A 71,486-nucleotide genomic window follows, 5' to 3' on the forward strand; every position below is an offset into this window, starting at 1 on the left:
ATTTGGTTATTTTTTTCAAAAGTTATCATAAGATACTCTTAACAAAGAAAAAGTTCTTTGCATAAAGATAGGACAAATTTAGTTAAAGTTTTGAGTGATAAAGATGTATTGGCTACTTTACTGTCTCGGCTTTAAAAAAATAGTGCAAGGTGGTACCTTATATTGTCATAAATACTAGTCATTTGCAGGACAAAAGATTGGTTACAAATTAGTATTTAATTTAAGAGTAAAAAATATTTTGGTCTCTTCAAATTTTTCGGTGCACCAATTTAATCATTCAAAAATTAAAAAACAAAAAATTGTCCAAAAACTATCAAATATAAGTCTAATAGCCATTTTCAGTATTTTTTTATGACTCCACATACAAACTATTTTGACTCACATATACAATCTTTGTATACTAGTTTGAACATTTATTTTTTCGGGATGAAATTAATTCACAAAAAATCTATAAGAATGAAAGGGATTTAATTTGGTACTGAAGTCATGAGTTTTTTTTGGCATATTACCAAAGGTATTCCCGTACCATTTTCTAGTAAGGAATTAATCACTTTTAGATTTAGGAATCAAACCATTCACTTTGTTATCTACTTTCATAAGCTATGTTTATTATTTTCCCCCTATCGCATACGCAATTGAAACATAATGCATATAGAAAAGAAACTAATGAAAGTGTATGAGAGGTTTAGAGTGTTGAATTCTTACATTGATGAAATATAAGAGATGAACTACTAAAATAATTTGGGGATCTCTCACTTCTATTTGAGTTGACTTATGCGGTTTTGAATCTACACTCAATAATTTCTTTAAGATAGAGATTGTCATAGCCTAATGTCTAATCCTAACATGAAAGGTATATAAGTGTTTAGCGTAAGAGTTTTTTATGTTGTTACTGTATTATCTATTATTCATTTTTAATGATTATTGACTCTTAAATAAAAGTAATACAAATAAATGATGAATGATATACTATTGGTGCATATGTATTATACTCTAACATCTATGGATGTGACTTGAGTATGGAAGTGTATTGATTGATAAACAATAGGAACAAGATTTACAGATTAATAGTATTTTTTGGAAGAACAAGGAGGTTGATGATGAAAGAGGTAATATATATTGATGGGATTAGAGCAAAAGTTGGTCCTTTTGAATTGAAATGATTATGTTTGTGAAAACCAAAGGGGGTAAGATGCATATTTTGCGGTGGGTAATGATTCATTTTGCCTTGGAAAATGAATGTATTTGGTTTATATTCTTTTGTGGGCATAGTAATGTATCATTGCACCATGCTCATAGTGATGGGAGAATCATCATGGATTCCCTTCTTTTACGTGTGCATAAGTGCATCCATCTTTGTAAGTTTAGGTTTTACATTGCTTTTTCTAGTCTTGTACTTATCCCTACCTACCTTGTGGACCATTTTCTTCTCCTCCGACTTCATATTGGTGTATGACTCTGCTAGATCTCAATATAGATAAAAATGTTAAAAATTCGAGATTACTAATAGTGACAACTATTTGGAGGGACAATCACACACACCCAAAAAAAAGACTAGTTCCTTACTCACAGAGAAAGAATACCCTTCGTTCTACCAAAAAAATATTCCACAACATTTTCCAATTTTGAAATGGGTGCATTATAAATTATGGTTGTGATTTTAATAATGGTTATGTTGTCCTTATCATGATTATTAGAAATCATGGAAAAATATGGTTAAAGTCACCATAGTACAATTGTGAAGGCTCTATAAGCCATAATGTTAATTGTGGTTGTTGTGAATAATAATTTAAAAAAATATAGGTATGAATGAAATATATATACATTGAATATAAATAATCTGCTTCACTAATTTGAAAAATAAAATACATTCCATTTTAACTCAGTCACAATAATAAAATGCACCTATTAAATAATTTTAAAAATTATTTGAACAAACACCCTAGATTCATTCACATGTATTTTTCAGGAAGGAAACCATGTTTTCTCTCTATACTTAAATATATTTTATATGTTTCAGACTTGTATGTCAAAGTCCCTACCCATTCACACTAAGATAATACATCAATAATCCTTGTAATCCTATGAGAACAAAATTATTAGTATGAAATAAATATATAGTTGATATATGGATTTAAAGAATCAATCTTGATTAAATATGAATGGTGGATGATATAATCACAATGTATTAAACTTTTATATTGTTAGTACATACATTTTTTCTGAGGTCTTCTTTTATCCGACAAATAATATATGATTGTACTACATACACTAAACCCTAAACATCAAAATCATGCAAATATATCCTTGTTTTAAGGCTATATTCTAATTTTAGTAGTTCATACTTCTGAGCCCATTATAGTTACTTTTGGGTAGGCCTTTATAACAACCAACTAGTGTTTTTAGCAACGAAACTGGGCTCAAAGCTGTGGTCCAAACAACATGCTTCACAAAAATAATCATTCCTTGAGGATCCCAAGTTCAAAATCTAAGAGTTTGACCGGACCGATCGCTGATCGGATTTGAAAACAGTTTTGTTTTGTAGTTTTAAGTGAATGATGGGTTGAACCATTTTGAATTAGGGAAATTCTGATATGATTGTATTAAAACCAATTAAACCAGAATAAACTAATTAAACCTAATACTAGAAATGATCTCGTTTGATGTCCGACTCATGTTTCATAATATTGTTTAGTAGTCATCTATGACCCCATAATATTAATTGATTCAATGTAGACAGTTAAGAGAACATTATATTATATAATCATCAATTGGTAGCAAGAAAAAAATGAAGAAGATATAATCATTAGTTGTAGAAAATACACTGAAGCCTCGTATATATCATGGAAATAGATAATGTAGCTAAAGACCAAAAGCACATGTCATTTTTATTTTCAACCTTCTTTCTTCATTTAAATTGTTTTCTTTTACCTGAGTATGCTAATTAAGGTGCATATTTGACTTTTGTCATAAAAAGAACAATTCTATAATGGATAAGGCTTCTTGTATTTTTGGTACATGTAATTTTGTTTGGATACATAATATTAGTTGTGTTTGATACATAATAACATAAACTTATGATATATTTATTTGTTTTAGAGCAGTGTTATTAATACCGTATAAGTTTAACTCATAAACCAATTTCAATATAGGTACGGTATATCAACTATAACACTGTTTTAGAGTACAAAACACACAAAAGTATAACAAAAACACACACACAAACTTGAGATTTGGATGTATTATAACATAGGTTTTGTTTGGTAACACCATAACATAGAATTTTCTCTCTCTTCTCCTTATGTATATTATAATTAATTAAATAGATTGATTATTTCTAGAAATGAACTGTTCCGATGTAAAAAAACAATTTTATGCGATGCAACTCACAAAAAGTTTGTGTGTGAGAGAGAGATTCATACACATGTGTCCAATCTTAGTACCTTCACGCTTCTCTGTCTCTGTTACTTACTACTACTTAGTGGTTAAAACTTCAAACAAAACAAAACAAACCTCAAATATCTTCAATGCCAATGGATTCCAATGCTTATTTGATTCCTTATCCAATTTCCCAACACTCTCTAACTGTAACCTTTTCAACTCTTATATTGTTCTCTAAAATTTGATTTTTGTGCAACCAAATAAGGAAACAAAGCACTGATTCTGAGTGTGTTGTTTTCTATGCCTTTACCTGACTTAGCTTACTAAAAACCTCGACCACTGTGTTGATCTGTAAGACAAGTTTCTTTCTATATTCTCACCCCATTTTTGGGTTCATTCTTTTTTCTGCTTGAAATTTATGAAAATAGCTAACCATAGAACAAATTGGGTGTGCACCCCTTTTCACTCTAGTTCTCAAATTCCAATTTTTCCTGTATAAAGATCAGAACTTTAAAATCAAAATAAGATTTTTAGTGAATGTTAGTTACTATGATGAAGATGATGATTACTATTTGCTGGTACTAGTGGTGTTATTGCTTTTTACTGTTATTTCCTTTTGTGGGTAGGCTCAGATTGCAAAACATTCTTTTTCTGAAAACTTTTATAGTGCGAAGCTAGACTTTTAGCTCAGCCCATGAAAAAAAGATGCATTTTTTGTGTGTGTATTTGTGTAGTTTCATCTTCACTGAATCAGTACATTTGTTGAGTTTAGTATTATATTATTTTTTAATCAGCCTAAAATCTTTTGATAAGCTAAGTGTAGAAAGTGATTTCTTACATGAAAATATCATTACTTTAGGAGTGTGTGCTTCTTTTCAGGGTGATGGAACCAAAGCTTTTAAATGTACTAGCAAAGTCCCTTTCTCCCTCCTCCTATAACTTAATGGATTCCCATTTGCAATTTGCTTCCATTAATATCTAATTTCATGTAATCTGAAGTGTTAAACATTGGATCAGAAATTCAGAATAGTTTCTTTAGAGAATAAAAAAGATGTTTTTTTCTTTCTAATTTTTATTTTACCATGCATAAAAAAGAGAAGATGCTTTATTATAGGTGTAGGTTTTTGGCATTTATAACAAGGAGGGAGAGTAGGTTTTAGGCGTAGTGGTTAAACTCTCGATTTAACTCGTAGGATCGGTAGAAGTCATCATTTGTTGTGTTATTGTTTGCTGTTGTGGGGCCTCATCCAGTGACAGATTCCTTACACTTTGTGATAAATGTTGAACTATTGAAATTTGATACTTTCTTTGCCATGTTGAAAGAATCAAAGTGAAGTTTTGGTGGAGTGTACACACAGATAAAAGAGTTAAACATATCACAACAATAGGGATAGGTGCTGTTATGTGTTTTTTCTGTGAATGAATGGACTATAAAATGCCTCTCTGAATGTTTATGGAAATTATATTGGGGTCCCCGGGTAGGAGAAATTATTGAATGGTCTCAGGATAATAGTCTAGGACATATCTTACTTATAATTTTAATACACAATCAATATTCAATAACCTGAACCAGTGGCGCGGTTGGTAGATTTTGAGTGGAAAATAGACCATCACCATATCACCAGCTTGATCCCCGAGAAGGGCAACTACGGTATTCAACTGGTGGCCGCAGTCTCGGGGATTAATCTGGTTTCGGTCAGGATACCTGGATATTCAAATGATCAATGGCAAAGATGCATTCTGGAGCATTTTATGCAGGATCTTGCAATAATAGATAATTCATTCGCTGTATGTTTTATGGAAGTGATTTACAGAAAACTCTGGATTATACAAATCTTTTGGATTTTTGTAAGTAGTTGTGTAGTTATGGTTACACTTTAAACAAGATAAGAATTTTACTATGGCATCTTATGTTGGGAATTTGCTTGTGGTATATAACATGCTAAAATATACTTGCCTGTTGCTTTTTGCTAAGTATTTGTTCTGCTGCCAGCATGTTTTCTTTGCTTGTTTCAGTTCTTTGACACGGATTATACCAATTCCTTAAAATTTGGATCTGTTTCATATATTTTTTAGTTTCTTAGTATTTGTTTCTTAAAGATTGATCTCATGCATTTATACAGGTATTTTTGGTGTTTGAGTTGTTTAATGTTCTTCTTTGCTTCTAGAGAAAGCAAAGTAGTAACAATTTCACTTGAATTGTAGTTTGCACTTTGCAGGTTACAATGACAGCTTGTATATGAATTTCTAAGGTGTCGTCATGGAGTGGAATTCAAAATCACCGGGACAATGGGACTGGGAGGAGCACTTATTCTTCAACGGGAAAGCTTCAGAAAATCCTAAGTTACAATCAATCACAGATTGGAGTGCCGAAGCAGATCAAGAAATCAATGTTGGGCTGTTCTATCCATTAAGGAGTAGTCGTTGTTCCGAGTCTGAACTAATGCATGCTTCTTCATCAAGGAGCTCAAAATCAGCTTCCATCAATTCATCATCAAATGAGGATAGCAAATTATCTATGTTCACTTTGGAAGGTTCTCAAGATGATGATTCATCTCGTAAGAAAGAATTGTCCAAAGAAGAGCCAGTAGAAATTTATCCAGCACCCGAACCCTCTTCTGGCTCTGGTGAACCATTGCTCATTCTAAAGCTTGGTAAAAGGTTGTACTTTGAGGATGTTTGCACAGGAAGTGATTCCATGAAACCTTCTTCAATTACTGGAAAGAAATGCAAATCCAATGGTCGGAACTTGCAACATCCAAGCTGCCAAGTTGAAGGCTGTGGCCTTGATCTCTCATCTGCGAAAGGTTACCATCGTAAACATAGAGTTTGTGAAAATCATTCCAAATCCCCTAAGGTGGTAATAGCTGGTTCAGAATGTCGATTTTGCCAGCAATGTAGCAGGTTAATCATTAAGAAATACCTGATTGTTTGCATGAAAATAGCATTGACTAACAATGATAATTTCGGGTGCCTTTTATTGTCAAGCACTTACCATTAGGAATAAAGATTAGTCTAGCAGATTTAGCTTCCTGTCTTTCTGGCTTATGTTGAATAAATTGGTTAAACTTTTTCTCACTTCACTTATGATTTGAAGGTTTCATGGTCTGTCAGAATTTGATGATAAGAAAAGAAGCTGCAGACAACGTCTTTTAGATCATAATGCAAGGCGCCGCAAACCGCATCTTGATGAGGTCCGATTACATACATCGGCTTTGTCTTCATCACCCTATGGTATAATTCTCAATTCCTGAAGCATGGTTGATATCTTTAAATAATTCTGGAGAGTTATCCGAATGGAATTTCTGATTAAAATACTAATAAATGGAGAAACAAAATGTGGTGATTTGGTTTTAAAGATTCTGAATTGCTTGAGTGGTTTGCACTCTACATTATGATATTTATGAGAAGGAGTAAATACAAGTTAAATTTACTGGAAGCACTGAACTTTGAACTATTTCCTTGGATTTAATTCCTATGCAGTGTATATATATTTAACATGTGATTTATTAACCGCCGAAAAGTTCATTCGTGATGATAAGACTATTATTATATCCACGAGTGTTAATTTTTGCAGATAGGCAACTAGTGAGGCCATTTGCATATTCAAGGACTGCTACAAAAGATTTCCTCATGAAGCCGGAAAAAGCCTTCAACAAGATACCAAGTGTTGTCACTATGCTTTCTAATGATTCAAGTGCCCTTCTTACATCCAAAGGCATAGCAACCAAGACTATTATTACAGGTTTTTCACCTTCTTAATGATTGAACATAATGATTTCTTTTTAAACTTATATTGTTAAGAATGATGCGCGTCATTCATAGAGGGAGTGTCCAGTGATTAAACATGCTCAAAAGATTGTATACCAATCTGTTATAAGGAGTGGATTATGAATGCATGAAAGGTTATCATGTAGAAATGCTCCTAATTGCCTCTTAATTAGTCATTTTTAACTTTGTAAAAGATTAGCTGGGGTGTATAGTTACCCCTCCTAACAAGTGTCGCTCGCAGGAATCGAACACTTAACCTTTTGGTCATCCTGGGTATTGAATGCCTAAATATGCGGAAAAGATATGATATTATTGTTAGATTCTAGATCTGTTTTAAGAGTCATTCAATAAACTCATTGTATCATGATATCATCTGCATAATAAATTTCTTTGGTTCTTCTAAAAAAACCAATACTATCAATAGAAATAATCATTATTAACTTCATAAAACAACTCTTTGCAGGTACAGAAGATCCTATAACCTCTTCTAATCTGAATGCTACACAAGATGTTAACCATGCTCTCTCTCTTCTGTCAAACAACTCATCATATGAGACCAAGTCCTTCTCCATAACAACACATGCAATGTCTCATCATCACTTACCCTTTGCTTCATCGGAATATTGGAACACTCATCAGCAACCACCAAATTCCAGAATGTGTGTCACCGCCGACTCGGATTGCGATAATAGCAATCGCTTTCAAGACTTCCAGTCGTGGAACACACTATGAATCTGGTTTTCCTCGAAATCAGCTGGATTAACAAGTGTGTGTTTGTGTCTATGTACTCATTCAAATGGTTTCAACTTGATGAAGTCACATGCAGCTTAGTGTAATTTCATTGTCTTTAGGGTCTAATTGTTTGTTGCAATATTGGAGTGTGTTTACTTTTGTCGTCGTCCAAACCGTGTGAGTATCGGCATAACAGTAAGGTTTTTTCCTGACTTTAGACCTTAGAAGTTAAAAGTTCATGTTGAAGTATCGACTTATCCCGTTATTAGTAATATTGCATATATCTATCATCATTTGACTCTATCTACCAGGTGTGAGCCTTGAAACTCTTTCCTTGTGTACCTTAGTTAATATTAACTCTAGGTTCTATTTAACCTCAAATCATTCCATCTAGAACTTCTTTTATATCTATGCAAGTTGTAAATGGTGGTATATTTGGAAGTGAGAAAAGTATATTTTGAGACTCCAAAATACTTTTTTCAAGTTTATTTAGAATGTTAAATATTTACAAAATTCCAACAATTGATGTCGACTTTAAATACCAAATAATAGTTTGAGAAAGAAATTAAAAAAATGAAACTAAGGATGAATCCTATTTTCTTCAAGTTTATTTAATATATTTTATTTTTTCAAATGGTAGATGATGAAGTGCATGTGTATAAATCTTTACATTATAGTGTATAGATTTTATACTCTTTATTTTTTAGTTATATCTTAACAATCTATCAGTTTAATATAAATCGGCTAGCCCTACATCTTCTGTTCCAAAAAATGTATTTGTATATGTGTTATTGATTGTGATTGGTTAGAAAAATACTTAATTATTAAAATTTTAATTTAGATATATTTTTTTAATTAATCACAAGCAATAACACATGAAACAACAATCTTTTATGAGACAACAGATGTGCTCCCCGTGCCTTTGTTTGATTTGCTGGCACAAACCAAGTGACCTGTTTTGCAATACTAGACTCTTGTACTAAAATTGATTAAGACCATCATCATGACTTATTAATCCCTATAGCCTGCATACACTATATAAGTATATAAACTACATAGTATCAACAACTTAAAGAGTTAACGTGTGTCTTAAATGCAGGAATTGTAATAAGAGAATCGATCGTTTGTTGGTTTATTATCCTTTTGCTTCAAATGTTTGAAAATGTTTCTACTCTTGGTTATAAACTACCATCCATTTAGCTAATATTTATGTTGAATTGCTAAAGTTTCATGACTCAGGAGGAAATTGATGGAGAATGTTATGGTTCACATCTTTGTGATTTATTTGGCTCATGAGTAATGACATAATCTTCTTAGGAAATGAGGTTAGTTATAATCACATTTTGGATTTGATTCAGGTTAGGTCTTGGACCTAATACTCTTTTACTATGGTCTAAACTCTTTTGCTTTTGCTCATTGGTATATTGATCTATGGTCTTGTATGAAGCAAATTTGTAGTTGTAGTTACTCTTGATTGATTTTTGAACGAGTCGGGAACATCCATAGGTGCGTGGGGCCAACTCTTGTAGCGGACATTTTTTCATCCACAAGACTCGAACCCGAGACTTTGCTTAAGGGGAATCAAACATGTATCACTTGAACCAACGTCCGTTGGTCATCGTGTATTTATTTGATATAGAAGTCAACCTACCTTCACTTTAGTTACTAAACTCCTAAGGACGTAACCAAAGTCTATCTTTTATTCAAACCACTATAGTAACCATTTATCTAGACAATTCAAGCTACTTGATATAATCACTTTGTAAAACTCAATACTCATCAAAATTAAAAATGGATTCTCTTTTTCCCAAGCACACACTCATAATCATAAACAAAGGTTGACCTAAAAAATGATTCTAAGAGGTGAAGAATACACAATAAAAATGAATTGTTTTAAGTCTCTAAAATTCCACCCCAATAATCTATTAAATAAACAAAGAAGCATAAAAGGAACAACTCACAATAAAGTAAAATCAAAAGCAAAATATAGGTAGGAAGGTCCCAAACAAAGTTCAATTCAGAAACCATAAAGTAGCAAATGAATTCAATGCCACAAATGAAGTTCTACAAACATGCATAGTAATAACATATAGATGCATAGCTTTCACAAAATGTTCACACTTGCCACTATAACTAATTAGATAGGTTCATTCACTTCAGTTAGGTGAAGCATTCAATTCAATATATCTACCGATATATTATGTATAAATGCTAACAAACCCTGTTGGAATTGCAATGAGAAGAAAGGCCAAAGCCAAGACTATTATATCAATGATCATAGAAGGTTTAATCATTTTTCCATATGAAGAATCCTTGCTCTGTGTGGTGGGTGTGGAAGTTGAAGATTGTGCTGATGAAGTTGGAGTTAGCTTTGAAGCATTTGTAAATATAGCAGCATCTGGTGAACTTGGAGATAGACCCAATAATTCTGTTCATATATATATTCAGAATATATTAATAATAAATGTAATATAATATAATATATAATATTATAGGATAACAAGTGTATTCAATATTAAATATGGTATTTGAAAGTTAATATACAGATAATAAAACTCATTAATGTTATGATTATTTTTGTCTTTTGAATAATGTTTCTATAGGGTAAAGTTAATTGAAAAGATGATGTGACATATCATCTAGATTAGTTAGGAAGATGCAAATTAATTGAAGCCTCTCAGCTAGATTGGGTAGGGTGATGTTTATATATATTATATATATATATATATATATATATATACTTATTTTCAGTAAGGTCGTGTATACAAATTGATAAAGAGGCTCTGATTTGTCGTATTAAAATAACCATAGTGGTATCTTTTTTTCTTTCGGTAATGACGTAGTGATATACATATATATAGGGCTAAATTGCTATTGTTACTTATTTGTTTGATGTATGTTTTGAACCAAACCGTTTATAATATGATCGGGAGATAATTTATCTCCTTAACTTCACTCATTGTTTGATATATGTTTTATTCTAGTTTTTATAATATATTTTAAAATGAAAATTTCTAGAATAGAGGTAAATAAGATGTGTCAAACGATGTGTGAATATAAAAAGACAACTTATCTCATTGTATGGAGAAATATTTTATTTATTCTTCTCATTCAATAAATAATCTAACATCGGGTTATATACTTAATTCTACCTACACATATTACCAAAAATTTGTAGTCTATTTTTGCAAAACGATATATCATTACTTATAGAAAAATATGCTTGGGGACAAAGCATTAAATAATAAAAAATAGAGAGTTTTTACTCTTTACTCATGTAAAGATTGATTATGTGTGTGTATTTTATTAGATCGGGGCACATGCAAGTTATGGTTCCATATTTCTTTTGGTTTATTTAGCCTTAAGTGATCTATTAAATTTTTCACTTTATTTATATGATAATTTAAATTTTATGATACTTAGTTTATTTATATATCAAAATAGTGTATTTTTTAATATAGATATCATAATTCCCTTAAAAATTGTATCTATAATAAAAAGATCTAAATGATTTTTTTTCCAAATAGCATAGGTTTTTTAATAGACGTAAAAATTAAGCATTTTGTATGTTTTAATAAATAAAAGAAAATTAAACTGATTTATAAGTTTAAAGATCCATGGTTGTGAGAGTGTTTGAGATACAGATGATTCTGTGATACAAATTTCTACTTCACCAAGAATAATTTTTTTTTAATACATTTCCAGTTTAATTTATTTCAATAAAAAGATTGTTAGAAAAAGAAACTAATAAAATAAAAACCCTTTTCTAAATTAATAAATTATAAGGGTAAGTGTGTCAAAATTAAATTTATAGATCTCATTATCATATGCGATTATAATATTGTGGTTATAATATCCTAGCATCACCCTTTCTTTCCAATCCCAAAAATGTAATCATATTGTGACACAAATTAAAAGAAAAATACTTTTTTAATCACAAAAAGCTTCTCGCGGCAATGTCTCACAACCTTATGCTAAGCCACAGCAATCGAAATCACAACATAATCACGACCATAACCCCAATTTAAAACGATAATAAACAATATATTAAAAATGTTTTAAATATATTTAAGTAACTTACTAGGGCATTGGCTGATGCTGGCATTTTTAACATTACAAACAGAAGGGAGTTGAAGAAGCTTATCTTCTTGGATCCCCATTTGTTTGCTTTGAGGGCTTCCCTTATGAGTTTGTTGAATTATATAACATAAGCATTGTGGGTTACTCTCTTTTATTTCCGTAGCTGCATCACAACACTCTTTTGTTGGTGTCGCTGCTTTACCCGTCGCAAAACTCAAGCACGGAATCACTTTCTCCACGACTTGGCCACATTTCGTGGCTAAATCATCTGCTCCATTAACCGTGGCTAATGTTCCACACACAATGAGAACAAAGAAGGACAAGGAAATGAGTTCATGGACTCTAGTTTCATGGTTCTTCATCTTTCTTTGGATGGATTTTTTAGTTCTGAGAATTCTAGTGTTTAAAGGAAAGGTTTTAAGGGTAGCTCAAGAATGGGGAGAGAGAAATAGTTTTGTGATATAATGTGGTTTGTGAGGTGTTGTGTATTTAATGTTGAGAGATGGTCTTGTAATTAAGGCTATGGCATAGCAATTAATATTTTTATGATTAATGATATATTTTCCTACAAATTTTTTATCTACGAGAAAATGATACATGTCTTTTATAAATCGATTATTAATAAATAAAATATAATTTTATATTTCACATGAAGATCTGTGGAATGATTTAGTAAAAGAATATATCATTTTCAATAATTTTTCCCTCACAAAAACACATAAGGTCACCAATCCGGTTAAATTTTTAACAATGAAATAGTTGTAGGAGAAGTAAAAGGCAATAAGTTAAGAAGGGTAGTACCAAAATTTTACAATCTACCAAAACAAAATAAGTTTTATAGATTATTAAAATTTTATCAATCACAAATTTAACCCTAACTAAGTCTTATTGGCTTAGTTATATTTTCATCCGATGTGAAATTATGAGAAGTAGCCTAAAATCATGATGGTCAATTTTAATATTATTTTAGAATAATCGAATCTAATTTAACCTCAAAACTAACTCAAAAAAAAATTGCCTAAGTCATTATAAAATAACTCTAAACTACTCATATTTTGGGACTATCTTAAAATTCATAAGCCAACCCAGTATATTATGTTTTTTTAATGTTACATAATCAAATAAAAGTTTAGGATATATGCACTAACAGTGTAAGGTTTTTACATTATATATTATTCACTATTAGTTTGTATTACTTTTATTTGAGAGTAAATAGTGGTTAATAAATCAACGATAAATAATTTACTGACAATGTAAAAACTTCTATACTATCGCTATATTCATATGAAATTGAATGAAAAAATAGTTGGATGGATTTTTGTGAGAAATTATAAAAAGTGAAAAGAAATGACAGTTAGATGAGTGATAGTAACGGAGACAACTCATCTCACCATACTATTCTAAGATGCCATGTAGTATTTTTCAATGCATAAATCAATGCAGTATCAATTCCTTATTAAATAAAATGATATATAACTTCTATAATTTATTTTAAGATATTGGGAATTTGAATCCTTTACGTAACTGGTAATTTTTTTCTGATAAACAAAGTAATGTACACTTGTTCACTTCCTGGTATCTATCGTTTTTCAAATAAAAAATTACCTTCCTTTTTTGCTATTATTAAAATCAATGGGATATCAATTATCTTTTATTTATCCGTTTTAACTTTCTAACAAAATTTATATTATTTATCCTTGTTCTTTTAGTTTTTTACTGGGTGGAATAAGAGAAAATAATAAAACAACGGATTGATTTAATCAAAATTATTTACGATTTTCTTTTATTTTTCAGAAAATGTAAGGGCTCGATATAAGGTGCTTAAAAGTTAAAACAATAATTGATAATTTGATGGGTGATCCACTTAGTTTTCCAATAACTTGTAAAATCTATACACTATCAGTCTATCAATATAAAGATTTATGTATATACACTATATTATCCACAATTTATCTATACCCAATAGGAAGGAAATGGATGTGATTATGAAGAGTAATATCATATTATCTTAAAAACCACTCTAAAAATTACTATAACTATAAAAAGTGATATATAACTTGAAAAACACATCAATTTATGTTAAATGAAAGTAATACATATTATTACAAAAAAAAAGTAATACTTTGAGAAAAAACATATGCACTAATATTATAATATTATTTTATATTGTCATTGCATTATCCACCATTCATTTTTAATCATTTTTTATTATTAAATAAAAGTAAAATAAACAAATAGTAGACAATATATTGAATATATAATTTTGTATGCCAACAATAATATATATTACACTTATTATTTTTTATGATGGGAAAGGTGTTGAGATTCATTTATTATGAGGATATATAAGTTATTGGAAATAAATGAGGAAGGTGAGGTAGGTGGTAGATGGATGGAGTGAATATGGTTTGGAGTTTGTTGATTGTTATAAATGAAATTTGTGCTTCAACCAACTACATGGCATGTCGGCATCTTATGTTAATTGTCCACACGGAATCATTATATAGTATATTTTATTAGGCTACAAACGAGTCGAACAAGAATTTAGTTCGATTCAGTTTGATAAAGATTGATCAGCTTAAAATTTGACTCAAATTTAATATAAATTATTTTTTTAGTTTGAGTTCGGCTCAGTTAATGTTCGTGAAATGTTTGTTCAGTTCGAATAGTTCATTTGAACAACTCAAATCATTAATTAAAATTTGAAAAATAATGCAAAATGTTTTATATATATATATATGATTTTGTTTATATATAATAACAATAAATATAAAAAATAATATATGAATCATAATAAACATAAAAATTAGTTTATATATATATATCGAATCAGCTCATGAGACTAATGAGTCGAACTATATTCATCTCAAATTCAGCTCGTTTATTTAACGAACTCAATTTTCAGCCCAAGTTCAACTCATTTGGTTCATGAACCAAGTTTATCAAGTTAAATAACAAATTGAATTTCGAACAAATGTCGAGTTGATTTAGTTCATTGTTGTCCTAATTCCATTGCATGCATGGTTCCCTTCTCCTTTGTTCTACTACTTCATTTTAACCTTCACTATTTATGATGTTAGAATAGTAAACGTGTTTGGATAATAAAATAAAATGAATTGGAATGAAATAAAGTTACAATTTTTATTCAAAATCTCTTTAAATTTCATACATTTTTCAAGTAATTATTATAATTTTTTTCTTCATGATTATATGTTAAAATTTAATTGTTAAATTGATCTATTTATAAATATAATGTTAAAGTAATAACAATAAATTTTTTCATGCAAGTATTTTCTTTTTTGCGTATTAGTAATCCAATATTATCATTGTGCAAAAATTAATTTCACCTCTAAATAAAGTTTAAAGAATAATTAAGAAGGAAATATTTTATAATACCTATTTATAAAAGATATAAAATTTATGAAGATTATGTACACTTTTCCTTTTATAGTGATCGTGGACTAACATTTGCACATTAATATTTCGTTAAACTGATTAGAATAAAAAAATTTCCACCATGTAATGTTGTCTTAGTCAATGGGGGTGTCACATAGTATTAAGTCCTTGATTTTTTATGCCCTTAAGCCCAACGTCCTACGAGCCTACGAATGACCAACTCAACAGACATGTTACCCTTGGCTTGGTGTACCTTGTCCTACATTTGTCATTGTCCTCTTATTCAAGACTTAATTACTGATAGGAAAAGTTGTTTAAATATTTATCCACCCATGCAAGATGGTAGTCTTATTAGTATGAGCATCACTTGTCCCATTTGGTGTCATATTTAGTATCCTATTTGGTGTCTTCATCAAATCATAAAGTCTTATTTGATTAAAAGTAAAAATTATAATAACATAAATTAATATTTTTACACTATTCTATAAAATTTGATTGACTTGGTACATGGAGACGAGAATATTTTGGGATAGAGGATCCTTGTCCGTCTCATTATTTGTATGAATTATTTTATACCTTTCACTTGTTTAAATATTTATTATTATTTAATAATTATTATAAGGGACAAAATAGTTGTTTTTATTTTTATGTGAGAAGATTTTATGTTGCTCTTATGTATCTTTATATGCAATAGGGAATTAAGACGTATTTCTTGATAAAAAATGTTTGTATGGTTGAGGTGATTTTTATTTTAAGATTTGAACAGAAGAAATAATATTTATTTGTAGTTGTCATCCATACTTTAAGAGAGTGAAGTACAACCTTATATTCGATACATCTCAACTTGAGGAAGGAGAAAACACGATAATGACTATGTCTTATTTTAAATCATTAAATAGTTTTATTCAGGATATCTAGAGAATGATCCCAACATTTTTCATTATTTGTCCACTTAGTTCAAGAGAGTGAAATTCAATCATACATTACTACATTTCATCTATATTAAAAATGTGACAAATATAGTTTTATAATTTTAATTATTACAATCGCATTTTATATAATCTTTATAATGAAAACATTGATTTTTTATTTCCAAATCATTGCTTTCTACTTATCTTTTTAAAATACATAATCTTTATATATAAACTAGTTACACTATATTCTTAGGATTATTAAATATCACTATATTATTTTAACATGAAATATTATTGATATCGAAAAGATTAATGTTCTTTTGTACTATCAAGGGTATCCTTATATTTTTTGGATAAAGAACTAATTTTTTCAGGATTCATGATTACCCCTCTCAAGATTCAAACCATCGACCTCGAGGATCTAATGAAGTCTTACACTACTAGACCAATACCTTCTTGGTGAAAAATTAATGTTTAATATTATTATTGTTAATATCATGTTTAACAATATTACAATTGTTATGTTGAATGAAAATAAAAATGCGATCATCAATGGAAAAATCTTCCATACTTTATCTAGCATGGAAATTGGAGTGTATAGTGTTAGGACGATATTTCTAAACTTACATTGACATGCCACAACAAGAATGCACAGAATTTTGAGAGAGTTTTTACTATTCTTGGTTGAATTTTTCATGTGCCCTACACATCATGGAAATAAATGATATTTCTTCCCTTAATGAACCTATTATTATTACTCATTAAACATTTTATCACATCCATTTTTTATTCAAATATTTGAAATCAATTTCAAAAATATTTTTTATGATTGTTAACTAAAATTTGAAATCATTCTTAACCTCTAGCTGAAATAAAGGCCAAGAATACATGGCAACCATGGAAAGAAATGGGTGAATGGAGAGAATCTTGGCATTTATTTACCTAGAGGGAAAAGGCCATTGAACTTAGCCTTGATAGATGAAATTTGACAATAAAATTAATAACAACATGTTATATTGGCCTATATTAATCAGCTTGTCCACCATAAAGTAAAAATAGCTTTACATTTGATTTGATGTCTCACTAATTTGTGCAACTCCTTATACCAGAAGATATAATTGACCAGAAAAATATTTAATAATTTTGATTTTAGCTTAAATAATTTTTTCAACCAATCAAAGAAAATGATGATATATAGAATAGTACAAAAAATGGGACATCATTTATATTCGCGTAAAAATGATGGATATAATTTATTTTAATAGAATATATGAAACTTTTCTGAAAATATCTTAAATTATCTTTTAGAGAATAATATTTAAATATTAATATCTTATATTATCATGATTATATCCTACAAAATTAAAGATCAATATGAAAAAGAGCACTAAATGCAAAAGTTGAGAGTGACCTTCATTAGAATAAATAGAAGAGAAGAAACATTAGAATTTGTTAACGGGGTTCAGCCAATTGTGTCTACGTCCCCGGAAGCGTTGAGTGGCTACCAAGATATTATTAGAGAATAAGGATTACAAACCCTAGCACACTCATAAGCTCACTTGCCCATAGGGTGTTTCTATTTGGTGCATATACCTGATGCACATTATAACAAGGAACTTGAGTTCAATATATAACATTGGTTACTCTACTCTATTCTAACACTAGACAATGTAGGACTAATACAATAACATATTTCAAGCATTCCTAACAATCTCCACCTTGATTGAAATGGAAGAATATATTGCTCCTTAGGAAATCTACACAAGAATCTCCACCTTAGCGAATATATGATTCCACCTAATTCAATGTCTAATTCTTTTTAATTGCTCCCCTATATCATAGATCTTTTAAGTATCATTGACGATGTTATCAAGAGTTAGCTCTCCAAACTTGTAGTGTCATCAAATGGAACACGCCACCTAGCCACCTATTGCTAGGAAGTCTTTCAATAATCAGTCAAACTGAACCTTGGAGCTTCCTTGGAAAGCCTCAACCGCTACCACCATTGTCTACTCCAACAATCCTAGTTCAAGAACTATCATACTTCACCATAAGAAGTATACCCATACCATACACCTTGCGTCAATACTAACTAACGTTTGTGTCACATCCTTGCATCCAAGCCAATTCATAAGAAGAGCTAGTCTTAGTATATTATCCCGTCTCCAACATAAATGTCTCCCATAGAGGATACCACCACCTATATACAAAAGAAAAATATTTAAACCATCATAATATTTTTAAAGTATATATTTTTAATGGGATAAAATGTATGGTGTTAACACCATGTTTTTAAAGTATACAACAAAATAAAAAATAAATGAAAACCAAAATTGCATTATAATAAAGTGTTATTTAATATTATTGTTGTTAGTTAATTTTACACCACCTTTTTTCAAGATAATAAAACATTATAACTAAAATACATTTTTCCAAAAACAAACTTATGTCTTTTTAGGTTTTATTTCTTAAATAAATAACAGACTAAATGTCATATAGTAAGGAATGTGATTATGTAACGTGTAAATATCATTCATCTAACATCTCACTTTAATACTCACTCCTACTTATATTTGTTCCCCAACCAATTCAATCACCTCCATCTATCTCATTTGACAAAATCAAACTACCTTTATCACCTTCCCACATAATATCAATCTCTCTCTATTTCTCTCATAGTAACAAACATTTATATACTAACATACATTCAATTCCATAGCTTTTCCTCACATCTTATATCTTATAATATACATGTAACAATGAAGAATAGGTATCATATGCCAGAGAGAAAATGCTTCCTATGGTTAGCCATAGTGGGGTTGATTGGAGTGGTGTTCTTTGTAGCCACCATGATCCGATCATCCGATACATTTTGTCCAGAGACCCGAATCCAAACTCGAACTCGTGTATCAGAAGATTACAACCCAACCGCGATCCAATTAAAAGCAATACTCCACTATGCCACCTCGCGCGTGGTTCCCCAACAATCTCTCTCCGAGATTAAGATCAGCTTTGATGTTCTCAAATCCCTTGGTAGACCAAGCAAATTCCTCGTATTCGGTCTTGGTCATGATTCACTTATGTGGGCCTCATTTAATCCACATGGCACAACACTATTCCTCGAAGAAGATCCTAAGTGGGTCCAGACTGTTCTCAAAGACGCACCTAACCTACGTGCGCATACAGTTCGTTATCGTACGCAGCTGCGTGATGCGGACATGCTTCTCTCCTCATACCGATCCGAACCCACGTGTTTTCCCTCACGCGCGTACTTACGTGACAACGGCGCGTGTAAGTTGGCGCTTGATAATCTCCCTGAGGAGGTGTACGACACGGAGTGGGATTTGATAATGATTGATGCACCCAAAGGGTATTTTGCCGAGGCGCCAGGGAGGATGGCGGCCGTGTACTCCGCCGCCGTGATGGCGCGTGGGAGGAAGGGATCCGGTGTGACACATGTGTTTTTGCATGATGTGGATAGGAAGGTGGAGAAGGCTTATGCTGAGGAGTTTCTTTGTAGGAAGAATTTGGTTAAGAGTGTTGGAAGGTTATGGCATTTTGAGATACCACCTCAATCCAATGACATTGATGCTCCTAGATTTTGTTAGAGACTACTTATTCAAATGTTCTTGTTTTGTTTTGCTTTATTTCTTTTCTCATTGGATACTTCTATAATATTTTGTTTACCATATTTTACTTTATATGCAAATACTTTATTGAGAGATGATATATCATTTTACTTTACTTCATTGTAACGTATATATGAAACCAAATTATGTCTAGTGTCCATGACCAAACCACATTTTCATGATTTTCCTCAAGAACTTGGAAAGATGATTATCATATTTTTGTACATTTTTAGAAATCCAAAACTCAAATTCAGATCAACTAGAAATTGTACACTGTAGATGCTAGTCGATTCTTAGAATAGAACATGCATTTAGGAAGAAGAAAAGAATAAGTAAAGAATAAGTATTGTTGAATATGCCAATCATGGCAGAAGAGTAAGGTATGTTATCATAGTTTAGGGTCGGCAAAAAAAACATAGATTACCTAAGAGAGACATGATATCAATTTCCTTTATGTAGCTATCACTTTCTTTTTATTCCATAGATTCGAAAATTTTATTAACAATGCTAACTTTTTCTTGTAATGAATTAAATGGGTATGATTTATGGCATATGGTAGACTCAAATAGATACGTAATTAAATTCCTTAAGTATAAGATTAGGAGTTCAATTACTACTTTATATATAGAAAAAGGTTATTAAGAGAGATAAAGTTTGAAGGAAAAAAATGTATATACAGATTGTGTGTAAGAATGATAGATAATATATAAAGTAGATAACTTAATGATTATATATAAATCCTTATATTGACTGTGGATAAATATTACACTCATAAAGTTTACTTAAATATCTTATATTTTAAAAAATACAATAGTTAGAGAAAAAGAATACTTTTTAGTAATGGAGAGATAAATTATTAATTTTATCATTACATTTATAGATATAAACGTCATCACATTACATTTAAAGGTTAAAAATGTCACATCATAAAAAAATTCCCTTTATTTTTTTGTGCACTTCTCTCTCCCATAACGAAGATGATCGTGACGTGAGTTAGATCCGGCACATGTTGCTACTTACCTTATCATAATACAGTTTTCTATTACCATATATAGTTCCTTTTAGTAAGATGTTTTTAAAGCAATGATTATTTTATCCCTAGATAAAATGGTTACATCACTAAGATAACAAGAAACTAAGACTAAAAACGACAACCTAATATACAAGGTTCTCATGTGGTAAGGTTTGAGAATGTTAAATTGTACAAAACTAAGCCTAATAAACTAAACCTTGGGATATGATGAGTTATCACTTCTCTAATTGTTTACTTACACTCAGAAACTAAACTAAGCCCCAAACATGACATTTACAATTTTCATCAACTACCAGCAATATTAAATAATGTGTACTATTTTATATATAACTATAGGTGATAAATTATAAGTTACATTTTCAGAAAATACAGAACAGATCAAATCTGCAGCATGATTACTCTGACTACAATGATATTGTGGATTAATCAAAGAACAAAATTAGCCTAACTATTAGAAACCAGGTACAACCATTCTATTAAAAATAAATCTGATAAGACTACAAAAAATATTTCATCCTATCATCCCTCTTCATGGCATTATATACAGCTTGGACCTGAAAAATGCAATAAAATAAAATTTCATATCAATGTATGTTCACCCAAGATCATTTGCATGGTGACACATTCTTCAATAGAAAAAAATGTAATCTAATGTTTTTTCATGAATAAAACCATATTTAGAAGAAAAAATAAGCTAGAAAAGAGAGAATGGAATAAAACAGTAGTACCTGTTCACTGGAAACAACTTGGACAGGCCCAATATTTACAGATACATATTTGCCTCTTGATGATAACTTCTGCTTCACACGCCCCTGTAACAAATATGTTAAAATTCTTGACCATCAAATAAAAGTGTAAATGTTATCTATTGATGTGTGCTAAATCATGCAATATTCTTGATTCCACAGTCTACATGTTGCAAACTCTTGAAGGCAATAACATCAGACAAGATGAGACTATTGTCATTGGAAAAAAAATTAGAGCCTCTTTATCACCAAGACTCTTCAAAGTACCACTCAAGTGACATGACACAAGGGCAGTGGTAAGTAAATTTTGGAGGGTCACGAGTACACAGGAGGAGGCTTGAGACTCCAGGCTAAGACTCTCAACCGCTTTGCATTTAAACTCCGATCAAAAGCCAAGATCCACTTTGAGCATGGGAATCATGTTGCCCTGTAATAGCTCACCATAAATTTTGGGTGAACAATGTCGGGTTGGTAAAAACTAAGAGTCGGTCCATTTTGGAAGTCCTTACTTTCGATGAACTACTTCACTAGCATTCATAGTTATACTATTCTTTTAAGGAGAAAATGAATTCCCAAGACATCATCTTGTTGGTCATCCTCTCCGAACTAAAACTGAAATCCAAATAAAGGCTACCCTCTCCGACTTTCCTCTATGCGCCTGTGCGTAGTAGAGAAATAGTATCCAGGAATTAGACATTTCAGGAGTATACAAAGATGATATTTATCATTTTTGAGGCAAAGATGAAGAATCACACCTAAGATGGTTTGGACGTGAGAAGAAGAGTAGAATACTAATGCAGGTTTTAATTAAAAAAGTATACCAGATAGAAGATAGTCCGGTAATTAGAGGTAGAGAAAGACCAATATAACCTCTAAGAGAAAACATTAACAAGGACTTATTGGTTACAATGACCAATATAAACAATAAATAATTTTCAAGGAGAAGCCAAATTACATACACAACAAGTTAGATTGAAGCAAAACTAGACACAAAATAACCTTGCAGTAATAATAATGAATAAATAAGTTAATAAATAAACTGATAGGATATACTAGATAAGCATAAATTACAGCTTCAATTACCATCACAATTAGAACACGCCATATTCCTATTTTACTAATTTTGAAAGCAAAGCCCATAAGAAAGCTTAGTATACAGACAACAAATACACACTTCATCTAAGTCATAACATAAACCAGCACAGTATCAATCAGCAAAATTTTCCAACAGATAAGTCCAATTTCGAATTTCCAGATATGTTACCCGTGGAATTGGCTGCTGGATTACAGATTCGACAGCAACAACCATGGCTTGCACAAAGTCCTCCCCACCAGTTCCTATTGCAGTAAATCCTCGTACCGTTGGGTATGAGTTTACCTGCACAGCACAGAACAACAACACACAGATAATGCTAACTCCATTATCCATTTTTCGAGTGCAGAACTTCACCATGACAAAATATTACTATAGTGCATAGATGAACATGATGGCGAACCATGAAATGCAGACAAAACAAAAGAATTCCATAAGAGGAAGCAATGAAATGAATATACCTTCTGGTCCAAAGAGAGCCATTCATTTGTAGAATCATCTGCCACAGTACCACCAATAACCATGTTTGTAGTTTGGCCAACCCTCCCTTCGGTCTTTGACACCTCTGTAAGCAATTAATGCAATTTTTATTTTATTTTAAGCACATAAGTCACTTTATATACCCCAACTAATCCGAGTTGAGTTAGAAAGAACCCAATTTTTGTCTGTTGGGGATAGCCAAATTAACTGGGATTTCAGCCTTTTTAGCTAAAAACTTGTTTATAGAATAAGCTGGTATATCTAGTAAAGCATATTAAAAAACCCAAAAAGTCATTTGTATGGGAAATAACCGATTTAAAGAAGCTGAAAGTCTTGAACTTAATTTAAAAAGCCATTACATTATCCCGAAATCAATCACATTTCTACCATTTCACCCATCTATACCTAACTGCCAAATAAATATTGTTGATCTATACCAAGAACTTCATACCTTTCTTTTGTTGCAATTTCCTATATAAACGTGATTTTTTTTGTACTACCAATGTCATCTTTCGAGTAAGGAACTAATCTCTTTCGGGTGCGTGACTATCCCTCCCAACAAGTGTCGCTCCCAAAAATTGAACCCTTACCTTTTGGTCAGGATCTAGCGGGGCCTTACAGACCAACACATTGTTGGTCTATATAAACGTGATTAACAATACAAACAAAACAAAATAGATTCACTTAAAATCACTTTTCAGCAAAATATCTCCACACAAAACTAATTCATTATAGTCCCAACCAACAACCGAGCCTTATTCTCACTAAGTAAAGTGGGGTCAAGCTCAAGCACATAGATTAAACAACACCACAATTAATTCATTATAACAAAGTTTTACGACAATTGTCCACTACCTAACACAACCTTCGGTTTTAATACCGACTATTTATAATATCAATCCACCTCATTGATACTTGTTACTACCAAAAATAACCCTTCACTTTTTTTTTGGGTAAGTAATAATACATTTCCGGTGCGTGGCGGCCCTTGGAATAATGAAATTGGCGAACAGCTAGACCAACAACGCCCGGGATTAACAGGACCTTATACCACTAGATTAATGTCATGTTGGTTTAATAATTGTTACATGAAAGTAAAAATAAAAATAAAATAAAAAATAGTTGACGATGAAATACCAGAAATGGCCTTCAACACAGCTTGTTGAGGAGGGGCTTGATCATCATGAAACGACGCCGTTTCATCATTATTATTATGACTATTATTATTGTAAGAACAAACGAGAGGTTCTTTGTAATAATGAAATTGGCGAACCCTAATAGTTTTGGATGTTACTCTGTTATTAGAAACATTAATTGAATTAAAATGAAAAGGAAGAAGAGGTTGTTGGAAATGGAAGGTTTGTATGATGATTGGTGAATGAAGGATGTTCCTGCAACCCATTTTTGTGTTAGTGTTGGAAGAAAATGAAACATGGCTATGAAACGCAGATAGATTTTTTGATAAGGATTAAACTGAATGGTCACTAATACCCTCCTTCGTCAATATACGTTTTCGCCAAATTTTAGGAAAGTGGTAGAAAATATATAACAAAAAGAAAAAAGATGTATACACTAACCAACTGTATAAAAGGTTTTTATTTTGTTATTGCTGTATCCATTATGCATTCTGTAATATAAGTGGAAAGTAATTAATGTACTGACTATATATACATTATACTATTGGTGTATATATCTTATACACAAATATAAATGGAAAGATATGTAAGGGAAGAATAATAATCAAAGAGAAAAAATATGTATGTTCCTTATTATTTGTCATTTTTGTTTAATTATTATTGACTCTTCAAAAGTAATACAAATAAATGATGGATAATGTAATAGTTGTGTATAAATTTTTATATTGATTATTTATATATATTAAACTCTAATTAAAAAATTGACTATACCAAAATCTATATTATTAGAAATGGATTTTAAGTTTGTTTTTTCTTTATCTATATTTTCACACTTTGAACAATAAACTAATCATTTTGAAATAATGTGATATTTTCCAACCATACATTATCTAATCAAATCCAATTTGCTATTGATATATTCCTCAAAAAATCTGATTCGTGCAGATTTTTCCCCCAACTAACGAAGAGATCTTGGTCGAATTGCCACATATTTATTGGACACAATTTTACAAAGAAATAACTCACTTATTTCTCTATAGTTAATTTCAACCTAAAATTTAAAGGCATATTTAAAATAAAAATAAAATTAATATGGTCAACTTAAAAATATTACATTAGAACCAATTCTCAAATTTTGGAACAAAACTTCCATTTTATTTTCCTCATCAACTTCAACTAAGTATTGGGCTTGAAGATAAAATATATTTTTGTTGAGTGTGGGATTTGAACCCACGCCCTTTCGGACCAGAACCTTAATCTGGCGCCTTAGACCAACTCGGCCAACTCAACTTGTTGTCTTAGACTTCCGAATTATTTACTATTCTAAGCTAAAGTTCACGTGTCTATATGCCTTCACTTTTATTTTAGGATAAAAATGAGTAATTACTCTAGATTTCATCTACCTTACATTCAAATAAAAATAAAAAAGGTTATTCTCTTAATTTAAGTACATATAAACATGATAACATTTATTACTATATCATCACTCATTAGATTGTGTGAGAAGAGGTGATTAAAATTATAAAGAAATGTGATTTCAATGACCAATAAGTCTTTGCAGTATCATAATTTTAGCTTGAATAAAAGTACTTGTGGAGAGATCATGTTCTCTAACTAAGAATTAGTCCCATATTTAAAAAGCATTAAAAAAATGTTAGTAGTTTCCGATGGAGAATATATAATGCCACTAGCTAAACTAAGTAAAATTAGCGTGTAAACAACTATTTTCTCTCTCTTTCTAACGGAGTCATTTTTCTTTTATCACTAGCAAGTTACCCGTGCATTTGCACGGGAATGCACGGGACATAATTTTTTAACACATAATTAAGAAAACACATATTACACATGTATTTATATGAAATAGATTGGTTTTGAGGTATGTTCAAAACAACATAACCATTAATTTGTTAAAGATATATATTTGTTACATTGTGTAATAGCTTGATCAAATGAAATGGAATACATAGATATCATCTACAAAAGTATATTTGTTATTTCAATACAATAAATTGTTACTCTGTAAGGGTCAAATTGGCTTTGATGCATGTTCAACACACTTACATATTAATTGTAGTTCATAAGACAAATATATGATATTATAGTGTAAAACATTTGATTATATAACCAACTAATCATTAAAGATAATGTTAACAATTTAATATTGTGTAAAGTATATGACACAAATAGTTAATATGTAAATTCTTTCATGGATGTGAAATAAGGAGAGACTTATAACTCATAAGAGACTCCTTTTTCCCATAAAAACCAATGAATGGTAAGTATAAATGAAGGGGAAGGAAGAGTCAGAGAAATGAAGGGACAAAAGGAGAGAGACATGAGAGATCACAAAACCCAAGCCCTTTTGAGTGTGGTAGGGAGATGAAATTCAAATGACTATTAAATGGACTTTAATGTAGCATTTTATGTTATTATTATTATTTTATTATTATAATCAGTAGGATATATTATCATGTGTGATAGTACATGCTAGAACATGGAGGGTTTTAAGCGGAAAAAAATCACTGAGTTTGTGATACGTGGCATGGAGGGACCTTCTTTTCTTATAGAGTATAGATTACTATGTTTGTTTGTGCTATTATTTCTTGGGTAGAATTTGTTTAGGCTAGTTAAGGATTTTGGACAAACAACAATTCTTAAATTATCAAGGAAATGTCTCAAAACCCTATTATTAGTTCTGGCATTTCATTGAATCTTGAATCATTCAAAAATCTGGTAATGGAAAAATATGGATAACTCACAAATTCCATACAAAGGTACTAATCTACTTATCAATATATTTAATTTTATTCCATGATATATATATATATATATATTCCATTAGTTTCTAAATCAACTATCATAAATATATAATTTAGAGTATAAAGCACAACACTTTATAGGAATCAAACTAAAATTAAAAATAAGAGATAAAATTAAATAGATAATTAAAATTTATTATTCAAATTGTAAAAATCATGAAATAATATTTTACATATGTCGATTAAATAATATGTGTAGATATATCTATGAAGGACAAAGACTTATTCATACATATGTGTATGACATCAGCACTCTCATCAACATATGTTAGAGATTATATCTTAAGTCTTTTAATTTAAGAAATATTTTATTAGTTTAGAAATTTATTCCAACACCTGTTAAACACTTATCTGATTTTATTTCTTGTATTATATATATATATACATTTGTTTTACAAAAACTTTTATAAAGAGTGCAACATTTCGACAACGAGGAAATTAAAAGGGACTTGCAAAAAAATAAATTTGTTAATTCCATACATGTGGAATTATTGAATTTATTAACTTATCACTTGATGAATTTGAAATTGAGATTATATTTTTCCGGTGCAATGATCACTATAGATAATATCATTTATTATTCATTTATATTATGTTTTTTTAAAAGTTAACAATAATTAAATATGAATATGAAAGATTTAGTTACAATATATAAAACTCATATATTATGAGTGAATATTTTTTATCTTTAGTTTTTAATTAATAATAATGATGAAACGGGAAGAAATATTCTTTGCCAAATTAAAAATGAAAGATATTTCATATATAAAAAATATCCAAAATAGTAACACCCTTAATATTTTTATGTGAGACTTATTATACTAGAAATATATAAATGTTGATTTCAATTTAGACACCTTAATGTGCTTACATTTAATTTTATATCACAGGGAAGTGCCTTTCTAGATATTTGCATAAGCTTTATAAATCAATATCTTCTAATAAGATATTGGTTTATTAATATAAAATTTTGCTAGATTTTTAAGATGATCAAAATATTAAGGTTCAATTTTCAGAAGTGAGAAATAATCATGCACTACAAAACAGATTAATTATTTATCAAAACGGTAAAATGAGTACCAAAAAAAAATATCTATAGAATAATGAATGAGAAATAAGATAAATATATACATTGAAAATTGAGAAATGAAACTCTAGAAGCAAAACATGGTGCTACATGAGCCAATATTGTGAACGTGTACAAATCTACAACCACTTTATACTTATTTATCCATTCACTCTTCTTATTCAACACATCATTCACTCTTCTTATTCAACACATTTTCAACCACAACCGCATATCCAACCATTCTCTCTCTTCTATCCTCATGGGTCCAATGGTTCTGACCCAGTTAGCCACCGGTCTAACCGTTCTAGCCGGAGCAGTTATCGTGAAATCATTTATAGACAACAAACCCATGGCCGGTTCATTCATTCGTTGTCCCACTTGTAACGGAACCGGTCGAGTCACTTGTTTCTGTTCTCGTTGGTCCGACCGTGACTTTGGTTGTAGGACATGTTCTGGTTCTGGTCGCATGGTTTGTAGCAGTTGTGGTGGAACTGGAACTGGTCGACCCTTACCTGCTAGAATTACACTTCGCCCACCTAACCGCCCCTCATAGTTCATCACGGTTTGGTTTTCGATTCTGTACTTTTCTTTCATGTTTCGTTTTTTTTTATATCTTGTCAATGGAATGAAACATATCGATATGTTAAGGTTTTGGAAGTAGTCGAAACTGTTTCGGAATTGTAATTGTCTGAAACGTCAATGTTGTTGAAAATTCCAACCATTGTCTAAAATCTTGTTATGTAATTATTAAGGTATGGTAACGTTGTAATTTTATAGAGAGAGGCAAGTTGTAATCACATTACTGTAATTGAGATTATAGTGAAATCACAGTGTCTTACTCTTATTTGTGTTCTCCTTTAGGCATAATTGTTTTGATTTTTTTTGTATCTATGCAACCTATTAAAAATAAAAAATTATGTAGCATTCAATAATAGCAAATGGTGCTTCTTGCTCTAAAAGTGAGATGAAGAAAGTTTATGATTGTTCATGTGATGTACTTACTACAAGTACTATATATTCATTATTCATGTTACACTAGTGAATTGACATGAATAATGTGAATCACAATCACTCATTGTGGTTTAAGTGTGGTGTCCCAGTCTCACGCATGAATCATCAAATGAAGGTTCCTAAAAGGAATTGTGTTGAACATAAAGGCAAACGCATTAAGCTTGACTAGTTGAGTTTCCTTAGAGGAATCGCCTTTTGAGTTTGACACATTAAACTTGACCAAATCAAACTTGACCAATTCATAGGGTATTAAGCTTGACTAAATCAAACTATAAGCTACTTTTCCATACTTTCATACTTGTGAAGCAAATCTGTTGTTCCACTTTTTGTATTACTTCATATATCACTTCATGTATCACCACTTTTGATTGGTTGAAAAAAACTTATGTAAGTTAAATTATAATTATTAAATATTTTTCTAGCTAATCATATTTTCTGGCATATGAAGTGATGCAATGCAACGGATTGATAATATGTTTGGATAGATAGTACATAGGGTAAAAAAGAATGGAAAGAAATAGAATGTATATTGCTTACAATTTTTTAGTAATAAGAACTAATGGAATTGAATCACTTTCTAGCCAAAAAAAAAATAATCCTCCCAATTTGGGTGAGTCATTATATTCAAAACTTCCAAACATATTATTAGGGTCTAAAAATGAAAATGAGAGATAGGATGATAGTTATTAGCCCATTACCAAAAAAGAGAGAATAGTTTTTATAATTTATTTAGACAATGAAATAATTCTTATAATTTATTATTTGATGTTCAAATTTTTTGTGATGTTATAAGGTGATGACACTTAATTGTATGATTATCAATTATTTGTCCTCTTTAAATAGTATGTTATTATTCACTAATCAAAGAATGAGAAAATTCTTAATTTAATTTTGTTTTCTTCTTTAGTGTTTTATCCTTTTTAGGAATAGATTTATGGTAGAACTCTTAATTTTTGATAAGATTTCTTTTTTATTCTAACAAAAAAAATGTGATACTGCTAGTGTTTAAGCATAAAATGGAAAGCATCTACATTTGTTTAGTTTCCGAGTAGTAAGGAACTAATCCATCCATATGGAGGAACATAGTTGTTCCATCCAATAAGTGTGACTCTCATAAATTGAATCTTTAACCTTTTGATATATTTGAGAATATAATGAAACCTTATATCACTAGATCAACGTCTTATTGGTTACTAAATGTCACACACAAAGAATTTAAATTTTTAATTCCTTATTCCTCCAAGTTCACAGAATTCAACAGATTGTCATGAAATTATCTAATCAAAGTATAGATTAATCACAAAAATTAGTAGTATAGTTCACTTCCATCCATTCTTGTAAATTTTCTGTAATAACACAATTTTATTTTACCTTTTTCATAAAGTTTAAACCCAACTTAAAATAGGGGCAATGGAATCAACACTATGAGGGATGAACCCGCATATCTCAACACATTATTAACATTTTCTAATTGAGTCATTAACATGTGTCATTTAATACACTCTTTTTTAACATGTGTCATTTAATACACTCTTCTTTAACATGTGTCATTTGACCATGGTGATATATTCAAAGAAGAGAACCTATAATACTTGATTAGAAAAAGTCTCTTTGGCGCATAAATTTATTGTATTTTATGGAGAAGGATCCTCTTTCCCAAGAAATTTCTATCATCATGTACTAAGTCAATGAAATCTCATAGAATAATGTATAAATATTAATTTATGTTATTATAAATTTTATTTTTATTCAAATAATTTTTTTTGATTGGATATGGACACCAAATGAGACAGGGGATCCCATCCGTATTTTAGTAGTTGATATTATACTTTGGCACATAAAATAATGACACTCTAAATTTTATTTTTCACTTTAGTGAGTGGTGGTATGGTTGGAGATTTTAGCATCCACTTTATTTTTTTTTACTCTTATGACATCTTGAAAACTCTTTTTAGAAGTATAAAGTGAATACAAACTATATTTGCAATGGAGGTTAAGCCTAAGAAATCCTATGTGTCCTATAACATAAGTAAGAAATTTTGAAGCTACAAGTAGTAGGAAGGTGAATGCTTTTCACACTCCATTTTTACTACTATACTCTTCTATTAAGTAATATAAAGAAAAAGGAGTAGATCTTCAAAGTTGTAAAATAGGGGAGTGTTAAAAGAATCCACCTAATAGAGTGAGACTAAGTGATGTGAAAAAGGTAAAGGAAAAATAACATACATTGATATTTATATTCTTTTTATTTAAAATGAGATTATATTTTTACTGTTAAAATATAAAGAAAAAAGTCAATTCTCTCTCTATTACTTGAGAGAAGTCTCACTCCGCCTAATATTAATTGATGCATGTTCTAACACACTTTGAACAAATTAGAAGCCAAAACGAAAATTAAGACCTTTAATAACCATGAAAAGCTATCAATCATTCATACCTTCTGAATCTGGATTCTTTTTAGTATTGGAGAGACAAATTCTTGTTTTTACACTTACAATGAAGGATAAAAATGTCATATAATTATATTTAAAGGATAAATGTGTCATATCATTATGTTTTTTCATGAAGATATGACATTTAGAGCTAAAATGTATCATTGATATGTATCATTAATATCTTACACCACTAGACCAACATGTTATTGTTATCTTTATATTTTTGTTTGATTTTGATATGTATCATCAAAACATGACTGTTGCTATTGGGTGCCTATTTATATTTTTATGGACCAATCATAATTGTATAAACAAACAAAAAATTAAAATTGTGGTTCATGAATGAGGAGTTTCAAGTTTCAATAGACTCTTTGGTATGCTAATAGCACTTTCCTGAAATTATAACAGAATTCATTTGACTTGACTTGGAAATAAACAATTGAAACTCATTATAATATATTATTTTTTATAAAAAAATCAAATTTATATCTTCAAAAAAAGAATTATATGGAAACCATTTAAAATGAATGGAATTATTTGAATATATTATTCCCTTTATATATAATACGTTAAATGGTTTAACAAATAAGGATAAAAATATCAATACAATAATTAGAAATTTATAACCCAAATCTACTCAATTCAGCCGAATAAGAATGAATTTTATAGTAAAATAAATAAATAAAAGGAATATTATCAATACACAAATAAAATAAGAACGACTATAAAACCAAATTAATTAATAAGGTTATTACCTTCCCAACACAATTTTATTTTTTTTATATCAAACTCTTATGCATTTACATATTGAACAGTGCAGTGCTTTTAATAGTTTAATAATCATCTGAATTGAAACTTGAAACACAAAGGGAGAATTCAGAGCAAACAAAGCAGGTAAATCTTTCTCACTTTCTTTTCATATTTTATCTCACCATTCTACTTAGAATAGAGCTTATCATTTCTTCTTATTTATTTTTTATTAGGGAGATAAGAAAAATGAGTTTATAAAAAATGAAATTTGATGAAATTGAAGCAAATCATAGTCTTTGAGGAATAGATATGTGAAGTTTTAATTGTGGGATTTTCTTATGTATTTCAATCATAGTCTATGTCTTGTAGTGATGTTGTAATGAATCAAATGATGTGATATGAATGAATATGAGGTTAATTCATCTAGAGCCTATGTTTTGAGTCATATGAATTTAAAAATAAACCTTACACAAACTTCAATCCTTAAACCTAAACGAGTCTCACCATAGCTCATTTTTTATTGAAATCCAATAGACTTCAAAATACCAAGTCTAAAACAAAAAATTGTATAATGTTTGTCCAACTAAATCTCTGGCTAGGTTTTGAGGGTTAATTTGATGGATAGGATGAAAGAGATATATTACTCAATATTATATCCTAGGACAAGGCAGATGGAGTAGGATAGAAATTAACAAATGTAAATCGATGATATTTTCTCATATCTTCACACATGAACATCGTTGTTACCATTACATCAATATCATTATCAGTTGTTCATCAAACATTAGATAGGACTAGGGGTGAGTATAAGTTGGGTAAAACTTGCTCCTTACCCGACCCTAAATGTTGGTAGAGTCTGTTTTTGTATTGGGACCCAGCTTGACCCTATACACGAAGTTAACCCAATCTTATACCTGTTGTTAACCCGATCTTAGACCCAAAGTTAACTTGGCCCAAAATATTGATTGAGATAACTTTTGAACCTGGATCTAAACCTATGCGATGTGATACTATGTGATTTGACATATGCAATGTTATATGTATATGCCAAATTGTTAATCGTGGGTATATGATAAAAAATTAGAAAATCAGTGATACTTTCAACCAAAAGATGATGTTATTACTCCATACATAATTGAATAGAAACATATACAAACATAATAAATGAGTGACAACAAGACGGGTCATGTCAAGCCATGCTTGTCCCCCTACCCGATCCTAAATATTGTATGAATCTAATTTTTGAATCTGAATCCGATCATAAACTGAGTGAGTAGGGTCGGATCTTGCTCACCCCTAAATAGGACTACCTTATTTTTCATGTATCTTAACTTATTCTTATGATATTATCTATCATATCATATCCTATCCATCAAATCAAATGAACCCAAAATTCCATTTTAATAGATAATTTTGGGTTGGAAACATTAAATTTGAGTTATGTATTTTGATTTGTTATTAGGTAGAAGAGAGAATGGCATTCATCATGGAATTTGCTGAGAACTTGGTTCTGAAGATCATGGAAGATCCAAAGGAAAGGGATCTAAAGTTTAGAACATATCTTTATGAAGCAAAAGAAGGAGGCAGAAAGAACATTGAGAAAAGGTCCTACCCTATGAGACCATATGGGTTTTGGACATTTGAAAGACACAATTCTCAGATTGCATGGGATGCTCAGATTAGTAATGTGCCTGGTCGTAGGGACCCCTATGATGAAGTCCTACAACATTATACAACATCTAAATGAGGCCCATAATGTTATGTGTTCTTCAAGTTCCATGCTCTATATGAATAAAAATATAAACAATGTGATACTATATTTTCATTTATGTTATTCCCTTTGAAATATGGTGTGGTTTGAAACAGTTTGAGTATTATGCCGATTAATAATTATTACCAATGTGCTCAATTGATCTTATCAGTTGTGCAATACATTGTTGTTGCTCTATATGTATCAACAAGTTATACCCAATGGTTTTTATTATATTTGTGGAGTTTTGAATATGTTGAAAAACATCGGCAACCAAATCAAGATCAGTACAAGTAGATATTGATTTAGTAGTATATATTTAACCTTGGATTTTATTAGCTTCATCCTTGGTTGTTGGAACTTGGTTATTTGGAAGCCATTAGTAGGAACTTTTAGATATAAAGTCTAAAAAACTCTAAAGTCCCATATAAAAGAGTTTTGAAAAAAACAACTATCTAGTCGTAAATTGGAGAGATGAAGAATTTAAAAAAAATTCAATGTCATAAATAGAAGTCTTTTCCTTCATATTTTCTTGCTCCAAGTTGAATGCACTTTTATTCGACTTTTCTTTCTCCCTTATATTCCTCACCGATGCATTTCTGGTAAACTTCTTTTCCTTTCTTTCCGTGGTACTAAGAATTAGCACATGCAACTAAGTTGTGAGAATTTTGAGAGTTGACACTGGTTCAATAACAGAGATCTAGACTGTTTTATCTTAGGATGATGTAGTTAATAGTCTCCTTATACCATTTTGAGCAGTCACAGAACATTTCAAGAGAGCAAGTTGCTCATGACTCATTCCAGTAAGTATTATTTCGTGTAATTTGTTGCAAATAACAGTAACAATATTGGTGATGTATCCATTTATTGATAGTCTAAGTGCTTTTCCACATTAAAATTCAGTTTTTTTTTTCTGTCATTACATAAATACTAATACCATGGGTAGATATTTAAGCTGTTATATCTATTTGATTGGATAAGTGGTGGAAAAATAAACATATTTGCTAACTTAAGATTAAACATTATCTCTAGTTTTTCTAACATACCCAAACATAGTTTTCACTCAATTCATAAAACAACAAACTTTGCAAAAAGTAAAACCCAACATTATCAGAAAAAACATTCCATTCTCATTCTGATTTCTTTTCAGCAGAAACTACTTCATGCCCATTCAGATTTTTTGCTTCTCCACCCTGCTTAAATGCCTTAGCTATTTCATCAATAGGAATCAAAGGCAAATAGGCAAAGAAAGTGTAACCCTTTCTAGTCATGGTCTTGATCAAAAGGTTGTACTTTTGAGACAATTGAGCAATAGTTGGAACTATCATCTCTGCCAATGCATGAAATGGTGGAATATGGTTCAGTTTATTCCATAGTTTCACTGAGTTTATTAGCACAAAATGCTTTGATTCTGTGGCAATATAGTATATTGCTGCTATTGGTCCTTCACATTGAACCTCACTTAGTATTTTCCCTGCCTCTTGTGCCATTTTCTGAGTCAAATCTTTTACTTGAACTGCAACATGTTTTGCAAAAGAAGGAGTGTGCTCATTGAACTTGTGAGTGGCTTCATCAACCTGAAGAATTCTTATGGGAATTAGTTTAGATACAAATCAATTATCAATGTTCTAATTCATTCAAAGTTTCAAAATTTAACATGGAGTTTCAAATACAAAAGGGCTCAAAGAAAAAATCCAGTGATCTTTTTTCATTTCATTATTCAATTCCATTCCCTTATGGACAATAGCACTTAAAGAAAGATATGACCAAATGTATCTAACTAATCTCTTTCGAAATGTGTGAAAGTAAAAGGAATCTCATGCAGTCATATGATATGTATATAATATCTATATAATAATAACGAGCAAACATTTATCTCACTAGGTAGATCGAGTACAAGATCGAAGAACATCATATTGTTTGGATCATACATCATGTATAAGGGGCATTTGGAAAAGCTCAGACAACTTTTTTGAGGTTATGAAAAACAGCATATGCAACAGATAATCATTCTATAACCCCTTTTCAATTTATTTCAAACAATAAATAAAGTGTCCTTATCTCTAAGGACACGCTAAACATTAATTTTTTAAAGTTTTGCAATGAAATAATTAGCCAGAAACACCAACCAAATACTTTTTTATCTGCAAGTACTAAATAATAGCAACCACTTCCAGAGAATACTGAAGAATTAAATTCCGATCTAAGTTAAAATCAAAATATAGACATAAAAATACCAAGATAATTCATCATCACAAACTGAATATAAAAATTCAATACAGTTTCCAAATTTAGCCATAAAAACCCTTTAAATTCAGATCCATGGTTGATATCAAAACTGAAAAATTTACAAAACCATACAAAAAAAAGCATCAAATTTTCATCATATATATATATATATAGATATACCTTGTTGTCAACAAAAACAAGAACAAGATCAGGGAAACCCTTAAATTTGTTGTAGACAGGACCCAAAACAGTGGTAGCAGTGCCCTCTACAGTTCCAACAGCAGATCTTAAAGGCCCAGAATTTTGTTTTGCATATTCATACAAATATGACACAAACACAATTCCTTGAATTGCAGCTATTCTTACAAACCCCAAATGCTTAAGCTCTTGTCTTTTCTTGTTCTCAACCTTATAATCAAAAAAGTGCTTAACTTCAATAATCACAATCTCAATAAAACAATTAGACAAAAAAATATATAACAAACCTCGTTAGTGGCCATTGCTTGATACTAATATAAATGTAGAGGTATAGAAAGATTGTAGTGAATGAATGAGAAATGAAGAAGTTTTTTATATATAGATTGAAACAAGAGTGGGAAAAAATGGAGATAGAAGCTTTTAGATTGTGATTGGTTTTAAGAAAGTTGAGTGCAATGAATAGATCTTATCCTATGATCTTAGACCATATGGTATATAATATATATGATATTAATATTAATATTAATATATGAATACAAAATACACGTCATTGTATTCGGTGGGGTCCACGTTCAGACCGACTTCATGGGATCTTTCTAGACCGTACTAGCTATTTACAGAATCCACGTGTCAGTTTCTGGTGTGTTTGTCAGATTTCAAGAACCTACTTCAAGCCACTGGTATTGTTACAATAATAATAATAATAAATAATAATAATTCCAATGTTCTATATGTAATCATTATCTTGGAGAAAAATACTTTAATCATTTCATTTTTATATTCAATTTAAAAATATAGAAGCTTAAATATGTTTTTTTTACCTGAAAATATCATGAATTATGATTTTGGTCCTTATTAGAAATATGTAATATGTGTTATATGAATGATAACACATGTTAACATGCAGGATTAAAACTAAAATAATAATTTTAAACTTACATTTATGGAACTTAAAAATCTACTAATTGGATAAAATATTATTATTTATAAAACTAGAATATGTTATAATTAGATTCAGGATTTGAATAGAGATGTCATATCTCATAAATGTACAAAAATTCAACTTTTTGGGTGCATATACAAATTCAATTATACGACCGGAACCATTTATTGAATAAAAGTGATTTTAATCAATACTAAAATTGGAGTTTTTAATCTCAACTTTGAGATTGTCAAATTTATGTTATCCTTTCACTGAGATATTAATTTTTCTAGACAACGATACATTGTGTGGAATATCTTCTTATCGTTAGAGAGTTGAATAAAGGAGAGGGGAAGAGTTTGGAGGATCTCTCAAACTCTTTATGTGTCTGTTTTTAAAGTTAACCCAATTTGAGGTTAGTTGGAGATAAAATGTCAAAATAGTTAAATATTTATAGCAACATTATATAATTATACATTATTGTTCATCTCTCATTGTTAATTACATTTTTAAAGAAAAAATAAAAAAATATTCTTACATTATCATTTGCTCTCCGTCTTCTAAATTTTATATACTCCCAAACAATGGGGAGAATTTCCTTTCTTTTCTCTTCTTTTCCTCCTCTTCCTAACCCTTTGATCCTTCTCTTTCCTTTTCCCTCATAACTCCCCGAAAGAAAGCTTAAAATTTTGCATAAGATAAAATAACAATGCTTAATTTTATTGGATAGAGTGTATTATTGTTATTATATTTGTTATGAAATATTGATTTATATATCTTGAATGTTATCTCCTTCCTCCTCAAGCAATTAGACTAATATCTATTTAGTTTATTATTCTTCTTACTTAGACTTTTACAACCTCTTTTACTTATATCCAAACAATGTTGGCAATAGAATAAGAATTGCTTTAGAAATATTCTCAATAAAATGAACCTTATTCTTTATTGATGTCTACATTTCCTTTCAACACACAAATTCCTAACCCACAATGTTAATAAACTACCTAAAAGTAAAGAATGAATGATGTACTAATAACTTAATCAATTTCATACTTTATTGATTACAAAATTGAAAAATAACTAATAAAGCATAATTTTGATGACTTCATCCTAAGTGATAAGATTTCAACTAGTATGACATATTCTCAATACTCCTTCTTATCTTAATAGATTAATTACATTCTTAAGTGAAATAATTCTAAGAAAATATAGTTTTTGTTTAATTTTCTGATATTGATTTTGCATGTGATAAAATATAATTCGGCTTGTTTTCGCTTTTCTATTAATTTTCTGATATTAATTTTGCATGTGATGAAATATAATTCGGTTTGTTTTTGCTTTTCTATCTCCACTTATAAATTCAAATTTTTTTCATGAAATTCAACTTCAAAATCACTAACAAAATTAAATTCTCCTCCTTAACATGCACATGGATCATTAAAGTGACTTGAATATCACTAGCCAAACTATTAGTTACATTCTTCTTATTACTATACTTCCAATATCAAGAACCTTTTTGTTTGGCATGTACTTGCTTCAAATTTAATGGCAAAAATTTATTGTGCATCTTTACTTTAAAGAGTTCATCACCATTGTGATCATAAATCAAACATACTTTATTATTAAAGAAAATAGTATAATTCTTTTCCAAGAGTTATCCCAACAAGATTTTGATGAATGTGAGGTACAAACACATTTTAAATTAATTTAGTACTTGATGATGTTCCAATCCCAACAACTCATTTGTCTTTTATACCTCAATAAAGCCATCACTTGCAATTCTAATTTTAGAATTATCAAACTTATCCAACTCTCATCAAAAGGTCATTTAATGAGTACAACCACTACCATGTCTCATCTGTACTATTTTTTTGAGTATTACGGAAGATATTCTATTACCTTATGGGTAAAGAACTAATTATTTTTTGTTATCCTAGAAATATAGTAAGACTTTACACGAATAGATCAACACTTTGTTGATATCTCATTGATGTTATTTATTGAAAAGCAACCAGCCAAAAGTAAAAGTTCTCATTGTATCTCATTTTCAACAAATTGAGCTTGTTAACCCTTTTGTTGATCGTTATTTTTGCATACTTTCTCTGCCTGCCCAAATTGCTTAAGTGATTTTACATCAAATACCAGACTTGTACCATCAATATCTAGTGTTTTCATTCATCCAAACTATACGAATATTAAAGGCCTTAATATATTTGCTTCATAGTGATTCAACATCGTGTAAAACTAAAAACATGTAGTTAATCAACTAATCAACTAATTATACATTAATAAGTAGATCTCATATCCTAACTATGTATAACATGGATCCCATTATTTATGACATAATAATAAATACATGGTTGGAAGGTATAAACCAATGTTGTGAAACCCGAGCTAGTCATCAAACCAGAAGAAGTTTCGTATCAGGTTTAACTGGTTAAATCGTCTAGTCGAACCGGATGATTTCATATATAATTTATCATTTTTATCTATAAACATATAGTTACATATAAATACAAAATTTTATATAATTAATAATTATATTGAAATAGCATCTTTCCATTTTTTGACCGAAGTAAAATAAAATATTAGAGTAATATTCTATTTTTTTTTATTTTAAATGAATTATTCGGTTCACTTTCCGGGTTATTCCGGTTCAACCAGATTTAACATGGTCGAACTAGAATTTCTTCAGTTGAAAATAGTTCAACCCCCATTCAGTTAAGCTACAAATCAGAACTGTTTTTAAATCCGGTCTGCAATCGAGCTGTCCAGTCTGATCTGGTTATCACAACATTATAATAAACCTGAGGTGAGATTGGGTTATGTATTGGGCCAATGATGTAAAAGAAAAGCAGTAAATAGTTGAAGCGGACTAAATATTAGGCCCATCATTCCCTTTTGTTAAAACCCTATTATTCTCCTCCAACCCCAAACAAGAAGAAGCAGAAGCAGCCGCAGAAACCATGGTATACCTTTTCTTCCCTTATTACGACGTCGTTTCATTCATCTCATTTTTAGGGTTTACCTTCTTTTCATTCATATCTCATTCTCTCTCTTTCTCAGGTCAAGTACTCCAGAGAACCCGATAATCCCACCAAGTGTAAGTCACTTTTCGCTTTCATTATCATTTTCTTTCAATTTTCAGATCTTGTAATAGTGTAGATTACGATCTATATTTGTTTTTTGAAAAAATGTTATTTATCATTTTATTCACTCAAATGTATGATTGATTTCCTATTGATAATTTTAGCTTCATGTAGGAGCTGATCATTTAAGTTTTGAATTTTGTCAAAAAATGATTATCTTGATAATTGATAAAATAAAATTCCATCATTTGCATATTTGTTTGATTGGACTACTATAGCAAAAATTAGAAGCCGCAATATAAGCTGAAATTCACAAGCTATATTTTATCAGCTTTTACAAAATTAATTTTCTTGAATTATTCACTAAAGAGAATGCTTTCTTTGAACTGATCATTTGTGCTTATATTTAGCACTTTTGAGTTTATTTGCTTTTTCAAGATAGTGATTATTTCTGTGCCACTGCGTTATGAAAATGCAGCTTGCAAGGCCAGAGGTGCTGACCTCAGAGTCCATTTCAAGGTATTAACAATTTCATTTTACTTATTTGTCCCCTTCATATGATTATTTGATGAGGTGTTTAATTTAATATGACTTGAGTAACTTTCATGAAGTGATTTTAGTTTCGATATTACGAACCCTGATGAAAAAAGCAGTGGTCTGTTGCCTATGTTAACTGGCCTGGCCTCTCGTAAACTTCAGGAACATTATCACCATTGTTTTTGGGTGAACCTCTGTTATTTATTTGTGACTCAAGGTTCAGTTAATGATGGAACAAAACAAGATTTGTCTTCGCATATGCACATATGTATAATGGTTTACAATTCTATACTGGCCTAGACTACTATCATCATCAACTTGAATACTTTGATCTAGTTAACACAGATATATACATATGCTTAACATCATGGTTTTAAATTGATCCCAACTTTAGAATCGAGTCCTCGGTTGTAAATGTTATCAAATGGCATTGTCAATTTCTGTTAGCAACATCAGAATTAGGATAAACTCTAACATTGCTATACATTCATATACTAGTTGTGACCCATTTTTATAACATTTACATTTATGAGTTAAGTATGGGGGACCAAGTGACTAGCTAAAAAGCATGTGTAAAGATTGGGGATTGAAAGTGTTTTCTAACCTTAAAATATTCTTATTTGCAAAGCTAGAGTCAAATTCTTTATCTTTTCTTGTATTTAAATGTAAGACCTGATTAAACAACTGATGCTTCCATTGTGGTTGGATCTGAATGTTATCTTGGTTAATGAAACTTCCAACTATATAGCATGGGGAAATAATGTAATATCTTTTTTATTCTCGTAGCTCTGATTTTCTGAGACTCAAGGCTTGGTGTTCTTAATTTTCCTTTGCAGAATACTAGGGAGACTGCGTTTTCCATTAGGAAGCTGCCCTTGGTTAAGGCTAAGAGGTATTTGGAGGATGTTTTGGCCCACAAACAAGCCATTCCATTCCGGCGCTTCTGCCGTGGTGTTGGGAGGACTGCCCAGGCCAAGAACCGTCATTCTAATGGACAAGGACGCTGGCCTGTCAAATCTGCTAAGTTCATCCTAGATTTGCTTAAGAATGCTGAGAGTAATGCTGAAGTATGACTTTTTAAACAGGTTCAAATTAATTTGCTATATGATACAAATATTTTGAGGCAACTGTTTTCTTACTCGTTTTACTGTTAATTGCTCTTTTCAGGTGAAAGGTTTGGACGTTGATGCTCTTTACATTTCTCACATCCAAGTTAATCAAGCACAGAGGCAAAGACGTCGCACATACCGTGCTCATGGAAGAATCAACCGTAAGTTTTAATATTTGCATTCTTAGTTTAAAAGTTTGTTACTAGCTTATTATACTGACTGTATTTTTATTTTGCAGCCTACATGTCATCTCCCTGCCACATCGAGTTGATATTGTCCGAGAAGGAAGAGCCCGTGAAGAAAGAGGTATTGATCGATCATCTCATTTGTGTATACATTCTAACTTCCATTTTACTGATCATAGTTTTTTGTTATTTGTAGCCTGAGACCCAGTTGGCAACAAAGAAGAAGTCTCAAGCACTTAGGAGTGGAGCTTCATCTTAAGTAGTGGGATATCTACATTCCTAGATTATGTCATTTTTGTTGTACTTTGCTCTTCATATTTGTTATCAGCTGTTTTTAGAATCTTGAACAGCACCCTCTTTTGGTTCATTATATGGTTTAAGTTGATTTTGAGTTACTTGCAAATTTTTATCTAATATGGTTGAAGTTGATTTGAGGTACTTGCTTATTTTTCTCGTGTTTATTGTATGATTGGTTTTTGCCTTTCTCGTAGGATTGAATTATATCTCTAAGTTCGTACTAGGGATTTTCTTATCATTAAATTTATGTAAATTTAAATAATATTCAACTTTAAGAGCATTGAAGCACTTAAATTAGGTTTAACACCCAAAGGTGTTGGTCAAGTATAAGGTCCTCTTAGAGCATTTAGGCACTAAGGCACTTAAGTTCTTACTACTGGAATATTCAACTTATAGGGTTTGATATAGTGTTATGAGAACCGAACTGGATGGTCCGATCGGTCTGACCGCTGATCGGACTTGAATGTAGCTTTGTATTACAGTCTTAATTGAATGAGAGTTGGATCACTTTGAACTGGGGAAATATCAGTCCGATCGTGTTAAACCTGGTTAAACTGAATTAACCTGGGAAGTTAATCGGACGGTTTGCTTAAAAATAAAAAAATGAAATACTACTCTAATATTTTGTTATACTACTATCCAAAAAAAGACGAAGATGTTATTACTTCAATATAATTATACATAATTATTACTTATATAAAGTTTTACATTTATATATAACTTAAATTATTAATTATATATGAAATCATCTAGTTAGATTGGACGTTTTAACCTGTTAAACCTAATACGGAATCTCTACTGGTTTGACATCTGGCTTGGGTTTCATAACATTGATTTGATTTTTGGGAGCGAAATTGGTAGGGAGTAGGGATGGCAACGGGCGTAGACGGACGCATGTATTGCTTTCCCATGCCCAAACCAATATTTATGGGTACCCGTGCGGGTAGTGGGTATTTGTAGGTACTCAACGAGTTTTTAATTTTAATTATATATTTATATAATTTGTAATAATCAATATGTAAAAATAATTGTCACATGAATAATATGATATTTATATGATAAATTTATGATCATAGTCAAATATGTATGATTTATTATGAAATAATAATAAAGTATATGATATATAATCTTAAAATAATAAGAAATATATATAAAATTTTAATTAAAAACTAAATATATAAATTTGCAGTACCGCAGGACGGGTATCACAAAACCCGCTCCCGCCCATAAGCTATTATTATGGGTACTCGTTGCGAGTATTTCTACGGGTACCAATAAGTCGAGTTTTTTTGCCATCTCTAGTTGGGAGGATTATCTACCCACTTTGAAAATTATTAGTTCTTTAGTCAAAAGTGTGAGATGATTACATTGGTTGTAGAATAAAAAACTTTGGCTGTTAAAAAAACAAAGCTAGGATTGTATATGAGCATATTTTCTAATCATAATTGATCAATAGATTGTTATTGTTACGTTTTCAGTGGAATTCAAAATTAGTTAAATTTTGTATTTTGAATCCCAAAAAAAAGGATGAAGGAGATGGTGTGGAAGAACTTGTCAAATGACAATTTCAATCCCAAAACCCCATCCTATTCCTGCAATTCATCACCGAATATTGTGTATCTTTTCTATTTCATGCTTAGCATTGGCAATTTGAGCCATGACCATGAGTCCGCCCACATTTTTTGGGTGGGGAAGGGCATGAAAAATTTGTCAATTCGTCCTAAAATGCCTACCAACATGCCTTCTTCGCTCATGAGCATTTCAAACGGGCGGCCCAAGGGCATCAATGAATACTAAAATAAAAAATTTGATGGTCAAGTATGGCAAAAGTCATTCATATTCTCATCAATGTAACAACTTTCCAAAATATAATATTTTACTAATTAACTGTATGTCCGGTTTATGTAAAACAAGGTGTTATGTTTTGATTAGAATCACATTGTCACACTATGCATTCATATAATTTCAAGTATGATAACATGAATCTTGCAAATGTTTCATGTACTAGATAACTTGTTTTTTTTTAATTTAGGACAGTCTGCAAGCTTGTCCTGCCCAAAGTTAGGGCGGGCAAGGCATGATATTTCATGCCCTATTTAAAAATGGGCATGCTCATGCCCACCCTAATTTTAATGAGCATTGTATGGACATGAGCAGCGCGGGCAGAGCGGTCCTAATTGCCAATGCTAATCATGGTTAAGTTAAAAGCAACCTACTTCAATCCTAAAATTATTATTACATAGTTCATGACTAGTAGTTCCAATTACCTCTACTTAAATTGTTTTATTTTTATTACTAAGGTATTCCTTCACCTTTTTAGGTAAGGATCTAATCTCTTTCGAGATTCATAGCTGCCTCTTCCAATAAATGTCGTTCCCAAGAATGGAATCAACGACCTTGGAGATCCAATGAGATTTTACACTACCATATCAACACCGTATTGGTTACTTAAATTGGTTTGACACACCTTTTTTTAATTTTAAATTATTCATATATTATCATTGATGATTTGGTGGAGAGCATTGGTCCACAAGGACTATGTAATAATTTCTTGAATTTTGTCCGGATGATGTGTTCTATTAATAACTTGGCTGGAAACATTGAAAGCTGCCAAAGTGTGGGCCAAGTCCCTACTTAACTTCACTTGACTAACAATCAAAGTGTAGAACAAGATTGAATTCAACCACATTAGATTCCATTCAATCCTCTATTTACTACCCTCATTTAAACAACAAACTTATCATCCATTGTCTAAAAATCCATTGAAAATGGGGGCTGGGAATGTAATCAACAAACATTTTTGTCTTAGTTCTTAAGGTAACTGAAAGCTATTGTTCTTTTATATAGAGGTGGTAGGTCAGAATTTGGATCTTGTTGCTTATCTGAGCAAGCTCCGATCTTATACTACCTTTGGTAGGACTCATCTTCTATCCCAAAAAGTATGTTATTCCATGTGACACTTTTTTGATTAGTCAGAATTTTTTTATTTTTTTATTTTTTAACTTAAATATATTTTTTCCAACCAATCAGAAGAAGTGTTACATGGTATGTCACACTTTTTTGGGACAACAGATATGGTCCCCTTTGGTGGGTATCTGAAAAGGAACTCTTATGCTAAAGTCAAATGAAAGAAGATAGAATAAGAATATAAGAGTATAAATATTATTCCTTGGGAGGGATTCTATCTTTTTATAAAGAATTTGAGTGGAATATATTCTTAGTGTGGGTGTGTTTTAGTCATAGTGGGTTGCTCTGTCCTGTAGTAGGGTTCTATGCTGATGAGTGTGGCATGTTTAGTCTTATAGCAGGGTTCCATGTTACTCAGGTAGCTTTGTTAGTCATGTAGTAGAGTTTTACAGTTTTGTAAGTCTTGACTAGGTCATGTCTAATAACTTTGCATAGCTAGATCGGCCATCCAAGTATGACCGACAACCACGTGAGCTAGATCTTATTTATCCAATAATGGTCTAGATCCTAGTGGTCAACCCATGTTGTCTGGTCCCGACACCGTGATGGAATCCTAGTGGTCAAATCCATTTCTAATGTTTTTGGCACTTATCTTTTAAATTCCAATACAGGAGTTACCCAAGTATGGCAAAAACAACCCAATATTTGGAGTTTATATGATATGGTAATGGATTAAGGCCTTTAATATTTGTATACTATAAACTCTCTGCAATTTTTTGTTATTGAAAATTTAGCCAACTTACAAAATTTAGAAATATACTATGAAGATGTAAAATTAGTGTGTTAGTACTTTCAAGATTTAAAAAAGTATGTGTAGTTTTTGTGGTGTTTTCAAGGTATTTCTAAACTTTAGAAATCACATTTTGATCAAACATTTTTTACTTGCTTTATTTCCTTATTCAACATTATTTTTATTACCATCTTCATTAGTGACACCACATTTGAAAGCCTCGTTTTTAACATAATCAAATTGTGAATTATACCGTTTTTTAAATCATCATTCTCATCACTATCATAAAATTTTAAGTATTTAATATATATACACTGCTATTAACTTTCAAACAAAAATACTATAAATCAATGATGAATGATGTGTTAACAGTCTAAAATACTTTATACTTTCATAGCATAGATTTTAAACTCAAATTTTAAACTCAAACTTTATACTTTCATTAATTAGTGATATTTTTGTTAACCAAAAACTCTCTCTTTTTTTTATGCCGGTTCAGTTCAACAATAATCTATTTTGGAACTCTCTCATTCTGTCACTTTGTCTTTCCATTTTCTTACAACTTCTTTCATATCTTAACCTATTCACTTGTTAGTGAGAGTAAGCACATGCTTCAAATGCGATTAGGGGTGGAAACAAATTAGACCGTTTGATAAAGATTTATTACTTGATTTATAATATGTTAGATTATATTTTTTTCATAAATAGATCATGTTAAAGCTTTTGAAAAACTATTCAGCTCATCATGTCATATTTTATATTAATATTTATGTTATACTATTTTGACATAATTAAAATTATTATATATGAAATTTCAATATAGACATATATTAAAACTATTATTTTAATTGTTGGTGTTAGATAAGTATATTTAAAAATAGGTCCTTTAACATATTTAAATATAAACATGTTGGCTTATTTAAAGGTCTAATAGCATAATTACTTTAAGTAAAATTATAAATCAAACTAGACTTTTAAATATATTAGGCTTAAATCTTATTTTTTTTAAAGCATGTAAAGTTTAGACTCATACATTTTATATATGTCAAGTCTGATTAAGGCAATTCCTAACATATTTAATTCCGATCTCACTCTAGATGATGAATGGTGACAAATTATTTGCATTGGTTGCTTATACATGTTTTGTTATAGTAGATTACACTCTTCACAAGTTTTGTTGTAGGATGGTAGATTGAGTTGCAATTATTTTACCTAGTTAGGTAGCATAGGAGTAGTGTATTAGTTTTGATGTAAAAGAATATGGTTACTATTACATATGCCAAAGAAGGCAATGATCACATGCAATCCATGATCCAACATTAATTTCATTGTACAAAGTAGGTCATGCCATTTGTTGTGATATTTTTGTCCAAGTACAATATAATAATCAATCAATTACCTAGTCATATCAAGAACGAAAATCTCTATGATTAAATCAAATTAGGATAATGTAAATAATAGTAATTGAAAATTATGATAATTCTGTAATTAATATATTTATATTTATATTACTAAGTTGGAAGATGGAAGTCCTATAACTAATTGTAATTTTATTTTGGATTAAACAAGTATTGAGAATATATGACTCCTTAATTGTTAGTCTTAATGACCACAAATAAATACAGATTATACTCTTTATTTCTTATTTTTTGGTACTACTAAAAGTATCTCATCATCTTTTGGTTAATGGATTAATATCTTTCGGAATTCGTGTCTGCCCCTTCGAGCAAACGTCGCTCTCATGAATCGAACCTTTAACATATATTTCTTATTATTAGACATAACCTTGTAGATTTTTTGTTATCCTTTTTTATAAAAATACTTCAAACCTTTTATGCAACATTTATTATTTTCCCATTTATAATTAAAGCTTTGATTATCTCTATTTTTTATTGGTTTTAATAACACTATTGATTAAAAAAGATATTAAATGAGAGTAAAATTATAATTTGAAATATTTTTAAAAAAATAAGAAAAAGGTATATAATTTAGTTAAATTATATTGTATTATAAATATGATTAGATAGAATTGTGATAAAGATAAAAAGTATATATTGTAGACATAATTATTGGTAAATAGTAAATGTATTTTGGTTAGTACACGTGTTTGGTAGTTGGGGTATAGGGACCCTATGATTCAAGACATAGATGCATGTGTCCTTATATGATTGTTGAATAGTAAAAAAAAAGATACAAAATGATGTACAAAAATTAATGATATAAGCTATAGCCATAACTCTTATTCAAAATTAAAGTAAGGAACCTATATAGTCAACCATAGGAGTGGACCACTTTTGCATGATTAAGTACATAGATGGATGTGATAGTAACTCTCATGATTGCTAAGTTCCACTTAGTAAAAAATACATAATTCCTCACTTAACCAAGTGATTTTGAGTCTATTAATGCTAAATAATCACTTAATCATAAGTGATTATTGTTAAAGGTGAATTATGGTGTAATGATTTTCTTTTATATCTATCTATACTTTGGTTGACACTTTTGGTATCCACATATTATCATTCTTTATATAACACATTAACTAAAGTTTATATGCCTTAAAGTATATTTTTTACACCTTTTGCGTGTGAATGATTCAATTATTATTAAGTAATATCAAGTATTATTAAGGAGTATTTGATTTCACTTGCATGATATTATTATTCATATCATGCTTAATTGATGAAATTTTGAGGAATGATTAAATTCCTCCTACAATAGACATTTTGCCTTAAATATTACCGACCCATATAACATATAACAATTTAAGCCTCACCTATTTAAAACATTTTTAAGGTCTAAGCTTGAATTAATGAAAATCCTGATATGGAAGACTATTTAAATATCTATTATGCTATAAAAAATTTCAATAGACTAATATGTTTGTTTTTAAAAAACCTAGGAGATATGCTTTTAAATAGATTTATTTGACCCAAATGAGTAAATTAAATTTTTGAATACAAATTTTATATTCAAATACCAAAAAGTAATTATATATTTATTAAAATATATAATATATGATATAATTAAGTAGGTTAACATATTTGGCTTGGTATATCTTTTAATGTAATTCAAAATTTAACACCTTAAACTAAGTAGTTTTTTTTTTAAGAAACTTATATATAAAAAAATCTTGTATCAAGTAATAGTCTAGTCATCTTGCCTTCATTTGGTATGGAAGACTTTGTGGAAAAAGAAGTTGTGAAGAGAAAAAGTAGAGAAAATTAATATATTGCTCCTCTTTGGTTTATACGAGAAATAGGGAAGAGAGACTAAAATTGTGTGGGACTCATGCTCAAAATCACTATCTCATTGTATCTATATCTACCCTATATAAATATATATAAAGGAAAAACATTGTGTAACTACCACCATGATACAATTCCTTCTTTCATATTTTACTCTTAACCATTTTTAATTTCTACAAAAAATATATAATCATATGTAATTACCATCAATATTTTAATCACCCCATCACCTTACTTTAACAATTAAAATAAAGACAAAGAAATATAATATAAAGTACACCAAATAAAAATTACAATATAAATTACATTTAATACAAAAAATATTCTAATTCACCAAAATAAAATATATAAAACTTAAATCATTGATATCGGAAAATAAAAAATGTGGACCGACAGGTACGAAGTGTCTGTCGCCACACTAGTGAAAAGAAAGGAGAAAAGAAATATTTTGCAATGACAAAAATACCCCTCACTTATATTGTTTGATTATACAAACTACTATCGAATAAATTATTTGATCTAATGGAGAAAAAATATTGTGGCAATTATACTACAAGAATTTTTTTTATTATTTTACATCATAATATTTAATTTAAAATAAATTTTATAATATAATTATTTAATTAGTGGTAAAACATTTTTATTATATGAACATTTTTGTCATTCAAAGATTTATTTATTTTTCTTTCTTTTCTCTTTCTCTCATACCAAACAATACAAAAATCTACTATAATTCTCCTATTTCTCTTTCTCACTAATTTCTATTCTTTCATTTTTTTTCCCCGTTAACCAAACAAAGCACTCTAATGTGTAGTGATATAGGCATAACTGGTGCACGTGAATTGCGGATGCAGTGAGTAGAAAATAAGTTTGAATTTTGAAGATTTTTATAGCCACACAAAATTCCTTTTAAAAAGTACAGAAAATAAAATATCTCTGTTGTTCAATTTTAAAGTTTTCACTTTCATACTTGAAGAAGGATAACGTGCAAGAGATATTTATTTGAGTTTTATACATTATCGTATATCATATACTATTTATTTTCAATTTTACTGACACTTCAAGAAAATAATACAATAAATAATAGATAATATTAACATATCTATTATGTGTAAATCTTTACAATAACAATATATAAATATACATTGAAACACAAAATGCATCATTCCTAAAATTATGGATCGGTGTAGAAAGTAGAGGACTATGATTGGAACAAGAGACAAGGGTCGGCTAATAATATTCGCTGTTAAAAACATCACCATGTGGACATGTCATGGGTCCATCTCTATTTTTCAATATATATTATTATATAACATCGTAATAACTATTTAATAACAATATACAAAATTATATATAATTTATATATTATTCACTATTTATTTATATTACTTAATTTAAAAGTTATGATTATTATATGTAAATGAATAATACACTGAAATTATAAAAATCATTCCCTATGACATAGGATGGGTAAATCTTTCTTTCTAATTTGTCCCCAAAATGTTAAGACATGAATAAATTAAAACATGTAAGCATTTAATTGGGAAAAGTCAAAATTAGGACGAGTGTGAGGTCATTAAAGTTAGAAATGATATTCCAAAATTATAAAATTATCCTTTTGAAAAAATAAGAAGATTTAAAATAAATTTGAAGACTGAACATATACAACAACATAAATATCATTTTATATGAGAATGCATCTCACCATTCATAGTTTATAACAAGCAAATAAAAAGATGGACATAACTTATGAGAGTAATTTTTACCATCAACTATCATTTAAATTACAGTGTGATATATTCTTTATAAAATTTATTTTTTTAGTAAATTACATTGGCACTTTCCAAGTTTTAGTGAAATTATATAAATTATTCCTTTATTTTTTACACATAAAAAACCTGCATTACACTAACTACTCATGTATGAGAAATAAGTTTGATCTTTTAAAGAAAAAAGATATCAAGTGTAATTAGGTTAAACAAAATGTGAATATTGTAGAAATAAGTTTAAATAGTATACGAGTCAAAATATTTTTAATATTTTTGGTTTATTACAAAATGCCCAAATAAATAATGAAAATGAAAAAGTATAACTCTAATACTATATTATAACAAACAAAAATAATGAAAATGTATTGATTCGTATACTACTTATATTTGTTTCTATAATATACCATATTTTGTTTAACTTAATTACATTTATCACTCTCTTTTATTTAAAAATCACACTTATCTATAATATATACATAGAAGTTAGGTTTTTTTAAAAGTGCAAATAGAGAGATAATTTATATAATTTTATTAAAACTCACACTTACTTTATTTTATGTATAAATAAGAAAGTGACAAATATATACAATTGTTACTAAGTGATGACATAATAATATTGTTTAAAGAAGATACAAAAATATTTTTTGTTTCTTAGAAGATGATGTTCAAGATTAGTGGACTTAATTATCCAATATTTGCTTTCTTCTTAGATAATATTATCATAGTACTTTTTCCAAAGTAGCTTATAAACTAATTATAGGTAAAAAGTAATATATTATTATAACACATCCTATCTTCATAGGATTTTCTGGGTTGATTTTTAAGAAGCTACAGTTTTAGAATAATATCTATATATTATAAGTATACCAATTAAATATAGTTATTATATTATCCATCATTTATTTGAATCATTATTAAATATGATGATGTATAAAATATACATATTTTTGTCATAGTTTCGTTTAAATTAATATCTTAATAAAATGTAGTTGTCTTTTCTTGTGGGGCAGATCTTACAGATTTTGCTATTTTGGTTATTTTATTTTGAAGATTATTTATGAAAAAGGGTAAAATTGTGATTAGAAATGATTATGACATGAGACAGGTTTGTGAGGCGACAAACAAGGAGGTCGGCAATTGGGGCCGCTGAAACTGGGCACATAAAAGGCAATAAATTTCTCACTTTACTTCTCAAGAGCACATCTCTTGTCCTACAGTTTATATCAATTCATGTCATGAACTTATGATTAATCAGAAAAATATTTAATAGTTAAATTTTTACTTCAACATATTTTTTCTAATCAATCATATATCCATAACAAATGAAATAACACAAAGTATGACATAACAGATGTGCATCATACTTTTTTTTTTGATAAAGACCATTACTTCAAGTTTTATTCCAAAATATTTATTATTCATCATACCCCATTTTAATGAATTTTTTCAATTTCTAATATTATTTGATTTAATAATTTATTTTATGTCGTAGCCATATGAGAGTTGAGTAGGTTGGTTAACAAACCTATAGTCATTAGTTGATAATAATACATCAATTTGGATAATATGAACATTAAGATAAAGAACTTTATATTGCTTATGTTTTTGGTCGATTAGGCTTAACAATGGGATAAAATGATTATTGTGCCTAAGTTGAAAAGAACTCGTCTAGGTTTATTTTGAGTTGAATAATCTTTAACTCATTACTCAATTTAAGTCGATTTGTTGATTCCTAACTAAACCGAAATGTAAGTCGATTTGTTGATTCCTAACTAAATCGAAATCCAAGTTAAATAGGAGCCAAACAATCTACAAAATTCCTCATCTTATATATATATGAACTATCAATCATTCATTTATATTATTTGAGAATCATATGAATCGGTCGAGATTCATATCTTATAGATTAATTGAATCATATTTGGTATACAATGACCATATCTTTCAAGCTTCACACTAGATAAATATATTTATTTGATAAAAATAACTCAATTTATTATATGACAGAGTTGCTCGATATTGTAATAATCGTTGATTAGTAGGAAAAATATATAGCTCTTCCAAAATGATTTATATGTCTATATTTGATAAGTTAGGTAAAGCTAACTTATAAGTTATAAGTTATGAGCTTAATTTATTTTACATATATAAACTAGATTATAAATGAGTCTTACTAAACAATTATACTTTATCAACTAACTTATTCGAGAAAAAGTTGAATATATTGATAATGTATAAGTTTGATATATTATAATTGTATCATTATTATTTATATTTAATATTTATCGACTCTTCAAAAAATAATACGTGCGAATGATATCCAATACATAATTATTATTACATTAACATATAAACCCCTTATTTTCCACTCTCAACTTATATCCTCTCGTATATTTTATAAAGAGTAAAATTTATACACAGTTACATCATCCATCATTCATTTATATTACTTTTAGAAGAGTCAATAACGATAAAATATAAATGATGAATAATATAATAATAATATTTCTTTTGGTATATTAATCTTTGACAATATCACTCTATATATATTTTTCTCTATTTTATATATACTCCTAAGTAGTTATAATGCAATTGTATAAAAGTAAGTGATTGATATAAATAGACATAATAATTGAATGAATGAAATAGGTAGAATTAGTTGTCTAAAAAAACGCCCCAAAAGATTGGGAAAAGAATAAGCAAAATAAGAAAATGGTGCTGTACTCGTGTGCTTCCACCGAACATTTCGCTTCTTCAGTTTCTGAACACAAAACCCAAACATAGTCACATAATAATTATTACATAACTTCTCTCTCTCTTCTCTTTCTCTTTCTCTTTCCTTCTTCATCACAGATAGATCTATCTCATTCTTCTTTTTTTAGAATTATTCATTTTTTATTATCAGCAATCTTCTTTCACTTTCATATTTTCATCATTCCCATTTCTTATTTTTCTCTCTTCTCTTCTCAACCTGGTATTCATTCCCTTCCTTCATTCAGTTCAATTCATAATCATTTGTTTCACTTTTCTTAAAACATAAAAATTGCATTTTTATTACTTTCTCTATCTGGGTTTTTTGTTATTTAACTCGGAACTATGTTTTTTTAACTCTCTTTGTAAATATTAAATTTATCTTTGTATTGGGTTAATTTCCTTTTTCTCAAGATATTGTTTTGATTCAAACATTCCTTCATTCAATTTATTATTATAAGATGAAAATGTCCAAAATGGTCTCTTTATATTTCCAATTTTTTTGTATTAATTGTTAGTTACATTGTCTTTTGTCAAATTTTATTGTCATTTGGACAAACTCTGAATATTTTATTTTGATTTTGTTGGAGAGGAAATGTTCAAAACAAGATGAGTTAATTATTTATTTATTTTAAAATTTGAAGGGGATGGGTAAATCTAATGTCTCACCTTGTTTACTTTTTAATCTTGGTTTTGATTATCCATTAATAAAATATCATTTATATGTAAGAAAACTTGAGATTTTATGTGTTTCCTTTTCTTTTTAATTGTTTTATTTATTCATTTTATAGATTGTTATAAAATAATATTCAAGTCACCCAATTATGATCAATATCTTCAATCTGTTGCTTAGTTTTGGAATGTTAATAAAACCAAATTATGAGATGATGTTGATTTTTTTAATTCTAAATTGGTTGCACCCATTTTTTTAAATTTTCATACTTTGCTAACTTTATTTATGTTATCATATTTTGCAGTTGAGATCATTTAGCACCTAACTTGACACAGTAATTCAGTGATTGTGAATGATGGATGTTGCTGAGTTAGAAGAAAATCTATTTGCAGCAAGTGATGCTAAGGTATGATGATAAATATCTTCAATTAGTGCTGTTCTGGAATTCTAATACTTAGCATATAATAAAATATTGCTATGTACAAAAAAAATGTAGTTAAGAATATGCAAATGACTTATATCAAGGTGTAATTAAGGAGTCTAATTGCTTTCGAGTAATGATTTCGCGTTTTTTTTACTTGCTATTGTTTTTTCGTGGCGTTGTTTCGGGTTCTGCTGCAAGTTTTATTTTATTTCATTTGGGGGAGAGGGGTAATTCTATGAATCTACTGTATTATCTATCGAATGTTTATCTCGTTTCTTGTTTCTTATGCAGTTACATGGAGAAATGTGCAAGCAACTATCTGCAATATATTGCAAAATATTGTCGATATTTCCGTCTTTAGAAGAAGCTAGGCCTAGGAGCAAATCTGGAATCCAGGCATTATGTTCATTGCATGTAGCTTTAGAAAAGGCGAAGAATGTTCTTCGACACTGTTCAGATTGCAGTAAACTTTACTTGGTATGATGACGATTTTTGTCGTGTAGTTTTACTTTAACTTTCTGATTTTGTTTTGTTGTTTTATAACGCCATTTGATCCGAGTTACATTTTGTATCTTACATGTAACTTACTAATAATGGTGCAGGCTATAACTGGAGATTCTGTTCTTCTAAAATTTGAGAAGACTAAGTGTGCTCTTGAAGATAGTCTTAAAATGGTGGAAGATATTGTTCCGCAATCTATTGGGTGTCAGGTAATTAGCGGAAACAATTCGGCTGAATAGTTCGCCTTTTCATGTTTGAAATTCCCTCCCTTTGATTTTAGGTTCATGATCCTGTTATATTATGCGGAAGATCTTACTCAGCCTTTTCGATTTCTATTTGAATATGAGTGACGGGGGACCTATTTTATATGTTTCGTTTATTCTTTCCGGATATAATTGAATACCACCTCATGTTCTCTATCGTAACACCGACTCTCGTATGTAAATATTCATGCACAGTTGGTATTCTTTTATTGTTATCATTGTCGACATATAACTTGTTCGGAGTTTGACTTTGTCCGTGACTGCTATCTGTTCAGATTGACGAAATTGTGAAGGAACTAGCAAGTATGGTATTTACACTCGACCTATCAGAGAAGCAAATCGGGGATGATTTAATTGCATTGCTTCAGAAGGGGAGACAGTTTAACGACTCTAGCGACAGTGGTGAGCTAGAATGTTTTCACCAGGCTGCTACTAGACTTGGAATTATATCTTCAAGAGCCGCCCTCACTGAAAGAAGAGATCTCAAAAAACTTATAGAAAGGGCTCGGTCCGAGGAAGACAAGCGGAAAGAATCAATTATTGCATATCTTTTACACCTTATGAGGAAATACTCCAAGTTATTTAGAAGTGAGTTTTCCGATGATAATGATTCTCAGGGTTCTCAACCTTGTTCTCCCACTGTTCCGAAATCTCAAGAGGACGGTGTTTCTGGCAGTAATTGCCAGACCTTTAACAGACAGCTTTCGAAACTTAGTTCGTTTAATTTGAAAGCAAATAGTCGGAAATCCGGGCAGATGAACCTTCCTCCCGAAGAGTTAAGATGTCCAATATCTCTGCAACTTATGAGTGATCCCGTTATAATTGCTTCTGGCCAAACATACGAAAGGATTTGTATAGAAAAGTGGTTCAGGGATGGGCACAACACTTGTCCCAAGACTCAACAAAAACTCTCGCATCTTTCTTTGACTCCTAATTACTGTGTCAAGGGTCTCGTGGCTAGTTGGTGTCAACAGAATGGAGTTCCTATTCCTCAAGGCCCTCCTCAATCTCTCGATTTTAACTACTGGAGATTGGCATTATCAGATTCTGAATCCACAAATTCAAGATCCGTAAATAGTGTCAACTCCTGCAAGTTGAAGGGTGTCAAAGTGGTTCCTCTAGAAGAGAGTACTATCTCTGAGAAAACTGAGACGAACGCAACTGAAAGCTTGTCTTCAGGAGAGGAAGATACTGAGCAGTATTTAAGTTATCTTAAAGCCTTGACCGAAGGGGACGATTGGAAGAAGAAGTGTGAAGTGGTGGAACGATTAAGGCGGTTGCTGCGGGATGACGAGGAAGCGAGGATTTTTATGGGGGCTAACGGATTTGTTGAAGCACTTTTGAAGTTTCTACAGTCAGCTGTACAGGAAGGGCATTTGATGGCTCGGGAAAGTGGAGCTATGGCTCTGTTTAACCTTGCTGTGAATAACAACAGGTGTGTTTTATCGTTTCTGCTTTTTATAGTTTCAATTTCCGAAGCATAAACTAAAACCACTTTTGACATAATTGACGCCTTGCATTTATCCGACACCTTGTCACATCGTTATCTTCTCGTTAAGAAATGTTCAGTATCAAAATGGTAGAATTAATGTTTCGTTCACTCTTGATGAATTGTAATGAACTCGATGATTAGTTTTTTTAATCTTCGTGCATTATCTTTAACTTATGCTTGATCCTTTTTCTTTCTGCAGAAATAAGGAAATTATGATATCAGCAGGAGTCTTATCGTTGTTGGAGGAAATGATCTTAAACACTAGTTCTCACGGTTGTGCAACAGCTCTCTATCTGAATCTTTCTTGCCTCGAAGATGCTAAGCCTGTGATCGGATCGAGTCAGGCTGTCCAGTTCTTAATTCAGGTTCTTCAAACCAACACTGATATCCAATGCAAGCTAGATTCTCTCCATGCTCTCTATAACCTCTCTACCGTGCCCTCCAATATCCCGTACCTCCTTTCGTCCGGCATCATTAATACCCTACAATCTGTTCTTGTAGGCCAGAGTGATTCATTGTGGACAGAAAAATGCATAGCTGTTTTGATAAATTTGGCTATTTCTCAAGTTGGAAGGGAGGAAATAATGTTGGCTCCCGAACTCATAAGCGCATTGGCTTCGATTCTGGATACCGGCGAGCTCCAAGAGCAGGAGCAAGCTGTTTCTTGTCTCCTAATTTTGTGTAACAAGACCGACAAATGTATCGAGATGGTCCTGCAAGAAGGGGTTATACCTGCATTGGTGTCGATATCAGTGAATGGCACCCCACGGGGAAGAGAAAAATCTCAGAAACTCTTGATGCTCTTCCGAGAGCAGCGCCAACGTGCCCGCGACCACCGAGACCATGCACATGCAGAGACACTTCAACGCGCCGAAACACTCCAACACCCACCAGAGGCTAGTGATTTATCTATGGCTCCTCCCGAAGTGAAACCGCTATGCAAGTCGATATCTAGAAGAAAGGTGGGAAAAGCTTTTAGCTTTCTGTGGAAAAGCAAAAGCTATTCTGTTTACCAGTGTTAAAAGCTCCATTGTAAATCACTGTTTGTTTCATAACTTTTTTCTAGCCTTGCTTTAATGCTTCTATCATTCATGTTCTTCACATGAATGGTGCTTATTTTGTGGTTTCCAAAGTGAAGAAGAAACGTACAAACATGTGTAATTTATAGATTTTGGTTTCTTCTTTGTAAATCAATATATCTCCAAGTGTTAGATATTTTTATTTTTTCATTCTATCAACTTAGCTAAATGTGTTAGTTAGATTCTTTTTACTTTTTGTGAGAACCTTCAATGTAAGAAAAGCTAAAGAAGATTAAACATATCAGGATCAGTCCAAAAGTTAGAACAGAATACAACTATATCACTCAAGGAACAAAGGTAAATGCTATATAACCATTTCCTTATCCGATAAGGTTTTGTTTGCCTTGGAACATAAATGTCATGAGTTCAAATCTTAGAAATAATCTCTTTACTTGCGAAAATAAGATTATATATATCCATCATTCTAAGATTCTACTATGTGCGAGCCTTGTACATTGACTAAGCCATACACTAGAAAATTATCATTTAAATTTGGTTAAATTTGTTTAAAAAATAGATATAAATTTCAATATATAATACTAATTTGACTCACATTTGAAATTTTTGGAGACCATTTTAGGTTTTTTCCTTTTCGAAGAAGTAAACTGGTAATGTCGAAAAACATATGAGACACTAAAATGAGCACAAAGGGTTAAGAAAAAATCCTATACACTTGTTCTATAAATGCATGGAACAATTTATTTATTCAATGATTAAAAATAAAAAAAATATCCATACAATTGTGAGACTGTTGCAAAACATGCATATTTTGCACATGGTGGATGTCTTAACTTAATTAGTACTTAGTTTGGATTATGATTAGTAAGAATTTAAGGTTACATATATTCTAAACATATTTTGATGTGGCTATTATTTTGTTCTATACATGATGATGCATTACAAAGTATAATCACACTCTTGCATATATTTAGAATCCTATATGAGGACATGATGATTGATGATGAAAATTGAATAAAGGATGAATATAAATACACTTGAGATTATGTTTGTTTTTTCTTGATCTATCTATGTTTTTTTCCCTTTTTTATTAACAAAATATACTATATTCTATTTGCAACCAAAAATTCTTGTTCCAAAACATGAGTTGTTTTGCATAATGAATTAAGGGTTGAAATAAAAAGTTATAAAAAAGCATCAGATTCAATTTTTCTAGTGATGAATTTCATGCCACATCACAACCAGTAGTAGAAAAGTTTGGAGAAAGTGGCCTATCAAGTCAATAACATATATCATTTGTCTTCAAATATGTCTCATTCTCGGTCCTGAACAAATCAAATATTGACATGTAAATAAAAATAAAACTTTTAAAAACAAAACATAACATTTTTATATTAAAATATGATTGGTCCGAAACATGGAATAACACACCCTTAGTAGCATATGAATTTTGTGCATCAAGTTCATGCTCCAAGCTCAAAATACAGGTTATTGAGTTATTCTTTTTTTCCTTCTCAAATTATGCAGTGCTTGGTTTGATCTTAAAGTTGGTGATTCAAGTGATGCCACCATCAGAAAAATTGCTTGGTAACAAACTTCCAATAATTCGTATGTCTTACTTGTTTCATATTCATTTTATTACTATAGTATTATGCTTCTAACATTTCTGTATTTTAAAACTATTTAACTTGTTTTCTTCACTCAAAAACAACTTTTGTTTATAAAAAAATGATGTTTATATTAGTTCCATGTTTGTCTTTACTTAATTAAAATAACAGTCCAATGTAGGAGACTTTCACTTAATGAGTTTACGAATGATGGTTTGTATATTACAGGAATACCAGGAGATGGTAGATGTTTATTTAGATCAGTTGTGTATGGTGCATGTCTCAGAAAAGGAGAGCCATCTCCAAGTATCAACAAGCAAAAGGAACTTGCAGATGAGCTCAGAGCAAAAGTACCATTTTTTTAGTGTTTGTGTGTAATTTTTTTTATCGGCAAATGTTAGTACGTTTTGTGATTAAGATTCGAACACTCAACTTTCTTCCTTTCATTCACTCGTTCTCCATAACCATCAAACCATCTTATCACTCATTTGTTTTTATTTTTTTTAAATTTGCTATGGATGAAACTCGAACCGATTAATAACTAATATTTGGGACAATTAATACTTGTTACCCATTGTTCAAAGTATGTGTAATTGTTTCTATAGGGAAAATTTGTGCATATAAATTATGCTTTCAAGCTTAAGTTATGTGACAAAAGATCCTTTCTATAAGTTGATTATTACATTTTGATAAATTCTAACCTGTTTCATATGAAAATATTAAATGTTATATATGCAGGTTGTGGATGAATTCATCAAGAGGAGGGAAGATACTGAGTGGTAAGTTATCTTCAACAAGTTACTTCTGATTACAGTTATGTGGTATTATCCGAATTTCGTCATCAGTGTTTTAAATTATGGTCATAGTAGTGAATACAATAACAGTTGTGGATAAATTATTTTGTGATTAAAAAAATATTTTTGAATTCAATGCTGTCCGATGCAGCCTTATACAGTTGTATTGTGGTCGGATGTGGCCGCATTATTGTGATTCAAAGTCCCTTTAGCACTCATGTTTGTGTTAATAATTTCAGGTTTGTTGAGGGTGATTTTGAAACCTATACAGTACAAATGAGAAAGCCTCACATATGGGGAGGAGAGCCTGAACTTTTCATGTGTTCACATGTTTTACAGTTAAGTCAATTTTCATTTCCAAATGTGTTATATATGTACAATGTTAAGGATGCACTTAAATATTTTCACTCCCCAAATGAAAAATGTTGTGTTTTGATGGATGATTCTAATTTTACCATTTACTGAATGCTACTTAAGCCTAATATCTACGACTTATTAAGTTATTTCTTTTATCTATGAACTAATATCCCACCTAACGGAATTAAGACTCAGCCGTTATTGTATGAACTAATATAACATCTATAAGGGCTGAGATCTGTTTGTATATATCTTAATACTGGAATGGAATGTGGTTTTTCTATATTGATTTATATTAATTGGAACTATTTGTTAGGTGACACACTTGTCCTCGAGTTGGTGACTCCAACCATATCGAATAATATAGTGTCACATAATATTCTATTTTATTTCAGTAAGAGGAATGAAATAACTCATAAGAATGAATATTTTTTAATGGTGTACATGACATTACACTATTGGGCGAGACATGGTTGAGGACAACAACTTAGGATAGGTAATCTTCTTCCGTAACACAAGTATCAGTTTATTCCGGGTTACAATGATTACATCATTAATAGATAGAAATGAATTTTTTCCTTGTTTTTAATGATGATGATATGTTGTGGTTTTAGGATGCCAATAACAGTGCTCATGCAGGATAAGAATTCAAGTAGCCTTAAAGTTATAGCTGAATATGGTTTGGAGTATGATAAGGATAATAATCCTATTAGAGTTATTTATCATGGTTATGGTCACTATGATGTGTTGAAGGGTTCAACTGGTTATTATACACAATCTTAACTATGACATTTGTTGCACCAATCTTGTGTTCTTCTTTGTAATAACTATACAAGTTCAACATATTTTATAATTTTCATATGATCTTTGATATTTCTGATCCATGGCACATCAATAACATGTTGGTATATGATATTTTAATTATGGAACCATTTTTACTTATTTCTTTTTATTCATTTGAGTGCTTTAGTAAAATATTGATTATTCTTGAGTGGTGCAACATTTAAGCAATTTAAACCAAGAATCACTTCCTTAACAATAATGTAGTTGAAAGAAGGAAAAAAATTTAATAGATTTTTTTCTTCCTTTTCTAGTAAAAAAGACGGTCCACTTCATAAGACTCTCACCTACAAGTTTAGAAAGAGTAAATACCCTATAAATGAGGAGATTGAACTCATGATTTCTTGGTCATTCAATTCCAATTTCATTCAGTACTATCAACCAAATAAAGAATTTCACCACCACTAACCAATTTAATCCTCCTACAAAAGTCTATGATAAAGATAAGTTACCTATAAAAACATTTTACAAAAAGGTACCATGAAATGGAACACTGTGCTACCTTGCCTAAGTGTTCAACACCACTACAACAATTACAACCACTCTGATCTATGTCTATGAAATGGGTGGTTAAGTCAGAAGTTCCAAGTTTCCTACAAGAGTGTTGAATTTTGACAGCAGCATAGGTGCTAAAATATTCGAAAAGTTCTTTATTATAGTTACATAATTCTCTTATTTATCCGAAAACCGCGTAACGAATTCTGTGAAGTCTAGTAGAGTGCATGAGGGAGAATATGATATAGTCATAAGGACTATGCTAAGGGCTAGTGTAGAGGTGTGATACTATGCATTTTCTGAATGTACAAATGAACTCAAGTGAAGAAGTGTTTTTTGTGCTATATCATCTAACTATACAAATAAGAAATTAATATCTTTTGAAATATATGAATCAAATGGAGAATTGCTTTCTGATTGAATATTCATTAGTTTGTGATAATATAAACTCGTAAATTGCATATCCTTCATAGGCTAAAACTAGTAACAAACAAAGCATTAATGATACTACAAAGTTTTGGATTCATTCACCAAAATTTCCATCGACCAAAGGATATAGGCTAGGAATTTGGATCCTCTCCCATACTAGATGAGATGATGATACGTGCACTTCAAAAAAATAGGAATATAACTTTTAATTTATTTTAATTCATTTTAGAAAAAATCATCAAACTCATTATGTACCTCACATTTTAGTATTGGACTCTTCCATACTTGAGAGAAGGAGCCCCATTCTACATTTGTCCTTGCCTTGTCTTTGAACATATGCTACTTTGGAAGCACTTTTTACTTGATAGAAATTGACTTATTTAGCATGGTGAATTCATACTTTTACCATTATAATATATTTATATTATTATATAAATAAATATATATATTTATTATATATTAATTTTCCATTAAAAATTACTTAAAATGATTTGTTCATTTACATAAATATAACATAACCAATTCGAATTAATGACCTCAAATAAAATAATTCATGAACAAAGTTCAATAGTTCATTTAAAACTCAAGTCAAGCTTCAAACTAAAAAGATATTTATTAAACTATTCTAAGTCAAACTTAACCCATTTTTAGGAAAATTATATTAAACTCTCACATTTTAGTTAATTAAAATAATATTTGATAATGCATAATCCCTTAATCCCTCACAAAACTTTTATAACCCAATTGGTTCTTAAAAATTAGATGGGAGATATTACACAATGAATATTATTAAGTCCTTCTTTTTTTGTAATTAAATGATGAGTTATTATTTCAAAAGAAAAATCCTACATAAGGTTTTAGCCTTTTAGGACCTTTATTACTATATAATATAATATTGGTACAAGAGATAAAAAATATATTTTTGTAACAAAGTAAAATGCAATTAATATTCAGCATCATTTATATTCTAACATTAAGTTTTCATCTAGATTCCAGTTGAACAAAAAAAGGATTTTTTTCTTCATTTTTTTATTTTCTTCAATATTATTCTCATCTAATAATGTGGCTACATAGTAAATTTTCTTTTGAAGTGTTGAACAATTAGTGTGATACATGCATTTATTGTGTTTAATACTATTATTTTCTCAATGGCAGTGTGTTTAGTCATTTTGCTACGTTGCCTCTATAATTGCCACCCATATGTTTGATATAATGCCCCAATGAGTTTTTCTTCTTTTTTATTATTATTATAGCCTTGAGTTGAGTTTTCTCTTTCATTTTGGATCATGGGGTTTCTAAGTTTTGTAAGAAGGTATAATAATAATTACCCATTCAAAGATAAAAGTGGAAAATTTAGAGGATATCCATTTCTGCATATTCAAGGTAGAGGCTTCTCAAAGGCTCAAGTTTTGAATCACAATGATGAAGTGCTTCCAGTTCTTATCATTGGTGCAGGACCAGTGGGTCTTGTTCTCTCTATTCTTCTCACTAAATTAGGTATACTCTAATCCTAAAAGCTTCTCCATTGATTGATGCATAGTGCTTGTTTGGGATGCTGTAATCTGACATCAATTTATTTGTTTGTAAACTTTGTTCATGTTAGTGTGTTAGGCCATTGACTCAGGATTGTAGTTTTCCTCTATTGAAAAATATGAGAGGCTAATGAAGAGTTTGAACAGACAATTCAGTGTGCTAATCACAACACCTCTTATTCGAATAGCTGTTTCTAACTAATATTATAAAATATGCCTTTTTTTTTGCTTTTTGCACCCAGTTGAAGGTTTTAACTTTGGTTATGGAGTTTCCTTGTGAAAGTGTGAAACACATAATGAGTGTCTATTAACTATTTTGAAAATGCTAATAACAATTCTGATGAGATAAAGTCATATTTTCAGTGAGATTTTGCAATGATGGTTTTATTGTCTTGTGCATTGTTTACACTTTATATACTTTGTGCAAAAAGTTCTCTGTGATAGATAATGCAAGGTTTTAAAAGGAGATAATGCAAGGTTTTAAAAGGTTTCAACACAATCAATACATGTCCAATAATAGTGTTTGTGTGAGCTTATCTGATAATGCTACAACCACAGTGATAATTTCAATGATATTTTCAGTTTATAACTTTTATGGAAGAATGTTTCTTCTTCTCCGGTGTTTATATCTGGTACAAGACTTGTCTGGACAGACAAAATTTTGAGTTTCCATTATTCTTTTTATGTATACATCATATTACTTTTATTGACAATTTTCTTGACAACGCATCCCACATTATATTTTTTATTATATCATCACATTACTCCTATACTTTCATTCATGCTATTATTGTTTCTGATATATGCCTCATTTTGTTTTATTATAGGTATTAAATGTGCAATTTTGGAGAAAAACAGGGCATTTTCTAAACATCCACAAGCACACTTCATCAACAATCGATCTATGGAGGTTAAAAACACTCTTTTATAAATGATTATATATGCCGAAAAAAGCATTGTGATTTATTTTGACCAGTGGTGCCATTTTAGATATTCCGCAAAATTGACGGCCTTGTTGAGGAGATACAATGGTCTCAACCGCCAGTAGATTTATGGAGGAAATTTATATATTGTACTTCCCTCTCTGGCTCAATTCTTGGGTCTGTAGATCACATGCAACCTCAAGGTGCTATTCTGTAGTCCATGATAACCGATTTCTAATCTAATAGCAATAGGAAGATTACTTTTTTTAGTTTAGTTTTGACGATATTTAGATATAGCCTTCAGAATATGCGGTATCAAGATATAGAAGACATGATTTGTTCATTTTGGTCAACATTAAGTTCCAGAAGACTTACAAATCTTGTAACCTTTTTTCAGATCTTGAGCATGTTGTCAGCCCAGTCTCTGTTGCACACTTCTCACAGTACAAGCTAACTATGCTACTACACAAGCGACTCGAAAATCTAGGCTTTCAAATATGTGGACCTGAAAGCTCAGAAGGAAATGAAAAATCTCATGAAAAGAAAATAATGATGGGTCATGAATGTATATCTATTGATGCTAGCAATGACTTTGTAACTGTTACTGCATCTTCAGTGAATAAAGAGAAGCGTGTAGAACAGAATATCCATTGCAACTTCCTTATTGGAACAGATGGAGCAAGGAGTACTGTGAGGAATCTCATAGGAGTAGAAATGAGAGGTGAGAAAGATTTGCAACAGCTTGTCAGCGTCCATTTCTTTAGCAAAGACCTTGGGCAGTTTTTGCTTAAGGAGAATCCTGGTATGCTTTTTTTTATCTTCAATACTGAGGCCATTGGGGTCCTTGTTGCTCATGATCTCAGGCAAGGTGAATTTGTATTTCAGGTATAATATGCTTTAGTAATCATAAATTTTTTATCATGTTATTTTAAAACTAATCTTATTGTGAATCAAATTTATGATTTGAGCTGTATCATTGCAGATACCTTTTTATCCACCTCAGGAAACCATTGAAGATTTCGGTCGAAAGGTATTATCTATCCATTGCAGATGGTTTATTTTTATTTTCTGAAATTTGTCATAATGTAATGATAAAATATGTGCCTGTTAAGACTTGTTGATTGTAATGTGGTCAATCATTGGGTGGTATGCATGTGAACTAACATGCATGGTGTTGGCTATTACTGTTGATGCTGTGAAGTATAATTCAATCATGTAAGTAATACACACTGAAAAAGATTATATTTGTAGTAGGAATGTGAGAAGTTAATCAGAAAACTTGTCGGTCGGGAGTTCGCAGACGTAGATGTAATTGACATAAAGCCTTGGGTTATGCATGCTGAAGTTGCTGAGAAGTTTATAAGCCATGACAATCGGATATTACTTGCTGGTGATGCTGCTCATCGATTTCCTCCTGCTGGTGGATTTGGTTAGTTGTTTTATCCTTATATGCATATAGTAGAAGTCGCTAGTGTGTGTAAAAAATAATCTCTATTATATTAATTGGCATCAATGCACAACAGGGAAGAATTTGTTTTTTCTCCTTTTCCCTTTGGAACACGACACTGTCCTGTTGCGAGAGAGACATGCTCGATTTGCCATGTACCAGTTTTTGGTATCTTTTTCTCTTCAAATGGAATTGTCATTTACCTAAAGGTGTGTGTGTTTAGACTGAAGAGTTTGGAAGGGAAGATTTATCAACATTTTTTAATTCTCTAAACGGAAAAATGAAATTTTGACCCTCCCCTCCTTTTCCTTCCAAACTCCTCCATTCACACATATTCAAAGGAAAACGATAGGATCCAAATCCAATATAGTCTGGAAACCAATTAACCCAGATGATGAACATGGGCTGGAAATGTCCAATATCACAAGTGACTGCCAGTGTTAGATGGTGTCTATTGTTTATAGTTTGGCGCTTCAACTAGGAGCTTAGCTTAGACATAACCATGATCCACTGTTTTTTACTCTGAATGAAGCATTTTAATTTAACACTCATTGTGATTTTCAGGAATGAATACTGGCATTCAGGATGCCCATAATCTTGCATGGAAAGTAGCTTCTGTGATAAAGGGTATTGTTCCATCTTCAATGCTAAATACCTATGAACTCGAACGTAAACCGGTACTACTTTTCTGTTCTGTTACATTTTTTAATGTATATTATCTTGATGTTGGATGAACCCTAGACATCTATTGCTGTATGTTATTGTCAGATTGCCATATTCAATACAAATTTAAGTCTAGAAAACTTTAGAGCTGCTATGTCTGTTCCTGCTGCACTTGGTCTTGATCCAACTATTGCAAACACAGGTAGGTATACAAAAATCGTGGTGATTTTCTTCTGTTTCCTTCATCATCAATTTACTATTCTCAGAAATAGTGATGCACAGTTCCTTCCATTTTAAATAAATAAACTTTAACTGATTTTTCCTCATTTAATTGCAGTACATAAATTTGTTAATAACGGGATTGGTTCCATCTTACCATCCGGATTACAGAAGGTAGCTTTGGACGGTATTTTCGCAATAGGTCGTGCACAGCTCTCAGAATCTGTCTTAAATGAAAGTAACCCTCTTGGATCCTCAAGGTTGGCTAAGCTAAGAAAAATATTTAAAGAAGGCAAAAGCCTTCAACTCCAGTTCCCTGCTGAAGATATCGGTTTTAGGTATCACTGTGAATAACTTATTTTTTGCATTTTGTATTGCTGAGCTTGGTATCACTACGCCCATATTCCTCTAGCTTTAGTTGTTACTTTAGTTTTATATTTGGCTAAAATGTAATTTTTGTCCCTTAACTTTTACTCGTGTATGAAATGCAACCACCAACTTTTTTTGGGGGCGGTTTAGATCCTCAAACTTTTTTGGTTATGCAATCTTATAGCTTTTCCATCAAGTTTCAGTCCAAAAACTAACAGATATCAGTGACGTTGCTATGCTGACCATTAGCTATGTAGCCCTTTTTGTTATTTTTTGAACTTTCTTGATGGAGAGACCAACATTGCATAACTGAAAAGTTTGAAAACCAAAACTGCCCGAAAAAAGTTGGGGATGAATTTCGCATTTGAGGAAAAGTTGAGACATGAAAGTGAACTTAAGCCTTTATCTTTTTGTAAAGGGGTCAGTTGGGTAAAATTTGTGATTAGCAATGAGCACTTTGGGGGCACCCTTCTAAGTGTAACCTGTTGATCTTAGGTACTTACAAGGAGCAATTGTGCCAGAGAGTTATAATGCTGAGAGTCCTCCAGGAATACTTACAGGTCGTCGGAGGGACTACATCCCTTCAACACATCCAGGATCAAGACTGCCCCATATGTTTGTGAAAGTAATCCAAAAGAACGAGGTTAGTAGCACTAATAATATAACTCTTAATAGAATTCCCTTTTCCACAAAAAATGATTATTTTGGTAAGAAATCTCTTGTGACACTTGCAGATTTGTTTGTTTGGGCTTTTACAAAAAACACCAGAAGTCGCAAAATAAGCTGAAATTCAGCTTTTTAGAAGCTATATTTTTCAGCTTTTCAAAAATATCACTTTGCCAAAATCACTTTTGTATTGCCGTTTCTCTTTAGCCTAAATAAATGGGCCTTTTAATTTTAAGCTAACTGATTAGGACTTTTTTGTCTTCTAGTATCTAATGGGTTTTGTTACTTAATCAAAAGAAACTCTTTTTTTTTCTTCATCCTAAGCAATTTGTAATTGCTAGTTTCATTCAATAGTTTTTTTCATCTTTAACTTGTGAAATTTTCACTGGTTTAAAACATCAAAATGCTCTTTCCTTGGTTGTTATTATAATGTAAGAGTGTTTTGCAGGAGACTATTTCTACACTTGATCTTATATCTGGAGATAAAGTTGAGTTCCTTCTGATCATAGCACCTGTGAAGGAATCATATCATCTTGCTCGCGAAGCATTCAAGGTAGTTGAAGAACATAAAGTTTCTCTCAAAGTATGTGTTATATGGTCTACTGATTCTGTTGAGGATAGTAAAGGAGCATTATCACCATTGAAGAATTATGTGGATGTAGTTGAAGTTAAGAAGTCACCAACTTCAAATTGGTGGGATATGTGTAAGATGAACAAAAGAGGGGCTATTTTAGTTAGACCTGATGAACATATTGCTTGGCGCACAAGTTTAGGACTTGATGGAGATCCCAGAGTGGAAATGCAAAGGGTTTTTTCTTCTGTACTAGGAGTATGTTAAGGATAACCCTTCAGACCAGAATAATAATATATAATGGTGTATAAGTTTCTGCTTGATCATGTGTATTTGATTTATTAACAAGTTATTTAATAGGTACATTCTTGATTGAGAATAATAATGAATCTGCACATTATTAACTGTGTAGAAATGGTGTAAAAGAGTCCTGTGAAAATACATGGATTGATGTATAAACAGTGTTTATTAGAAATTTATTTAGTTTTGCTGAAATGTATTCTTTTATTCTCTAAGTCTTATGGTTCTTCATTAACTGTATATGAACTTTTAGTTTAATGTTTCTATTTAGCAAGTGTGGTTAATTTGTAAGTTATTATTGCTAAGTTTCTCATGCTCAATCCAACTAAATTCATAGCATCTACCTCATTTTAGATTGGGATCTCATTCTCTCTAGATATTTTTTCACTTTAAATTATTATGTTTGCATGAATTTTTTCCATCTATTTTTAAAATGTGTGAACATAAAAGGATTTGAAGTCAAAAGTGAGAGAAAAATAAATGTATATGATATAAAATAATATGTTCAAAATATCATACTTCTAGGATTGAGAAACCTTATGGGTCTATTTGGACATATAGATTCATTGAGGAATAAAAGTCATATTTTTCAATTTTAATTTAAAGGAATTATATATTTTAAAAATAAAGAAGGAATGAAAAGTTTTATTATTAATTTTAAGAATACTATGAAACTCTTAATTTAAAATTGAAAAAATATTTTTTTTCCTTTCTCCTTCCGTCCTGAACCTCCAAAAAATCAACTCCCGAGAGAGTAGAATTGGACTTTGGAAGGAAAAAAAGGATAGACCTTCTTTGTTGTTTTCCTTTGTGCTTCTTTTCATTTCTTCATTACCAGAGACTATATACTTTCAGTAATATTGGTAACTCATGAATTTGGTGAGATGAGCATGAAGTTACAATCTTTCCTATAAATGCAATCCTATGGTAAGGTAATAATAGTTCAACACACAGTTTTAACAGTTCCATTCACTTGTTATTATACTTCAACCAAAAAGGGTCTATCTTGCAACATAAGTAGATTAAAAGAAAGTCACTTTTCCAATCACTTTTGACAGTGAAACAAGAAATAAGAGGCATTTTTTTTTTGTTTCCCACGGGTATTATCGTACGGGAGACAATCCTGTCCGAGCCAGGAACATCCACAGGTATGTGGGGCTAACTCTCCCAATGAACATTTTTTCCATCCACAAGACTCGAACCTGAGACTTTGCTTAAGGGAAATCAAGCATGTACCACTTGAATCAACGTCCGGTGCTAAATAAGAGGTATTTGTAGTAACAGAATAGTTACATGCAATGTAATCATGAGAAAGATAACAGGGCAAACCAGTACAATAGCATAACAAATGCCTTCTAAAATAGATAAAACCAAACATTCTAAGAGGCAAGTACAATGGAAAATAAATGCTTCCACAAGACATATACTTCAATTACATGAAATGGTGTAATCAGTACAATTCAATTTCCATATTCACTGTTGACATAAGGAGGTTCCTTAAGTGCATGATAATGCAGATTTAGATCAGAGGGAAGAGAAGAGGTACATATCAGACCTTTTCTGGGTGAACAAGATTGAAGACTTGAGACAAGTTTTTTTTTTCGATTTCTATACTACGGTATGAATTG

At 30.4% G+C, this 71,486-nt stretch overlaps 11 protein-coding genes and 1 non-coding gene across 15 annotated transcripts in view; 7 read left to right on the plus strand and 5 right to left on the minus strand.

Moving 5' to 3' along the window:
• On the plus strand, positions 4,957-7,912 carry LOC109344122 (squamosa promoter-binding-like protein 3). Of its 2 annotated transcripts, XM_019582749.1 has the most exons (4): positions 4,957-6,285; positions 6,479-6,615; positions 6,959-7,126; positions 7,616-7,912. In XM_019582749.1, the coding sequence occupies exons 1-4, from the start codon at positions 5,642-5,644 to the stop codon at positions 7,882-7,884; spliced, it is 1,218 nt and encodes a 405-aa protein (XP_019438294.1). In that variant the 5' UTR covers positions 4,957-5,641; the 3' UTR covers positions 7,885-7,912. The 2 variants fall into 2 exon arrangements, with proteins under 2 accessions (XP_019438294.1, XP_019438295.1); XM_019582750.1 differs by lacking the exon at positions 6,959-7,126.
• Positions 9,872-12,415, minus strand: LOC109344126 (non-specific lipid transfer protein GPI-anchored 1-like). Its single transcript, XM_019582752.1, has 2 exons — positions 11,966-12,415; positions 9,872-10,312 (listed from the first exon to the last, which is right to left on the minus strand). Exons 1-2 carry the CDS (start codon positions 12,324-12,326, stop codon positions 10,083-10,085), a joined length of 591 nt encoding a protein of 196 aa, XP_019438297.1. The 5' UTR covers positions 12,327-12,415; the 3' UTR covers positions 9,872-10,082.
• On the plus strand, positions 18,803-19,996 carry LOC109344125 (probable methyltransferase At1g27930). Its single transcript, XM_019582751.1, has one exon. It carries the CDS (start codon positions 19,034-19,036, stop codon positions 19,880-19,882), a length of 849 nt encoding a protein of 282 aa, XP_019438296.1. The 5' UTR covers positions 18,803-19,033; the 3' UTR covers positions 19,883-19,996.
• Positions 21,186-24,720, minus strand: LOC109344128. The gene is made up of 5 exons (XM_019582758.1): positions 24,393-24,720; positions 23,237-23,340; positions 22,947-23,060; positions 21,665-21,748; positions 21,186-21,490 (listed from the first exon to the last, which is right to left on the minus strand). The coding sequence occupies exons 1-5, from the start codon at positions 24,655-24,657 to the stop codon at positions 21,434-21,436; spliced, it is 624 nt and encodes a 207-aa protein (XP_019438303.1). The 5' UTR covers positions 24,658-24,720; the 3' UTR covers positions 21,186-21,433.
• TRNAL-AAG lies at positions 25,601-25,681 on the minus strand. Its single transcript has one exon. It is a non-coding gene; the product is annotated as a tRNA-Leu (tRNA).
• On the plus strand, positions 28,478-28,936 carry LOC109344129. The gene has a single exon (XM_019582759.1). It carries the CDS (start codon positions 28,539-28,541, stop codon positions 28,830-28,832), a length of 294 nt encoding a protein of 97 aa, XP_019438304.1. The 5' UTR covers positions 28,478-28,538; the 3' UTR covers positions 28,833-28,936.
• LOC109344130 (REF/SRPP-like protein At1g67360) lies at positions 35,184-37,138 on the minus strand. Its single transcript, XM_019582760.1, has 3 exons — positions 36,940-37,138; positions 36,635-36,862; positions 35,184-35,802 (listed from the first exon to the last, which is right to left on the minus strand). The coding sequence occupies exons 1-3, from the start codon at positions 36,952-36,954 to the stop codon at positions 35,356-35,358; spliced, it is 690 nt and encodes a 229-aa protein (XP_019438305.1). The 5' UTR covers positions 36,955-37,138; the 3' UTR covers positions 35,184-35,355.
• Positions 40,455-42,938, plus strand: LOC109344131 (60S ribosomal protein L17-2). Its single transcript, XM_019582761.1, has 7 exons — positions 40,455-40,543; positions 40,641-40,677; positions 41,142-41,182; positions 42,037-42,267; positions 42,368-42,470; positions 42,548-42,615; positions 42,691-42,938. The coding sequence occupies exons 1-7, from the start codon at positions 40,541-40,543 to the stop codon at positions 42,751-42,753; spliced, it is 546 nt and encodes a 181-aa protein (XP_019438306.1). The 5' UTR covers positions 40,455-40,540; the 3' UTR covers positions 42,754-42,938.
• Positions 54,408-58,833, plus strand: LOC109344132 (U-box domain-containing protein 45-like). 2 transcript variants are annotated; one of them, XM_019582762.1, is made up of 6 exons: positions 54,408-54,479; positions 55,234-55,335; positions 55,645-55,830; positions 55,956-56,063; positions 56,393-57,552; positions 57,809-58,833. In XM_019582762.1, exons 2-6 carry the CDS (start codon positions 55,282-55,284, stop codon positions 58,629-58,631), a joined length of 2,331 nt encoding a protein of 776 aa, XP_019438307.1. In that variant the 5' UTR covers positions 54,408-54,479; positions 55,234-55,281; the 3' UTR covers positions 58,632-58,833. The 2 variants fall into 2 exon arrangements, with proteins under 2 accessions (XP_019438307.1, XP_019438309.1); XM_019582764.1 differs by having other exon boundaries at positions 54,414-54,479; positions 55,231-55,335.
• On the plus strand, positions 60,109-62,282 carry LOC109342637 (OTU domain-containing protein At3g57810-like). 2 transcript variants are annotated; one of them, XM_019580580.1, is made up of 5 exons: positions 60,109-60,254; positions 60,482-60,603; positions 60,992-61,032; positions 61,287-61,385; positions 62,019-62,282. In XM_019580580.1, exons 1-5 carry the CDS (start codon positions 60,209-60,211, stop codon positions 62,185-62,187), a joined length of 477 nt encoding a protein of 158 aa, XP_019436125.1. In that variant the 5' UTR covers positions 60,109-60,208; the 3' UTR covers positions 62,188-62,282. The 2 variants fall into 2 exon arrangements, with proteins under 2 accessions (XP_019436125.1, XP_019436126.1); XM_019580581.1 differs by having other exon boundaries at positions 60,109-60,233.
• Positions 64,140-70,048, plus strand: LOC109344133 (putative polyketide hydroxylase). Its single transcript, XM_019582765.1, has 11 exons — positions 64,140-64,665; positions 65,528-65,610; positions 65,691-65,826; positions 66,021-66,508; positions 66,606-66,653; positions 66,878-67,052; positions 67,635-67,747; positions 67,839-67,935; positions 68,071-68,290; positions 68,817-68,964; positions 69,436-70,048. The coding sequence occupies exons 1-11, from the start codon at positions 64,455-64,457 to the stop codon at positions 69,823-69,825; spliced, it is 2,109 nt and encodes a 702-aa protein (XP_019438310.1). The 5' UTR covers positions 64,140-64,454; the 3' UTR covers positions 69,826-70,048.
• The window catches only part of LOC109344134 (uncharacterized membrane protein YuiD-like), a 3,735-nt gene continuing 3,426 nt past the window's right edge, over positions 71,178-71,486 (minus strand). Inside the window, exon 5 of the mRNA XM_019582766.1 lies at positions 71,178-71,486. This exon is cut by the window's right edge and continues 114 nt beyond it. The gene's annotated coding sequence lies outside the window, so the exon portion shown is untranslated.

The sequence above is a fragment of the Lupinus angustifolius genome, chromosome LG03 (genome assembly GCF_001865875.1).
Source record: "Lupinus angustifolius cultivar Tanjil chromosome LG03, LupAngTanjil_v1.0, whole genome shotgun sequence".
NCBI classification, from domain to species: Eukaryota; Viridiplantae; Streptophyta; class Magnoliopsida; order Fabales; family Fabaceae; genus Lupinus; species Lupinus angustifolius.

Bases quoted from the DNA above. Each gene is read 5' to 3' on its own strand.
- LOC109344122 (XM_019582749.1), top strand. From the start codon at position 5,642: ATGGAGTGGAATTCAAAATCACCGGGACAATGGGACTGGGAGGAGCAC. The intron at 6,286-6,478 runs GTTAATCATTAA...TATGATTTGAAG, and splicing joins TTTTGCCAGCAATGTAGCAG to GTTTCATGGTCTGTCAGAAT. The intron at 6,616-6,958 runs GTATAATTCTCA...TAATTTTTGCAG, and splicing joins TTTGTCTTCATCACCCTATG to ATAGGCAACTAGTGAGGCCA.
- LOC109344126 (XM_019582752.1), bottom strand. From the start codon at position 12,326: ATGAAGAACCATGAAACTAGAGTCCATGAACTCATTTCCTTGTCCTTC. The intron at 10,313-11,965 runs GTAAGTTACTTA...ATATATGAACAG, and splicing joins CAGCATCAGCCAATGCCCTA to AATTATTGGGTCTATCTCCA.
- LOC109344130 (XM_019582760.1), bottom strand. The intron at 35,803-36,634 runs GTATATCTATAT...AGAATTCTTCAG, and splicing joins TTGTTTTTGTTGACAACAAG to GTTGATGAAGCCACTCACAA.
- LOC109344133 (XM_019582765.1), top strand. From the start codon at position 64,455: ATGGGGTTTCTAAGTTTTGTAAGAAGGTATAATAATAATTACCCATTC. The intron at 65,827-66,020 runs GTGCTATTCTGT...ACCTTTTTTCAG, and splicing joins AGATCACATGCAACCTCAAG to ATCTTGAGCATGTTGTCAGC. The intron at 67,053-67,634 runs GTTAGTTGTTTT...TGTGATTTTCAG, and splicing joins TCCTCCTGCTGGTGGATTTG to GAATGAATACTGGCATTCAG.
- LOC109344128 (XM_019582758.1), bottom strand. From the start codon at position 24,657: ATGGGTTGCAGGAACATCCTTCATTCACCAATCATCATACAAACCTTC. The intron at 23,061-23,236 runs GTATATTCATTT...TGTGCTGTGCAG, and splicing joins GGCTCTCTTTGGACCAGAAG to GTAAACTCATACCCAACGGT. The intron at 21,749-22,946 runs GTAACATATCTG...TATTTGTTACAG, and splicing joins TCCAGCAGCCAATTCCACGG to GGGCGTGTGAAGCAGAAGTT.
- LOC109344132 (XM_019582762.1), top strand. From the start codon at position 55,282: ATGATGGATGTTGCTGAGTTAGAAGAAAATCTATTTGCAGCAAGTGAT. The intron at 55,336-55,644 runs GTATGATGATAA...TTTCTTATGCAG, and splicing joins TTGCAGCAAGTGATGCTAAG to TTACATGGAGAAATGTGCAA. The intron at 57,553-57,808 runs GTGTGTTTTATC...TTCTTTCTGCAG, and splicing joins CTTGCTGTGAATAACAACAG to AAATAAGGAAATTATGATAT.
- LOC109344131 (XM_019582761.1), top strand. The intron at 40,678-41,141 runs GTAAGTCACTTT...ATGAAAATGCAG, and splicing joins ACCCGATAATCCCACCAAGT to CTTGCAAGGCCAGAGGTGCT. The intron at 41,183-42,036 runs GTATTAACAATT...TTTCCTTTGCAG, and splicing joins ACCTCAGAGTCCATTTCAAG to AATACTAGGGAGACTGCGTT.
- LOC109342637 (XM_019580580.1), top strand. From the start codon at position 60,209: ATGCCACCATCAGAAAAATTGCTTGGTAACAAACTTCCAATAATTC. The intron at 60,255-60,481 runs GTATGTCTTACT...TGTATATTACAG, and splicing joins TAACAAACTTCCAATAATTC to GAATACCAGGAGATGGTAGA. The intron at 61,033-61,286 runs GTAAGTTATCTT...TAATAATTTCAG, and splicing joins AGGAGGGAAGATACTGAGTG to GTTTGTTGAGGGTGATTTTG.
- LOC109344125 (XM_019582751.1), top strand. From the start codon at position 19,034: ATGAAGAATAGGTATCATATGCCAGAGAGAAAATGCTTCCTATGGTTA.
- LOC109344129 (XM_019582759.1), top strand. From the start codon at position 28,539: ATGGGTCCAATGGTTCTGACCCAGTTAGCCACCGGTCTAACCGTTCTA.